Source organism: Trematomus bernacchii, unplaced genomic scaffold (assembly GCF_902827165.1).
Source record: "Trematomus bernacchii unplaced genomic scaffold, fTreBer1.1, whole genome shotgun sequence".
NCBI classification, from domain to species: Eukaryota; Metazoa; Chordata; class Actinopteri; order Perciformes; family Nototheniidae; genus Trematomus; species Trematomus bernacchii.
Window position 1 is genome coordinate 10,173,056 of NW_022987582.1, and position 72,089 is coordinate 10,245,144.

At 40.6% G+C, this 72,089-nt stretch overlaps 4 protein-coding genes across 6 annotated transcripts; 3 read left to right on the forward strand and 1 right to left on the reverse strand.

The window, feature by feature from the left end:
- The first annotated feature begins 8,041 nt into the window (after positions 1 to 8,041).
- On the forward strand, positions 8,042 to 12,451 carry LOC117480125 (zymogen granule membrane protein 16-like). The gene is made up of 5 exons (XM_034127309.1): positions 8,042 to 8,152; positions 8,464 to 8,593; positions 10,804 to 10,903; positions 11,158 to 11,247; positions 11,855 to 12,451. The coding sequence occupies exons 1-5, from the start codon at positions 8,104 to 8,106 to the stop codon at positions 11,993 to 11,995; spliced, it is 510 nt and encodes a 169-aa protein (XP_033983200.1). The 5' UTR covers positions 8,042 to 8,103; the 3' UTR covers positions 11,996 to 12,451.
- Positions 12,452 to 27,756: 15,305 nt separating this feature from the next.
- On the forward strand, positions 27,757 to 31,294 carry LOC117480127 (zymogen granule membrane protein 16-like). Its single transcript, XM_034127313.1, has 6 exons — positions 27,757 to 27,845; positions 28,317 to 28,401; positions 28,708 to 28,837; positions 29,993 to 30,092; positions 30,373 to 30,462; positions 30,561 to 31,294. Exons 2-6 carry the CDS (start codon positions 28,353 to 28,355, stop codon positions 30,699 to 30,701), a joined length of 510 nt encoding a protein of 169 aa, XP_033983204.1. The 5' UTR covers positions 27,757 to 27,845; positions 28,317 to 28,352; the 3' UTR covers positions 30,702 to 31,294.
- Positions 31,295 to 38,150: 6,856 nt separating this feature from the next.
- On the forward strand, positions 38,151 to 40,859 carry LOC117480126 (zymogen granule membrane protein 16-like). 3 transcript variants are annotated; one of them, XM_034127310.1, is made up of 6 exons: positions 38,151 to 38,260; positions 38,491 to 38,575; positions 38,657 to 38,786; positions 39,720 to 39,819; positions 40,100 to 40,189; positions 40,288 to 40,859. In XM_034127310.1, exons 2-6 carry the CDS (start codon positions 38,527 to 38,529, stop codon positions 40,426 to 40,428), a joined length of 510 nt encoding a protein of 169 aa, XP_033983201.1. In that variant the 5' UTR covers positions 38,151 to 38,260; positions 38,491 to 38,526; the 3' UTR covers positions 40,429 to 40,859. The 3 variants fall into 3 exon arrangements, with proteins under 3 accessions (XP_033983201.1, XP_033983202.1, XP_033983203.1); XM_034127311.1 differs by having other exon boundaries at positions 38,198 to 38,260; positions 38,498 to 38,575; XM_034127312.1 differs by having other exon boundaries at positions 38,213 to 38,260; positions 38,526 to 38,575.
- Positions 40,860 to 41,294: 435 nt separating this feature from the next.
- Positions 41,295 to 43,419, reverse strand: cmtm8b (CKLF-like MARVEL transmembrane domain containing 8b). Its single transcript, XM_034127315.1, is given in 4 exon segments — positions 41,295 to 41,610; positions 42,175 to 42,300; positions 42,397 to 42,570; positions 43,288 to 43,419. Coding segments are annotated over 4 exon segments (519 nt in total). The 3' UTR covers positions 41,295 to 41,523.
- Positions 43,420 to 72,089: the final 28,670 nt, after the last annotated feature.

The window sequence follows — 72,089 nt, forward strand, 5'->3', positions numbered from 1 at the left end:
CGAAATAGAACTCTTGATTTCAAACAAAAACTCTCCTCTCTGGAGTCCTTGTCTCCCTTTGCACAAGACAAAGGGAGACAAGGACTATTTAAACATGAGGGAAGTGGGAACAGGTGGAAACAATCAGGGGCGGGGCAGACGCTGACGATGGCGGGAAAACACACAAAGGGAGGAAGTAACAGGGCCTGAAAAGAAAGACAAGAGGTAAGTACAAAATAAAACAGGAAATGGGAAAACGAGACATGACATGAAACATGGGGACTTGACTAGAGATGACAGACATAAATAGACAGACAAGACGTGAAGTAACATGAAAACCTGACTCTCCATACAGTAGAAACCTGACTAGACTTGGAATGACATAAATACCTGACTAAACATGAAATGACAGACATAAAACAAATACAACTACAGTAACACAATTGATGAGACACCACAATCTATCTATCTATGTATCTATTAATATATTATTTTCTTTTTGTGACCAACTTTTTTTTTGTTTTGTTTTTTGTTTGCCCTCACAGAGGGACTTATATATAAGAAAAGAAAAAGAAAAAATATAGGGAATCCCTTTCCCATGCCACCCCGTCCCTCCCCCTTCCCACCCATCTTGCCATTTCACAGAAAATCCTACTTGATGTTTGTTAGCAATCGTCTGAGTTCATCTATCTATTATATTATATATATTATTTATATTATAGCATAACAATTTATCCACATCAAATACATTCATACCTTTTTTTCCACATAACATTTATATATATATAAATAAATATGAGCACACATTGTCTCATCAGCAAAATAAATCCTCCTTAAAACAACAGTCAAGTGTACAGTCCACTGTCCATACAAAGACCCAGATGCCTCAACAGGCCATATCCAAATCTGTATTTCAAAGTTTTCGAGCAAGGAACACCAACATGTTTGCATTGTCGGGCAAATGCATCTTTGATTGTAAACTGTCGGGAAGGTGGGGACTCTCCATCTCCTGCTGCCGTGTTTGCTCCCAGCTGGGAAAACGGAATGGGGTGGTTATGTTTTAGGTGTAGTTTAAGATTTGTGGTATTGCCTGCTTTTGTCGTTACTGTAGTGCCGAGAGAAGGGAGTCAGAGGCGGTGCATCGAAGGTGCAAAGTTGGTTTTATTCAGCAGCAGAAAACCACATGTTGCCGGCTTGAAGCCCAGGAAGCAAAGAGGAAGAAGCAAGGAGGGCACACAATAAGTACAGTCAACAACATATATGTCAGTGCGGAAACAATACCCCCAACCTTTGTTTGCCCTCACAGAGGGACTTATATACACAGATACAAATTATATAGACAATAATACAAAAAGAAAAGAAAAAGAAAAAATATAGGGAATCCCTTTCCCATGCCACCCCGTCCCTCCCACCGTGAGCCGCGGTTAAAGGAGAGGCCAGGCAGGGTCCAGAAGTGCACCACCCATGGGCCGATGAAGGCAAGACAAGTTTATTTATATAGCACCTTTCAACACAAGGCAATTCAAAGTGCTTTACAAAAATGGAAGACATTATGAAAATGGCATTTAAAATCAGTCATTAAAAAGAAAAGATAATAAAATAAACATTAAAAGAAAAAATATATGGATAAAAGTTAAAAGTTACAGTGCAGTTTAAGATGTGAATAGTTCAATTAAAAGCAGCGGCAAAATGAAAAGTCTTCAGCCTGGATTTAAAAGTAGTAAGAGTTGCAGCGGACCTGCAGGTTTCTGGGAGTTTGTTCCATGAGTGAATTATGATAAACAGTGATAAACAGTGATCACTACACAAGCCCCCCCAGAATTCAAACATGGACACAATCCTCGCGACCAGGAGGAAACACCACAGGGGCCGAGGAGGGTGGGGCCGCAGGCAAGGGCCGGGCCATGGAACGGGCCGTCGGAAGGGGGCCGCAGGGGGCCGCGGTAGGCGTCGTGGCGAATGAAGAACACATCTGCCAGCCGTAGAAAGCTGGGTCGCTGTGCAACGTGGGGACGGGCGTGAATATCCCGGTGGTCCCCAGCAGGGAGGAGCGCAGCCCGGCGGCAGGCGAGCGCAGCCCGGCGGCAGGCGAGCGCAGCCCGGCGGCAGGCGAGCGCAGCCCGGCGGCGGGCACGAAGTCCTCGGGAGGAATGAGCGGCGTCCTCGGGAGGAATGAGCGGCATCCCCGGGAGGCATGAGCAATCTCCCCGGGTGGAAGGAGCCGTGGACAGGGGAGAGGCCAAACGGGGTCCAGAAGTGCGCCACCCAGGCGCCGATGACAGCGTGGGCGACGTCCGAAGCCGCCATCGAGGCGAACCGTGAGCCGCGGTTAGAGGAGAGGCCAGGCAGGGTCCAGAAGTGCGCCACCCATGGGCCGATGAAAGCATGGGCGACGTCCGAAACTGTCGAGGCGAGACGGGGTCCAGTAGTGCGCCATCCAGGCGCCGATGAAAACGTGGGCGACATCCGAAACCGCCGTTGAGGTGGTGAAAAAGCGAGAGTGTCCACACGAGGTCGACCGTCTGGTCGAACCTCCTCTCAGGCACCGGAAAAAGCTCAAAAGGGTCGTCCTGTCCACGATCAAAAACAGGTAGGTGAAATTGTGAGAGGATCCACACGAGGCCGACCAGACTTGGTCGAACCTCCTCTCCAGCGCCACCAAAAAGGGTTAACAGTCAGATGTTAACAGACGGAAGAAGTCAGCCGTTAGCTGCTAGCCGTTAGCTGTCAGTCGTTGTTAGCTGCTAGCCATTAGCTGTCGTCGTTAGCTGTTAGTCGTCGGTAGCTGCTAGCCGTTAGCTGTCGTCGTTAGCTGTTAGCCGTTGTCGACGGCCGCTAGCTACAAGCCGGTAGCCGTTAGTCGATGTTGTCGGCCCCGGAGCCTCTGCTTGGCGGCGTGCCTCTACCAGGGAAGGTGCCGCTGCGTGTAGGGGCCAGCACCTCAGGGGTAAATCGCCGGGCGGCCAGGAAGAACCGGTGCAGCCGCATGTCCCGAAGAAACATTTCCATGAAAAAGAAGTCGGGCTCTTCCGTACCTAGCAGGTTGTGTATCATCTCCATGTGGTCGGAAGGCTTGCTGTCCCCCAGTGCCGAAACGATGTGGGAATGGCGAGCGACGTCCTCGGCCATTCCGCGGAGGGCGCACCGAGCCTCAGTCCGTGTGCACGAGGCAGCCACGGACGTCTCCCAAAATCTCACCAGTGTAGTGCAGAGAGAAGGGAGTCAGAGGCGGTGCATCGAAGGTGCAAAGTTGGTTTTATTCAGCAGCAGAAAACCACATGTTGCCGGCTTGAAGCCTGAGAAGCAAAGAGGAAGAAGCAAGGAGGGCACACAATAAGTACAGTCAACAACATATATGTCCGTGCGGAAACAATACCCCCAACCTGTAGTTCCATGAGTGAATTATGATAAACAGTGATAAACAGTGATCACTACACTACCTTTTTTAAACAAATGCGACATACCGGCTCATTCAAATCCGTAGGTTGGCCTCGTTCATTTGGCTTGAATCCAAAATACTGCCACACCGGAGATGTGTAGTTAGGTTTTGTAACCAATTCCATTTCACTTTAAATTCCCCTCGAGTAAGTCACACGTTGTCTCCCGCTTGTCGCTATATTATTAATTTGGATGCTAAACTGCTACAGCATGCATACAGGAAATTGAACCATACAAGAATAAACTATAATGAGAACATGACAAATTAAAATGTGGAAGGACTGTGCAGTTTCAAAGTGGTAGTTATGTACAGAAATTGTGAGAGCACTTTGGAGGATTATTTGTGATCTTTATGTGAACTTCAACCTCTTTTTCCCTTACCTGTTCATATCCTCATTATCAGACAGATCATCTGTTAAATTACTTCTGAAATTTGCTGTAATGAGACACGCACAAACTCACAAGGTTGGGACAAGCAGGTTTTAGTGGTTAGCAATAAGCTCAGTGTGATGAGGGCATTTTTTAAGACTCACACACACACACACACACACACACACACACACACACACACACACACACACACACACACACACACACACACACACACACACACACACACAAACAAACGCACACACGTACACTCAGACACGCCCACACTTCCCATCAGGGACTTAAAAGACAGGCATGCAACCCAAATGAAATCTTGCCACTGCAACAGGTTTTAAAATATTTGACAGGTGGCACGGTGCTTAACGAAAGTGCAATTTGATTAAACATTTGTCAACAAACAATGGTTTTGTCAAGCTTACATCATGCCAGGAGGAATGGGAATAGAACTAGAGTGATAGAACTGCAGAAGAAATATTATAAAAGATGGTCATGTCAAACTTTAGTATTCTCTTCGGATCGTTTTTTTCAAATGCCCTTTGAACTTTTCCTTCCTCTCTTTCTTACTTTGCGTGTAATAGAAGGTATTTCTTGGGTTCATGCCCAACGTCAGCTCTGGCTATCTCTGAAAGCATCTACCGTAAAACATTCTCACATGGCTGACGTCAGACGTGTTTACCGTCAGGGACTTTTCTAATGTTTTTCTGCGGTCGATAGACAAAATGAACTTAATCGTTCAGGTTAAAGTTCTCCCGATAGGTAGCCATTAAATTATTACAAAATAGTGTTATGATCCAGGCCAGTCATTTTTGTGGCATTGTGACAAATATGCTTCATATTGTAACACTATAGACACCCTAGCACCTTCATTTTTCCTTGCCCCTTCCTAAAAAATGTTCCCTTTTTAACTTGTTTAATTCTTTTTCACAAAGTATGCACAATAAAATGAATTCAATAAATACTACACCAACTACTGCCATGATCATTCTCATTTATGGATTTACTTTTTTGTTATTTTTATATCTTGTTTCCCTTTATTCACCATTTTGTGGACACACAGGTGGTTAATTTGGACTGAAAAATACATTATAAAGTCAACAACAGACGTCATTGGTTGGCAAAACATTAAAAGTACACAGATAGGTAACAGGGGACAGCATCAGAGAAAAAAGATGTTAAAATAAAAAGGTAACAACTAAATTAAAAAGGAAGAAGAGAGGGAGAGGCGAAAAAGAAACAAAAGGGAGGTAAGAAATAAAACAAATGCACAAACATGATCTGAGGAAAATGTTTAATATATTATTATTTGTATTGTCATTCTTTTATTTCCATGTACATGGAACATATCCGAAACCAGGAAGTGATGTTGTTGGGAAGTGTGTGTATAATGATAACAAAGGTTATTCCAGTTGAACCATTGAAAGCACGGCTGTGGAACTTTCCCAGCATGTCATTTCCTGGTTCAAGTCACTGAGGAACATGTTTAGTTTCTATTTTAACAGAAGAATTTCATTTTTTGGTTTACCAAACTTTCAAATTGATATGATTTTTGGCCATTTAAAAAGGCCTATATTTGTGATAAAGGTTTGATTCATTTATAAATTACATTTAACTTCAACTTAATGTAAATCCAAAAGTGTCTACACACATTTGAATACTTGCCATGTAGCAATTAAAAACACACAAGCAGGCCTGAGATTAACAAACACAACTATACTATATCATGTCTTTATTTTTTGTTTGTTAGTGTAAGATTTTATTTTGGGGCGGAATTTTGGGATGCACCCAGAAAAATGTACAAAGCATCTTAACGAAACACCTTATGGACCATTTAGCAGCTTTTAAGACTCCTATTATATCACATAATACTACCTGCAGATAGAGATGCCCACTTAAAGAATATATCTTCCATGCTTTCTCTAAGGTCCAGAATAAACGTTAAACTGCGCTTTGAGCACCAGGCAAAGCGCTATACAATATAAATGTATTATTATTAACTCGTTTTTTTAAGCCTCCAACGACAAAAATCCTTAATCTGCTCCGAAAGAAAAAAAATGTAGCATCTACTTTTTCATGAAAACTGGGTCAAGTCTATCTGCCAATAGTTAAGCCCCACGGACCCTTCGGCGGGTCCGAAACCATAACATCTGCAAGCAACATTGTCTGAGGGCTTCTTAAGATTTAATAAACTATGAATGTTTCATATCCATGTAACGGGAAGAAACTCAGCTAACTGATGATTTTTCTTTTTTTTAGCAAAAAAAAACACAAGGCTAACGCTGAGCCTCTGAATTAGCCCTGAGCGAAAACAAATGTAACGCTGTTAGCACATAACTCACTCATAAAACCCTTATTACTTATTGTAACTGCACATCCAACCCATCGATTAGCATCGTGAGAATACACAGAATCGATAGGTATCTGTATCATCACTCCATGATCAGAACTCACGACATTAGAAACAAAAACAGACATCACAACACGTGGCATTAGGTAGCAAACACAGCAATATGTCTTACCTTTGTTGTTGTCTGATCAAAAGTTGTCTTCAATGGCATTAAAACGATAACAACGCTGGTGAAGGTTAATCCAATGTGTCTGTGTCACTTTGAAATTATTTCTGATAATCCATAAGCAATAAACCTAGTTTTAAGTTTTCAGATTTCAGAGCGTAAGTTAGGTTTCGCTTTGTGCAAACTGCGTGCCCATAGCCCCCACTTCTCAATGGTAACGTTGGTGTGTATGTGGAAATTCACCTTCGATTCTATTGGCTCTAACGGTTCAAAAGAGATGTCAATCATCAAAATCGACCAATGGGTTCCAGAGAAACGGCAAATATGCCCATTTTCTCTAAAAAGGTCAAATGTCACTTGTTTTGCATCAATCTTGATACAGGGTACTTATTATATGTTGTACTTTGGATTCCTAAAGCTTTTAGTCTACAAACCCATCATCCAAGAGTGGTTTTCACTATAAGTAAAAAATAATTTTTGGACGGACACTATAATTTACAGTTTTTTACTATGTTCAATCTGAATCTTCTTTAAAATAAAAAACATCTATATTGATTCTGACTTTTCTACATCCAACTCACAGGTTTATCATTACTTTGAGAAAAAAGATTATTAATTTTCCCCTTTTAGAAGGGAAGATATGGTCATTTGTTCTGGAAAGGTCATTTTCGAGGCTGAGACCTGAAAAACAGGCTTGGGGCTTAACAGAATAAAGATGTAAAGTAACTTCTAGAGTGTCTTCAAGTTGTGATTGCAAACCGCTTCACAAAACTGGTTTAGCTTGGAAAAGCACAGGGGCTGTCCTTACCCGTAAGTATGTTTAACCCAAAAAGAATGTCATCACTATGTCATCCTGGATCAGTTTAAACCCTCTGCCACTTAGTCTGCTATTGTTCAGCTTTCAGAGACTGTCATGTAAGAATGTGTGTGTGTGTGTGTGTGGTGTGTGTGTGTGGTGTGTGTGTGTGTGTGTGTGTGTGTGTGTTGGTGTGTGTGTGTGTGTGTGTGTGTGTGTGTGTGTGTGTGTGTGTGTGTGTGTGTGTGTGTGTGTGTGGTGTGTGTGTGTGTGTGTGTGTGTGTGTGTGTTGTTTGTGTGTGTGATGTGTGGTGTGTGTGTGTGTGTGTGTGTGGTGTGTGTTGTGTGTGTGTGGTGTGTGGTGTGTGTGTGTGTGTGTGTGTGTGTGTGTGTGTCTATCTCCGTGCCCGTCTTCTAGTGCCATCTCCCACTTTGCTCAGGACTCCAAGCTGGTTTCAGGAGATCTACTTGCAGGTGGGAGCCTCTGTGCAGTTGTTGATAATGGATTTTCAGATAAACTTTATTAGCATCTTACTGCAGAAACTATGCACATCTGAAAACACATCTATTTCGATTTTACCTTGGCAATTAAATTATTGCTGACTTTTTTTTGTTAGTTTAGGCCTTGTAACTTATTCACCAGCACTTACTATGGTATGATCTTGCTTGAAGTGAATATATCGTCACTTTCTTTGTTGTTAGGAGTTTTAATTTTTATGGTTTTTGCACTTATTGTAAGTCGCTTTGGATAAAAGCGTCAGCTCAGTGATATGTAATGTAATGTTAACGGGTAGAGCTCATTTAAATTCCAATGCCTTTATTATAATTCACACTGGCTTTTGTTCATGCAGAGGGTTTTTGCTTCTTAAAGAAGAATGTCAGACTGTTTTTTTGTCTAAATAAATGTTGACGGATATTTGATCATTATGGTGTTTTGATGAATTGTTTAATCAGATTTCAGTGTTGTTCTGGACTCATTCACCCACCAGAATGTTTTCCTTCCTGTTCCTTGCGGTGCTCTGGGCCAGCTGCATGACAGGTAAGATATAAAGATTTAAAGGGGACCTATCATGCAAAATGCACTTTTTGATGTCTTTTATACATAAATACAGTATGTGTCCCCGGTGTCTGAGGGAACTCACAAAGTGTCAGAAAATACAACCCTCTCTCTTTTCCTCCGTGTGCAAATCTGTAAAAACGCGGGAACAACGGAGCTGATCCAGATTGGCGTCCAATATGACGTAATGTGGGCTGGCTTTACGCCCACGGACCTATCAGAAACGTTGCTATCAGAACCAATGCCGAAGCAGTATGGCTTCCTCTCACATAATACATATTTTACTTCTCCAGCTCCCTTGCCTCAGTACTCCTTCTCCGCCACTGTTGGTGGTGGTGGAGGCACGGCATTCTCCACAGAAAATGAAAATGGACCAATCACAGGGATCAGACTCTGGGAAAATACCAACAGTTACATCACTGGGTCAGTCTGTCCTCCTTCTTTAACACAAATTCTAAGAACTGTATGGAGGTTAAAGAGGGTCTAACATTGTGCATATATTATTTAAGCTGAAGGGCGAGTGATACAAGGTTCTTTTGAAAGAAGGTGAGGGTAAGGGTTAGTTACCAGTCTAAGAATGAAGCAATAAAGAAGCACACACAGAAAACAAAAATGGAGGTCTAATGTTCAGAAAAACATGTCACTCCACTGTATTTCTGTCTGTAGGTTTTGTTGTAACCCTAGATTGTATGGGTGATGTTAGCAAAAGGTGCACCAATCTGAATTATTCCTGCTCCACTTAATTCTATAATTTCCTGAGTTGTAGTAATTGATTTCATTTATTTTATTGAAGAAAATATTAACAGGCAAGGGTGAAATGCAGTGGCGTCGCCTGGCCTGGGCATCCGGGGCTTTAGCCCCGAATGTTTTTTCTGTAGCCCCGGACAATTCTCCCTCAATAATATAATACATTAACCGTGCTTTACGTGAACCTCATCATGACACAAGAGAGGGCGGCAGCACTGTAATTTCCCGTGTTCAGTGAATGCAACAGAGGCATGACACCAGACCAATCAGAGAGTTGCATGGAAATAAACGTGTGTCATTCAAGCTCGGCTCTGTGTGTGTGTGGCAATAGCGCATGTGAGAGAGAGAGAGAGAGGGGGAGAGAGGGAGAGAGGGGGAGAGAGGGAGAGAGGGGGAGGGAGAGACCGGTGTCAGCATGGACCGTGTTGTTAGCATCTGGTTAGCTAGCTGCACTAACGGACATAAGGAGCTGTTTGTTCCACAACAAGCTGGAGGAGAGTCCTCTCCTCTCAGACTGAGAGACTCAGGTGAGCTAAAGGACTCTCTGAGTGTTTAGATAGTTAACTTTAGTCTAAGTTATCTCAGTGGGTCTCAAACGGTTTGGTCACAAATTATTCAAAAGATTATTTCCGCGGCACACCTTCATATGATCATTATAGTTATTAAAAAAAAAGAGAATAAAGGAAAAACAGTTATGAAATACTATATGGCAGTAAAACAAGAATAGAGTTTAAAAGGGGAGTGATTAGTAAAATATCCATAAAGAAAAAGTACATCTGTTTACAGTTCTGCTTCATATGGGTGTTGAGAGAGGTATCCATAGATCTCTTCATTTTGCTCACAAAGTGCACCAGATTGATGCATTTAACTTCAATATTTAAAAAAAAAAATCTTCCCGGGGGAGCATCCCTCCGGACCCCCCACGAGGAGGTGAGCCCCCCACTCATAAAAAATACCACTTTACCCCTGCCTATATGCCGTGAGCTGATTATCGAGCCTTCATTGTAACAGTCGCGGGTGTGCGTGCGTGTGGGGAGTGTTGCAGTAAAAAATGCCACTGTAGTGCCGCCGCCACTGTGGGCTAAGCCCCGAATGTTTTCAGGTCCAGGCGACGCCCCTGGTGAAATGTAATTAGGTATATTAACTTAAATACTGTACATTTGTGGTATTTGTACTTTACTTAAGTATTTTCTTTATGTGCCACATTATACCAACCACTACATTTCAAAGTGAAATATTGTCTTGAATGTATTGATGTAGATTAAACTATCCAAAGTTATATTTAGGTACACCTAAAATAATGAACGGGTTGACAAAAAGGTTATTGGCAGTTATTTTGCTTTTTGTTTATATCATTTTTTGTAAAAACATTTCACAGTTCCAGCTTTTCAAATGTTGAGATTTGCTGCATTTCCTTAAGAATACTTTCATTTATTTATATTTGTTAAAGTTTTTTCTACAATGGCTACTTTATACTTAAAAAACCTATTCCTGATTATACTTCAATAATTTTAATTAAGTACCATTCTCAAGGCAGTACTTTTGCTTGTAATGGAGTATGTTTACAGTGTAGTATTAGTGCTTAATTACTTAGCTAAAGGATCTGAATGCTTCTTCCACCACTGTTAGCACGGATAGTTGCAGTAACCTTTTCTGCATTAAGGGGAGGGTCCATGGAAAGTTTAATGAGCTGGGGAAGTGCAAAAGTAAACCATAGGGTTCACCCCCATTGATCTGCTTTCTATTTCAATGTTTTTCTACTTGTTCTAGCACAATATCCATCTATGAGGATACCAAATAGTTTCAATCTGATCATTCTTCTGTCAAATATTGCCCTTGTATAAATCATTGTTTGTGTTTCCTCACTCCTGACTGTGTCCTTGCAGTTTGCAGCTGCGCTATGGATTTGGTTGGGGACAAAGGGTTGGTCGTGAAGTGAACTCTGTACAAGAGCTGATCCTGAATGAAGGAGAGTCCTTTATTCAGGTGAGAGACTTTATAATATTAAATAATACATTGATATTGGTTTAAGTGCGTGATTCAAACGTGACCAGACAACGTATTGTAATGTGTATTGACATTTATATACATATATTATAAAAATTATACACATAATCTATAATAAAGGTTCAGAAAATATAAGTAGCATTATAACTTGTTTTAAATACATTATTTGTTTACTCACTGGAGACAAACCACACGCACTAACATGTCATTGTGCTCTCACGGACATGTTTCAGGTCTCTGGGAAATACCACTCCAACTACATCTATCAGCTGATCTTCGTGACCTCCAGTGGGCGTTCTCTGATTGTCGGCCAGCCCATTCAAGTAAATACCTTCCTCTACAATTTGTGTTTGTTTCAATTACACCATGATGGAAGAAGTATTCTGATCTTTAATGATCACACATTAAAATAACTATGTAACAAGTAAATGCCCTGCATTAAATGTTATTTAAGTCAAATGTAATATGTAAAATGTAAATAATGTCGAGAAACAGATCCCTGTGACTGTTATATGGTATATACTGTATATTAAATCGTTTGATTATTTTGATAGGCACTTATTTAAATGCAGGATATTACTGTTGACTACAATTTACATTTTCCATCAAATGAATAGACAAATTATTTTAGCTGCAATGTGTAAACTGATGAGTTGCACATTTATTACAAAACATCTTATTTTTACAGCTTTTTATATGTTTTGGAAAATAATGAATTCTTAAAGGATTTAAAGCTTTCAGACAAATGTCTTGAAGTAGGAAATGTAATATTTTGTCTGTAAGTAGAATTGGCATGCAAGGGGAAAAAATGCTCAAGGAAATGAAAAATACCTTAAATGGTTACTCCACTAATTATCTTACATTCCACCACTGCAATTATCAATGCAAGTACTTATTGTCAGGTATTAACTTGTTGATGATCTCTTACAGAAGTCCTTTAACTTCTACCCGTCCCACCCGGGCCAAGAGCTAGTGATTTTGAGCGGCAGCCACAACTCTGCAGGGCTCCTTTCGATTGCTGCTCACTGGGCCGTCCCCCAGGCTCAATACAACAGCACCAACCAGGGCTGACCCAGGAACTGGGAATAATCAACCTTTATCTTTATCATGGAATAATATGGAATAAGGTTTGTTTAATGTGGTAATATTATATCGCTGTATGTATCAATACCTCTGGTTTATTAATGGAGAAGCTAAGTTTCTGACCCTGTGTGGTGAAGTGAAACACACAGGATCTACTAAACCTGTACTTTATAGACAATACTTGGAAATAGCGGTGTTTTAATTAAAAACCGTTTGCACTTATACAGCAATGAAGGAAACAAAGCGGTGATGACTTTTATTTAATAATTACCTCATATAGGTTTAGAAATGCCCACTGTAAGGATGACAACATGTATGCAAATGACTGTGATTGTAATGTGATGTTCTGCCTCAGCCTCATTACATTTTGTTGCATTGTAAGGTACTCTTTTTCTCTTTTGACTTACAAATGAAAAATAAAAATAAAAAGCAAGTTGGTTGTATGATGAGGACACTTTTTAACAGGTTAAGAAATATGTTGTCGAAGGAATAATGTTGAAGTCGTTTTCTGCATATGTGAAAATGTCAAATTCTGCAAATGGTCTTCAAAAACAAGCATGACCTACTTAAAGGAATAGTTTGACATTTTCAGAATTGTGCATGTTCACAACCATGAAGTGGTTCTTGTTTTGCGTGGTTTTCCAGTAAATGTTTGCATGGAGCAGTTTGTAAACAGCGCGTTTCATCATGTGTCCGGTCAGGTAGTGCAGGTGGTTAGTCAGGACTGATGCAGTCTTGCTGTTGCCACTAGTAGAAGTGTGTAGAGGTTAGGGTTAGGGTGTCAGGGGTTAGGGTGTAGGGGTTAGGGTGTAGAGGTAGGGTCAACAACAGATGTAATTGGTTTGCAAACATTAAAAGGACACAGATAGGTAACAGGGAACAGCATGAGAGAAAAAAAAAAGTTAAAATAATAATGACTAAACATGAACATGAAGAAGAAGGGAGGGAGAGGTGAAAATAAAACAAGAGGGAGGGAAGAAATATAAAAAGATGCAAAATGAAAAGTGTGTGAATTTTTGGAATTCTTAGCAAGTTTTTCTGTTCATGCATACAGTACGCACATACACAAACATGATCTGAGGAACATGTTGAATATATTATTAATATTATTATAATATATTTGTACCATATACATACTTGTTGCCAAGTTCGAAAGCAGGAACTTACAGTATGTTGTTGGGAAGTGTCTTAATGCTAAGAAAAGGTTATTTCAGTAGAATCACTTAAAACACGGCTGTGGAACTTTCCTCGCATGTCATTGCCTGGTTTTATATTGAAGGGTTGGAAATCATGTATTCAAGTCAGGGAAACAATCTCAATGTCCATTTTAACAGAAGAATTATATGTTTTGATATATATATATATCATTGAATTCTGGCTTAATAAACATTCAAATGGATTTCATATCAGGCCATATAAAAAAGCCTATATTTGAAGGATAGATTCATTTATAATACGATATTTAACTGAAAACACTTGGGAAATGTTTACTCAGAATTTTTCTTCCACAGTTGCCCCTGCTAACATCTCAGTAAATGAGCTAGTAGATCATTTTAATTCAAAAATGGAAAATGTTATAGATGCCATTGCTCCAACTAAGGTAAAGGAAGTGACTGGCAAGAAAATATCTCCATGGAGAAAGGCCATGACCGTGAGAACAGAAAAAAGAGAGTGTCGAAAAGCTGAACGCAGGTGGCGAAAAACAAATCTCCAGGTTCATTTTGAAATCTATAAAGAGATACTTGGCTTTTATAATTTGGAATTGAAAAATGCACGACAGTCTTTCTTCTCTGACATCATTGCTAAAAACAAAAACAACGCACGTGCTACCGTCGACAGACTAACAAACCCCCCAGTGTCAGTAGCCTCTGATTTTCTATCCACCAGGGCGTGCAATGAATTTGCCTCCTTCACTGACAACATTCAGAAAATTAGACAAGCAGTCAGTGCCTCTGTATCAGGTAGGCCTGTCACGATAATTAATTTTGTTGGACGATACATTTTCCAGGAATATATTGCGATAAACGATAATATTGTCGGCACTGTTGTAAGACCATTACGGTATATATTATATATGATAATATATAATAATAATTCAAGTACATCCTTTCAAACAGAACTTTTTATTGAACATTCAACATTGCAAATGAAATGTGAAATAATATTCAAATATATTAATTATATATAATAAATAAAACAAATTAATTAAATTATTATAAATTAATTAAATCACACACAACAAAAACAATAAATTAAATAGACTCAGGCTGGAAAACAGAGCTATCTCTATCTATCTATCTATCTTTCTATCTACCTATCTATCCATCCATCCATCTATCTATCTATCTATCCATCTATGTTAGAACGAGGTACAAAAATACTGGACTCAAATGCAACGACTCGTTTTTTAATGAGAAAAATAAAACAAAGTTTAAACAAAAGATCACTCTTGCGAGGACAAAACAAAACTCTTGATTTCAAACAAAAACTCTCCTCTCTGGTAACTCTCCTCTCTGGAAACACGCTGGGTCTCTGGACATGTGAAGCACACTGAAACAAGACGAACTGGCACAAGACAAAGGGAGACAAGGACTATTTAAAGGGGACCTATCATGCAAAATGCACTTTTGTACGTCTTTTATACATTAATATGTGTCCCCGGTGTTCCAGGGAACTCACCAAGTGTCAGAAAACACAACCCTCTCTATTTTCCTCCATACCCAAATCTCTAAAAAAGGGGCTGCAACGGATCTGATACAGACTGATCCAGATTTGAACACTTCTATGACGTCACAGAAGTGGCGCTACGGCTATTGGGCCAACTCTCCACCTATCAGGGGAATGTGGGGTTGGGCCACGGCCGGCCATTGCTGCTGGAAAGCGCCGGAGACGCTGTAGTACATATGCCAGGCCTGTAAGTGGCGCTGTAGTCTGCCACAAAAGCAGCGAAGAAGACTTCCCGCCCATAGTTACCATGGTTACCCTTCTGTTTATTCTCCGCTGTGGCTTTTTTTCTCCCTCCCCGAGGCAAGCGTTTGCTTTGTTATTTATTGAGCTTTAAAACAAATGAATAACGACTCTATATAATAAAACACGGAGGACGGAGATCTCTTTTTCTCCCCCTCTTCTGACAGCCCAGCAGCTGATCAGAGCATGGCTCACCTCTCCTGCAGGGGGGCGTGGTCAGCTGAATCAGACCCATAGACAGCAAACAGCACATAGAGCGAAATGAGGCATGGCTAAAATGCATGATCTGTTTAGTATTTTGAAAACAGAAACGTATAAATATACCTTATATAGGTATGGCCCTACAATATATAATTTAAATATAGCATGACAGGTCCACTTTAAACATGAGGGAAGTGGGTGGAACAGGTGGAAACAATCAGGGGCGGGGCAGACGCTGACGATGGCGGGAAAACACACAAAGGGAGGAAGTAACAGGGCCTGAAAAGAAAGACAAGAGGTAAGTACAAAATAAAACAGGAAATGGGAAAACGAGACATGACATGAAACATGGGGACTTGACTAGAGATGACAGACATAAATAGACAGACAAGACGTGAAGTAACATGACAACCTGAGTCTACATAGAAACCTGACTAGACTTGGAATGACATAAATACCTGACTAAACATGAAATGACAGACATAAAACAAACACAACTACAGTAACACAATTGACGAGACACCACAATCTATCTATCTATGTATCTATTAATATATTCTTTTATTTTTGTGACCAACTTCTTTTTTGTTTTGTTTTTTGTTTGCCCTCACAGAGGGACTTATATACACAGATACAAATTATATAGACAATAATACAAAAAGAAAAGAAAAACAAAAAATATAGGGAATCCCTTTCCCAAGCCACCCCGTCCCTCCCCCTTCCCACCCATCTTGCCATTTCACAGAAAATCCTACCTGATGTTTGTTAGCAATCGTCTGAGTTCATCTATCTATTATATTATATATATTATTTATATTATAGCATAACAATTTATCCACATCAAATACATTCATACCTTTTTTTCCACATAACATTTATATATAAATAAATATGAGCACACATTGTCTCATCAGCAAAATAAATCCTCCTTAAAACAACAGTCAAGTGTACAGTCCACTGTCCATACAAAGACCCAGATGCCTCAACAGGCCATATCCAAATCTGTATTTCAAAGTTTTCGAGCAAGGAACAACAACATGTTTGCATTGTCGGGAAAATGCATCTTTGATTGTAAACTGTCGGGAAGGTGGGGGCTCTCCATCTCCTGCTGCCGTGTTTGCTCCCAGCTGGGAAAACGGAATGGGGTGGTTATGTTTTAGGTGTAGTTTAAGATTTGTGGTATTGCCTGCTTTTGTCGCTACTGTAGTGCCGAGAGAAGGGAGTCAGAGGCGGTGCATCGAAGGTGCAAAGTTGGTTTTATTCAGCAGCAAAACACCACATGTTGCCGGCTTGAAGCCCAGGAAGCAAAGAGGAAGAAGCAAGGAGGGCACACAATAAGTACAGTCAACAACATATATGTCAGTGCGGAAACAATACCCCCAACCTGTAGTTCCATGAGTGAATTATGATAAACAGTGATAAACAGTGATCACTACACAAGCCCCCCCAGCATTCAAACATGGACACAATCCTCGCGACCAGGAGGAAACACCACAGGGGCCGAGGAGGGTGGGGCCGCAGGCAAGGGCCGGGCCATGGAACGGGCCGTCGGAAGGGGGCCGCAGGGGGCCGCGGTAGGCGTCGTGGCGAATGAAGAACACATCCGCCAGCCGTAGAAAGCTGGGTCGCTGTGCGACGTGGGGACGGGCGTGAATATCCCGGTGGTCCCCAGTAGGGAGGAGCGCAGCCCGGCGGCAGGCGAGTGCAGCCCGGCGGCGGGCACGAAGTCCTCGGGAGGAATGAGCGGCATCCCCGGGAGGCATGAACAATCTCCCCGGGAGGAAGGAGCCGTGGACAGGGGAGAGGCCAAACGGGGTCCAGAAGTGCGCCACCCAGGCGCCGATGACAGCGTGGGCGACGTCCGAAGCCGCCATCGAGGCGAACCGTGAGCCGCGGTTAGAGGAGAGGCCAGGCAGGGTCCAGAAGTGCGGCACCCATGGGCCGATGAAAGCATGGGCGACGTCCGAAACTGTCGAGGCGAGACGGGGTCCAGAAGTGCGCCACCCAGGCGCCGATGAAAACGTGGGCGACTTCCGAAACCGCCGTCGAGGTGGTGAAAAAGCGAGTGTCCACACGAGGTCGACCGTCTGGTCGAACCTCCTCTCAGGCACCGGAAAAAGCTCAAAAGGGTCGTCCTGTCTACGATCAAAAACAGGTAGGTGAAATTGTGAGAGGATCCACACGAGGCCGACCAGACTTGGTCGAACCTCCTCTCCAGCACCACCAAAAAGGGTTAACAGTCAGATGTTAACAGACGGAAGAAGTCAGCCGTTAGCTGCTAGCCGTTAGCTGTCAGTCGTCGTTAGCTGCTAGCCATTAGCTGTCGTTGTTAGCTGTTAGTCGTCGTTAGCTGTTAGCTGTTAGCCGTTGTCGACGGCCGCTAGCTGCAAGCCGGTAGCCGTTAGTCGATGTCGTCGGCCCCGGAGCCTCTGCTTGGCGGCGTGCCTCTACCAGGGAAGGTGCCGCTGCGTGTAGGGGCCAGCACCTCAGGGGTAAATCGCCGGGCGGCCAGGAAGAACCGGTGCAGCCGCATGTCCCGAAGAAACATTAACATGAAAAAGAAGTCGGACTCTTCCGTACCTAGCAGGTTGTGTATCGTCTCCATGTGGTCGGAAGGCTTGCTGTCTATGGAGCTAATTTCCTGCCATAACTCCACAAACAAACTAAACAGGTTTTACAAATGCCACATGATTCACTAACAAACACAATGTGGTTTGCAAATACAAAACACCATCTACAAACTAATGCATTTAGTTTAGGAAAAACGTATCTATCAAATAAACACATACCATTTTTCTAATAAATCATGTTTCAGAGACAAATTCAGCATAGGTTTTACAAGTACACACATTGTTTTTACAACTACAACACTTTTTTTTACAAGTACAAAACTTTTTCTTCTCACGGCGGAATATTACTGCCAAAAGTCACGTGACTCACTCATGTGACTTTTGGCAGTAATATTCCGCCGTGGTTGTGCTCATACACACTCACACATGCTCACTCACACATGCTCCACGGCAGCAGGGGGCGCTACTGAGTCCATTGGGAAGGCGGGAGGTTGAGCAGAGCATGGAACAGCCTTTGCCAGCCTGATGACAGCCGTGTTTCTAGCGATCCAGCGATCTGAATTTAGCGATCACAACGAAAACAGCCAAGACACATATTGAGCCCAGAAAATGAATGTTATTAGGGCTGTAAATATAATAAGCCTTTGTCTAAAATGGACAACATTGTAACTAAGGAGATTTAAACTATACAGCGATTCTGCACTCGGTCAATCAGCTGCTCTTCATTTTCTTTCCTGCTATATTCAATGAGTGATACAAATATTTTTTACCATACGTTCTGAATAAAACTGATACTGTTGGACTCGGTACTAGTTGACTGCTACCAGAAATAAAAGGAAGTACTTTACTGTGTACTTTGTGAGTAATCCTCTGTCAGAGTCCCCTCCAAAGTACATAATGCATGTTTTCTGCTATCTTTGATGTATGATAAAAATAAAATGTTACCATTAGTTCTTAATGAAATTGATACGGTTTGACTTTGTATTAGTAAGCCTACTACTAACAATACATTGAAGTACTTTTACTGTGTATTTTTTGAAAAATACTCTGTCAAAGTCCCCTCCTGATAACAAAATCAAGCCACTTCTGCTAAGTTTGATGAGGGAATTCTTTTTTGTTGCCATTAGTTCTTCGTGAGATTGATCCTGTTGGACTCAGTACTACTGAAACTACCCCCACAAGTACTATGAAGTACTTATTGTGTACTTTTCCAGTAATCCTCTGTCAATGTCCCCTCCTGAGTACAAGAATGCATGTTTTTCTTTTAATAAGCGTTAAAAAACATTTCTTCCTGAGACTGATATTGTTGGACAGAGTATTTTAAGAGGATGGTAGACATGATATCAGCAATACTTCCAGTCAGTACTCCGGCAGCAGCATTTTCACACCTTGGAAAGTCTTTAGAGTCTGGCCTGGAATGGATAGCTGGTCACAAATATCCTTCAGCAAAGTGACACACTCTGTCACTCTGGTTGGCCTCTTATGATGCTGCTGTCTTTTAATATATAATTATTCCTCTGCCACTAGTTTGTTCCTCGCAGATTCTTCAGTCTCATCAGCCTCATCCATCCATCAGTCCACCAGTCGCCTCCAGCACACTTCCAGTATCTGACTCCATATGATATTGTCCTGATGCTGTAAGGGTGATGCCCCATGATCACAAAATGATCCCTCTAAAGTCTGAGTGCCAAGGACCTCATATTATGTCTGTCATTAATGTTACATCACCCATTATAACAATTTCTTTCCTTTTTTCTCTTCTCTTAACTGAATAGTCCTGTCTTTAAGTATAACCCAATGTAAAGTCCTTTTCCTGCACCATTTTAAGGCTTCATAACAGCCATGTTTACTGTATGTGTTTGGAGAAATAACACAATCAATGGCCCAGAATTGTACTTTATAAACTATGAATCTTGTGGTGCTTGAAGAAATACAGACGGGTTAAGCCGGCCAGGTTATATATATATATATGCCTTTTTTGGAGCCATTTTTTTCAATATTTATTAAAATGTCACTAGTTATTTAAACAAACCACTATCTGAGGATAATACAAGCAACCATAAAACGCCCTTTATCTAGAGAGCCAATGAAGCCCATGAAGAATTTATCCTTCCACAAATCTTTTCAACTGCTGTATTAATAAAGTTGCCACGTGTTTTCAAATTCAAGTTAAGGCACTATCTGTGTAAAACATTACAAATATTCTTCATTTGCAGTATTTTAAATATGTTCAGAAAGACTGCATCAATTATATGCTATATATATATAAATATATATATATATAATATCAATATTGTTATTAACTTAACAAAAATGGGATAATTGCCATGGATGTGGTGTTTGATATAGTTTACGTTCAATTTGAACTATTTTAGGCAGAAAAACTTATATTGACGAAACCTTTTTTAATAATTTACTATAATTTAGAAAGGTTTTTGTGAGAAATCATTTAAAAAGTAAACTTATTTTTCATTTTATATTTCAATTTGAAATGTTTGCACACAACATTATTAATTTATACATTTTTATAAACATTTTAAATTATGAATCCATTAATTGTATTGTATTTCCTTGAGGCTGGGGAAGATATCCAGCATGTGGTTCAACATGTAATACAAGTAAGTATATGTACAACATGGAAAAGTAAATAAAATAAGTTTAATAGGAGGATGTGGATTTATTTTCTCTCACCTTGTAATTACACAATCAAACAATCTATAATTTAGCTCTGACCTTCACAAAAACATTTTGTTGAATTGGACACATTTTTCCAAGCTCTATTGACAGACATGCAATGACTGGGACTGATGGAAGAATCTGAGAGGAATGAACTAGGAGCAGAGAAATAATCATATTTAAAAGACAGAAGCCCCATAAGAGGCCAACAAGAGTCACAAGGGTGTGTCACTTTGCTGAAGGATATTTTGGCGCATTTCCACTACACGGCCTCGCTCGGCCTCGCTCGGTATGGCAAGGCCTCGTTAGGACTGGCTCACTTTATGGCGCATTTCCATTACAGTTTAGGAACTGGGGTAGTATCTATAGCAGGGGTCACCAACCTTTTTTAGGGTGAGGGCTACTTTAAAAAAATAAAACAAGTCGGGGGCTACTTTTACCCCTTTTTTTGTTTTTGTTTTTTGCAGTGTATATATTTAGCACTTTTTAACATTATGATATTACCTTTAACCTTTGTGTGCTGTTTGGGTCTGTGGGACCCGTTTTCAGTGTTTACTAAAAGAACATGTATGCAATTTAATTATTTTAACCTGCTTTATTTGGGGGTGGACGGGCCTCACCTCCTCTAGGGGGGTCCGGGGGACGCACCCCCGGGAAGTTTATTTTTAAATGTTGAAGTGAAATGCATCAATCTGGAGCACTTTGAGCACAACATAAATTGATGGATACAGCTCTCAACACTCCGATGAAAGGGAGCTGTATACTTTTCAATAATCCAAACATCTTTAGAATATGATCACAACCAATAACAAATCATTTCAACTGGTTTATTCTTATCTTATGTTAGCTTATTTTATTTATGCTTATTTTACTAATCACTCCCCTTTCAAACTTTTTTTACTGTCCTATACACATTGGAATGATTTCTTACTTTATCTATATTAAATAGATAATGGTGTGCTCTCCCTAGCTCTCTCGCTCGCTCTCTCTCTCCCCCTCTCTCTCTCGCTCTCTCTCTCTCCCTCTCTCTCTCGCTCGCTCTCTCTCTCTCCCCCCCTCTCTCTCTCTCCCTCTGTCTCGCTCGCTCACAGAGGCTGTGTGCTCCTCCGTGTCGATGACGGCTTGCGTTAAAAAATAATAATAAACATATTTGTAAAGTGGGGGGACACAAACGGGATTTCGAAAAGAGCGGGGGACATTTCCCCCCTCTCCCAGGTGGAAATTACGTAATGCGTGTGTGTGCGTCAAGTGCAATAAATATATATGCAAGTTGCAACACACAGAGTAAAACTCTGCCCCTCATGTGTTGTATAGGCTGGCATGATAGGTTGTTCAATGGGGCTGATGTGTTGTGTAGATTCTGCCAGAAGGAAAATCAGCGGTGAGCTGCCACTCCACATTTGCTTTTCTTCCAGACTGCAACGCTGGTCCCGCAAATCAAGCAAGAACGTGATTGGTCGATATTCATTGTGGGGGTGGGGGGAGGAGGGGTATTAGATAGATATAGAGTTGTAGTAAGTAGATAGAGTTCGCTATGATTTAGGTTTCGTTTATGCATAGGGTAGATTCTTTTATTTACATTTCCTTTTTTGTTTTGTGTATTTTATACATTTTGGATTTGCTTGGCGAGCTATTTTTAGAACATGCCCCGCGGGCGACTCACGTTGTCCGCGGGCACCGTGTTGGCTACCCCTGATCTATAGAGTGGCGAAGTCCCTCCCCTTCCGGTTGAGCCCCATGGGACCTTATTTCGGAAAAGTTATGCATTGAAGTCAATGGAGAGAGAAAGATTATCTTTCGATCCCGTTTGAATTGTGCCACGAATTACACATATGATGTTTGTCAATTTAAAAGATAATTTTGCAAGTCAAAAAAATTAAAATGTGTCGTAAAACTGTGAAGTAACACATTTGTTTGTGTGAAAGGCTCAATGAACTACATCTCTGGTCAACCACACACGTCACCAAGATGGCCGTCACTACTGTCTTGTCAACAAACGATTGACTATCACCACAATGAAACACGTCCTGAAGAATGTCATGCAAAGCCTGCCTTCCTTTGATTCTCTCTGAACTGCCTGGTCGTTTCAATGTTTAATGTCAACCATTTGTGCAGATAGCATGAAGTAGAAAAGATCGCCGATGCTAACGTTAGCGTTAGCATTTCTCCCCCGGAATTAAATGGTGTATTATAGAATGATCACACCGGTGACAGTACTATTCAAAGGGTTCACGAAATATGACTACTACTCTTACTGTTTAACATTTTGGGTTACTTAATGTTACTTCATGTTAAGGCTAATAAAAATGACAAGGCTGTAATGCTAACTAACGTGCTAGCTACTAGCTAGGTAGCTAACTTGATCAAGCCACTCCTGGTCGTTTCATCAGACGGGAAGCAAAAGAACGAGCAAGACCCATTGCTGGTATAATAACAACCTGGTACTAAGCACACAGGCATCTTGTTAAAGTTATCTTATCTTAGCCAGCGCCATATAGATAGATTATATCTATATTGCGCTGATTTTAGGTATCTGAATGGTGGAGGTAAACAATTGTGACATCACTTACGCAACTCTGGGATTTGTAGTCTTTCTAGTTACGTATTTTTCATAGTCTTATATTTCAACAGTTTTACGACAAACTGTGACTTTTTTGACATGGAAATGATTTTTTAAGATTGACAAACATCATATGTGTAATTCATGGCACAATTCAAACGGGATCGAAAGATAAGTTTTCTCTCCCCATTGACTTCAATGCATAACTTTTCCGGAATAAGGTCCCATACCCCGGAAGTAAGTGGGAGGGACTTCGCCACTCTATAGTAACGCAGTGTAGGCGGAGCCGTGACGTCATCTTCGATGAGAACCCCAGAAAAACAACACAGCCGTTAGCTGTTAGCAGAGCTCACAGCTCCTCATATATGTTCAGAAACTAGACAAAAGTTAAACAAGTACAAACCACAGACTGCCTGTGTCATGGCGAATACAGTCGCTGCTTTATTTATGTCTGTATAGGCCGTTGTTGTGAGTGTGGACGGTCGGAGCATATACTGCGTTAGCTTAGCCAATCTCCATTTAGAAAACACGCATTTTAAAAGGTTTTTCGCCTGCCGTCTGTCTGCAGACTTGTCAAAGCATTAATTCATGGTTTTTACTAACCGGTATCAGTATGTTGTTACTTCGGCATCATTTTGAAACGTGTATTACAATTAAATCACGGTCAAATATGTCCATCTTGTTGTAGTTGTAGCCCCCTTGCCAGCGATTCTCTCTCTAGTTTAGCATACTCAGCCCGACTCAGCCTCGTTGTCTCTGGCCCTAGACCCACGATTTTATGAAGCCAGAAAAACTGTGAATTAGGACCCGCCGGCCGGTACTAGGCCAAGTGGAAACGCAACCAAAAACGGGCTGCTGACGTCACAGCCCTCTTAAACCGTGCTCCGCGCTGTAGTGGAAACGCGCCATTAGTGACCAGCTATCCAGGCCAGACTCTAAAGACTTTCCAAGGGGTAAAAATGCTGCTGCTGGAGTACTGACTGGAAGTATTGCTGATATCATGTCAACCATCCTCTTAAAGTACTCTGTCCAACAATATCAGTCTCATAAGAAAGGTGTTTTAACGCTTATTCAAAATAGCAGAGAAACATGCATTATTGTACTCAGGAGGGGACATTGACAGAGGATTACTCAAAAAGTACACAGTAAAAGTACTTCATAGTACTTGTGGTACTAGTACTGAGTCCAACAGTATCAGTTTTATTCAGAACGTATGGTAAAAAATATTTGTATCACTCATTGAATATACTGTAGCAGGAAAGAAAATGAAGAGCAGCTGATTGACCGAGTGCAGAATCGCTGTATAGTTTAAATCTCCTTAGTTACAATGTTGTCCATTTTAGACAAAGGCTTATTATATTTACAGCCCTAATAACATTCATTTTCTGGGCTCAATATGTGTCTTGGCTGTTTTCGTTGTGATCGCTAAATTCAGATCGCTGGATCGCTAGAAACACGGCTGTCATCAGGCTGGCAAGGGCTGTTCCATGCTCTGCTCAACCTCCCACCTTCCCAATGGACTCAGTAGCGCCCCCTGCTGCCGTGGAGCATGTGTGAGTGAGCATGTGTGAGTGTGTATCATGGATGTATAATAAGAACTGGATACAGCGTGGGAGGCGGGGCCTCATTCATTCCTATGAGAGTTGCTCATTCGCGCATGATGATAAAATGGCCCAACTTTAGAGAGAGCAAAACGTCACAGATTACCCGGCATGCCTGAGAAGTACCCGTATGTGCACTCATAGCGCATGCGCAACTTTAACCATGCCCCCCAAAATGCTCGTTCACATCAAGCACGTCAATTTGCGTACACGTAACAGCACCGCACGTTCATGACAGCATGGTAATGGGTTGTTATTATGATAGATTTGATATTAACGAGGCGGCAGTTAGCAGCTAGCGGTTAGCTAGTAATTATGCTAATTTACACATCAATCGTTATGTACTTTTATATTACGCTGTAACAGGATCGCGTTCATAATGCAGAGGGAAATAACTCACAGAATAACATTATTAGCACATTTTTACAACTTGAGGAACGAATGTTTTTAATAAGGGCTATACAAGTGTTCATACTGGGTAGTTTATTTAGTTTAAAAAAGATTATCCAACGATTTACAGACCACTCTTTCCCCATGTAAGTCAATGGGAAAAAGTGTTTCCGGGCCTGGCAACCAAAAGGAAGTGTAGTACCGCCGTTTGGCCGGCACGAATATTTTCATCTGAGTCCGGCGCACTTCCTGGGGGCTTGGTGTGTATGAGCACAACCAGCGCATACGGCTCTGAGCACAACCACGGCGGAATATTACTGCCAAAAGTCACGTGACTCACTCACGTGACTTTTGGCAGTAATATTCCGCCGTGAGAAGAAAAAGTTTTGTACTTGTAAAAAAAAGTGTTGTAGTTGTAAAATCAAGTTGTGTACTTGTAAAACCTATGCTGAATTTGTCTCTGAAACATGATTTATTAGAAACATTTTATTTGTTTGTTTGATAGATACGTTTTTTCTTTGCAAAACTAAATGCATTAGTTTGTAGATGGTGTTTTGTATTTGCAAACCACATTGTGTTTGTTAATGAATCATGAGGCATTTGTAAAACCTGTTTAGTTTGTTTGTGGAGTTATGGCAGGAAATTAGCTCCATAGATGAGAGCATTTTTTAAGACTCATACACACACACACACACACACACACACACACACACACACATACACACACACACACACACACACACACACACACACACACACACACACACACACAAAGACACGCACACACGTACACTCAGACACACCCACTGGGACAGGCATGCAACCCAAATGAATTCTTGCCACTGCAACAGGTTTTAAAATATTTAACAGGTTTCATTGCCGGTGCTTAATGGAAGTGCAATTTGATTAAACATTTGTCAACAAACAATGGTTTTGTCAAGCTGACATCATGCCAGGAGGAATGGGAATAGAACTAGAGTGATAGAACTGCAGAAGAAATATTATAAAAAATGGTCATGTCAAACTTTGGTCTTCTCTTCGGATCGTTTTTTCAAATGCCCTTTGAACTTTTCCTTCCTCTCTTTCTTACTTTGCGTGTAATAGAAGGTATTTCTTGGGTTCATGCCCAACGTCAGCTCTGGCTATCTCTGAAAGCATTTACCGTAAAACATTCTCACATGGCTGACGTCAGACGTGTTTACCGTCAGGGACTTTTATAATGTTTTTCTGCGGTCGATAGACAAAATGAACTTAATCGTTCAGGTTAAAGTTCTCCCGATAGGTAGCCATTAAATTATTACAAAATAGTGTTATGATCCAGGCCAGTAATTTTTGTGGCATTGTGACAAATACGCTTCATATTGTAACACTATAGACACCCTAGCACCTTCATTTTTCCTTGCCCCTTCCTCAATAATGTTCCCTTTTTAATTTGTTTAATTCTTTTTCACAAAGTATGCACAATAAAATGAATTCAATAAATACTACACCAACTACTGCCATGATCATTCTCATTTATGGATTTACTTTTTTGTTATTTGTATATCTTGTTTCCCTTTATTCACCATTTTGTGGACACACAGGTGGTTAATTTGGACTGAAAAATACATTATAAAGTCAACAACAGACGTCATTGGTTGGCAAAACATTAAAAGTACACAGATAGGTAACAGGGGACAGCATCAGAGAAAAAAGATGTTAAAATAAAAAGGTAACAACTAAATTAAAAAGGAAGAAGAGAGGGAGAGGCGAAAAAGAAACAAAAGGGAGGTAAGAAATAAAACAAATGCACAAACATGATCTGAGGAAAATGTTTAATATATTATTATTTGTATTATCATTCTTTTATTTCCATGTACATGGAACATATCCGAAACCAGGAAGTGATGTTGTTGGGAAGTGTGTGTATAATGATAACAAAGGTTATTCCAGTTGAACCATTGAAACACGGCTGTGGAACTTTCCCAGCATGTCATTTCCTGGTTCAAGTCACTGAGGAACATGTTTAGTTTCTGTTTTAACAGAAGAATTACATTTTTTGGTTTACCAAACTTCCAAATTTATATGATTTTTGGCCATTTAAAAAGGCCTATATTTGTGATGAAGGTTTGATTCATTTATAAATTACATTTAACTTTAACTTAATGTAAATCCAAAAGTGTCTTCACACATTTGAATACTTGCCATGTAGCAATTAAAAACACACAAGCAGGCCTGAGATTAACAAACACAACTATACTATATCATGTCTTTATTTGTTGTTTGTTAGTGTAAGATTTTATTTTGGGGCGGAATTTTGGGATGCACCCAGAAAAATGTACAAAGCATCTTAACGAAACACCTTATGGACCATTTAGCAGCTTTTAAGACTCCTATTATATCACATAATACTACCTGCAGATAGAGATGCCCACTTAAAGAATATATCTTCCATGCTTTCTCTAAGGTCCAGAATAAACGTTAAACTGCGCTTTGAGCACCAAGAAAAGCCCTATACAATATAAATGTATTATGTAGTATCTACTTTTTCATGAAAACTGGGTCAAGTCTATCAGCCAATAAAGATGTAAAGTAACTTCAAGTGTCTTCAAGTTGTGATTGCAAACCGCTTCACAAAACTGGTTTAGCTCGGTAAAGCACAGGGGCTGTCCTTACCCGTAAGTATGTTAAACCCAAAGAAAATGTCATCATAATGTCTTTGTGTGTGTCTGTCTGTGCATGTGTGTGCGTGCGTGCGTGTGTGCGTGCGTGCGTGCGTGTGTGCGTGCGTGTGTGCGTGCGTGCGTGTGTAAACATATATAAGTGCCAGTCTTCTAGTGCCATCCCACACTTTGCTCAGGACTTAAGCTGGTTTCAGGAGACCTACTTTGCAGGTGAGCATCTGTGCAGTTGTTGATAATGGATTTTCAGATCAACTTTATTAGCATCTTACTGCAGAAACTATGCACATCTGAAAACACATCTATTTCGATTTTACCTTGGCAATTAAATTATAGCTGACTTTTTTTTGTTAGTTTAGGCCTTGTAACTTATTCACCAGCATGGTATGATCTTGCTTGAAGTGAATATATCATCACTTTCTTTGTTGTTAGGAGTTTGAATTTTTATGGTTTTTGCACTTATTGTAAGTCGCTTTGGATAAAAGCGTCAGCTCAGTGATATGTAATGTAATGTTAACGGGTAGAGCTCATTTAAATTCCAATGCCTTTATTATAATTCACACTGGCTTTTGTTCATGCAGAGGGTTTTTGCTTCTTAAAGAAGAATGTCAGACTGTTTTTTTATCTAAATAAATGTTGACGGATATTTGATCATTATGGTGTTTTGATGAATTGTTTAATCAGATTTCAGTGTTGTTCTGGACTCATTCACCCACCAGAATGTTTTCCTTCCTGTTCCTTGCGGTGCTCTGGGCCAGCTGCATGACAGGTAAGATATAAAGATTTAAAGGGGACCTATCATGCAAAATGCACTTTTTGATGTTTTTTATACATAAATATGTGTCCCCGGTGTCTCAGGGAACTCACAAAGTGTCAGAAAATACAACCCTCTCTCTTTTCCTCCGTGTGCAAATCTCTAAAAACGCGGGAACAACGGAGCTGATCCAGATTGGCGTCCAATATGACGTAATGTGGGCTGGCTTTACGCCCACGGACCTATCAGAAACGTTGCTATCAGAACCAATGCCGAAGCAGTATGGCTTCCTCTCACATAATACATATTTTACTTCTCCAGCTCCCTTGCCTCAGTACTCCTTCTCCCCCGCTGTTGGTGGTGGTGGAGGCACGGCATTCTCCACAGAAAATGAAAATGGACCAATCACAGGGATCAGACTCTGGGAAAATACCAACAGTTACATCACTGGGTCAGTCTGTCCTCCTTCTTTAACACAAATTCTAAGAACTGTATGGAAGTTAAAGAGGGTCTAACATTGTGCATATATTATTTAAGCTGAAGGGCGAGTGATACAAGGTTCTTTTGAAAGAAGGTGAGGGTAAGGGTTAGTTACCAGTCTAAGAATGAAGCAATAAAGAAGCACACACAGAAAACAAAAATGGAGGTCTAATGTTCAGAAAAACATGTCACTCCACTGTATTTCTGTCTGTAGGTTTTGTTGTAACCCTAGATTGTATGGGTGATGTTAGCAAAAGGTGCACCAATCTGAATTATTCCTGCACCACTTAATTCTATAATTTCCTGAGTTGTAGTAATTGATTTCATTTATTTTATTGAAGAAAATATTAACAGGCAAGGGTGAAATGTAATTAGGTATATTAACTTAAATACTGTACATTTGTGGTATTTGTACTTTACTTAAGTATTTTCTTTATGTGCCACATTATACCAACCACTACATTTCAAAGTGAAATATTGTCTTGAATGTATTGATGTAGATTAAACTATCCAAAGTTATATTTAGGTACACCTAAAATAATGAACGGGTTGACAAAAAGGTTATTTGCAGTTATTTTGCTTTTTGTTTATATCATTTTTTGTAAAAACATTTCACAGTTCCAGCTTTTCAAATGTTGAGATTTGCTGCATTTCCTTATGAATACTTTCATTTATTTATATTTGTTAAAGTTTTTTCTACAATGGCTACTTTATACTTAAAAAACCTATTCCTGATTATACTTCAATAATTTTAATTAAGTACCATTCTCAAGGCAGTACTTTTGCTTGTAATGGAGTATGTTTACAGTGTAGTATTAGTGCTTAATTACTTAGCTAAAGGATCTGAATGCTTCTTCCACCACTGTTAGCACGGATAGTTGCAGTAACCTTTTCTGCATTAAGGGGAGGGTCCATGGAAAGTTTAATGAGCTGGGGAAGTGCAAAAGTAAACCATAGGGTTCACCCCCATTGATCTGCTTTCTATTTCAATGTTTTTCTACTTGTTCTAGCACAATATCCATCTATGAGGATACCAAATAGTTTCAATCTGATCATTCTTCTGTCAAATATTGCCCTTGTATATATCATTGTTTGTGTTTCCTCACTCCTGACTGTGTCCTTGCAGTTTGCAGCTGCGCTATGGATTTGGTTGGGGACAAAGGGTTGGTCGTGAAGTGAACTCTGTACAAGAGCTGATCCTGAATGAAGGAGAGTCCTTTATTCAGGTGAGAGACTTTATAATATTAAAGTAATACATTGAACATTGACAAGATAATGCATTGTACTATGTATTGACATTTATAAACACACTTTCTAAAGATCATACACATCATCTGTAATAAAGGTTGGCTAAATATGAATAGTAGTATTTTTTTAATTAGTACTGTACTGTATTTAATAACACTATATTCATCTATCGTTAAAAAAACAAACATCATTTGTTTACTCACTGGGGACAAACCACACGCACTAACATGTCATTGTGCTCTCACGGACATGTTTCAGGTCTCTGGGAAATACCACACCAACTACATCTATCAGCTGATCTTCGTGACCTCCAGTGGGCGTTCTCTGATTGTCGGCCAGCCCATTCAAGTAAATACCTTCCTCTACAATTTGTGTTTGTTTCAATTACACCATGATGGAAGAAGTATTCTGATCTTTAATGATAACTTGTTGATGATCTCTTACAGAAGTCCTTTAACTTCTACCCGTCCCACCCGGGCCAAGAGCTAGTGATTTTGAGCGGCACCCACAACACTGCAGGGTTCCTTTCGATTGCTGCTCACTGGGCCGTCCCCCAGGCTCAATACAACAGCACCAACCAGGACTGATCCAGGAACTGGGAATAATCAACCTTTATCTTTATCATGGAATAATATGAAATAAGGTTTGTTTAATATGATAATATTATATCGCTGTATGTATCAATACCTCTGGTTTATTAATGGAGAAGCTAAGTTTCTGACTCTGTGTGGTGAAGTGAAACACACAGGATCTACTAAACCTGTACTTTATAGACAATACTTGGAAATAGCGGTGTTTTAATTAAAACCGTTTGCACTTATACAGCAATGAAGGAAACAAAGCGGTGATGACTTTTATTTAATAATTACCTCATATAGGTTTAGAAATGCCCACTGTAAGGATGACAACATGTATGCAAATCATTTAGATTTTAATGTGATGTTCAATCTCAGCCCCATTACCGCACGTTTGACATTGTGGCTATTATGCAAAATGAATTAAAAAAAACAAATCCAAAGCAAGTTGGTTGTAGGAATGCCCACTGTAAGGATGACAACATGTATGCAAATGACTGTGATTGTAACGTGATGTTCTGCCTCAGCCTCATTACATTTTGTTGCATTGTAAGGTACTCTTTTTCTCTTTTGACTTACAAATAAAAAAGAAAAAGAAAAAGCAAGTTGGTTGTATATAAAGAAACACACTCTGGTCTTCCACACAAAGTATATACTCAATGTCTCTAACTCATTTCTGTATACCATGGTCACATCTTCTCTGGTAGTTCCTGCTACAGTAGGTTTCCGCAGAACCTCATTTGCTGTCATGAGACAAACACAAACTCACAAATGTATTACCAGCCACCTACACATTTGAGTGGCTGGCAATAAGCTCAGTGTGATGAGGACACTTTTTAACAGGTTAAGAAATATGTTGTCGAAGGAATAATGTTTAAGTCGTTTTCTGCATATGTGAAAATGTCAAATTCTGCAAATGGTCTTCAAAAACAAGCATGACCTACTTAAAGGAATAGTTTGACATTTTCAGAATTGTGCATGTTCACAACCATGAAGTGGTTCTTGTTTTGCGTGGTTTTCCAGTAAATGTTTGCATGGAGCAGTTTGTACAGTAAACAGCGTGTTTCATCATGTGTCCGGTCAGGTAGTGCAGGTGGTTAGTCAGGACTGATGCAGTCTTGCTGTTGGGGGGCTTGATAACCCACTCCTATTCCCCACTAGTAGAAGTGTGTAGAGGTAAGGTGTAGGGGTCAGTGGCGGTTCTACGGGGTGGCACGGGGTGGCAGCTGCCACCTCAGAAAAATGCCTTGCCACCCCAGCTGCCACCCCAGTTGGCAGCTTTGTTTTGAAAGAAAAGTTGTGGCTCATCGGACATTTATGAGAGAAAATCTCTAATGTCCGAGTGCAAGTGAATGCAGCACAAGACGCGAGCCTTGAATGTAAATATGATTGGCAGCGATTTCATTTGGACGGGGGGACAGCGCAAAACGAGAAGCATTCGGACCCAAGTACACGGAAGGAATGAGGTATTTGCGGTCTACAATGACAGAGAAGAGACTGTCAAGTTTGGCTGTACTCAGCATTGAATCAAAACGCACTAAAGCTTTAAATCTTAATACGTTTGTGTGGCGTTTTGCTGAACAAAATGGTAATCGCCGCATTCAGCTGTAATAGATATGTCAACTTGATGCTCTGCTCACGGATGAGCATACAAAACTGTTAAGATGATGACCTTACGTGTCCTTACGATGATTCTGTTGTTTCAAGATGGCGCCTGTGTCGGCTCGCCGCTCCCTCAGCTCTCTCCCTTTAGCTATCCTGTTTTTGTTTTATGTTTGTCAGAATGTCTCTGCTCTGCTCGTTTACGATCGCCAAGCTCTCCTCCACCTCAGACCCTCACTGGAGTTGATATTGCTGCCCAAACCTACATCTGGCAACCATAAATCGTCCCCCCCCCCGTCTACTGTCGAATATTCCCACCTACCTGCGCCGGTTGCCCTGCATCCTGCCTCGCCGAAAGCGCTTTAGACGACGGGGAAAGCGTGGTGGTGCACTGGTCCATCTTAAGGCATACCTGACGGCTTCTTCTGGGACTTATCCACGCCTCGGATGTCATGGCCCTCCCGCTGCACGCCATGTGAGGGATCGGTGGATTCGCCCTGTTTTTCCAGAGCTGCGGACTCTGCTGGGCCCGCTGGCAGCTCCTCCTGCCCGACTGACTGCTCCCGGCCCGCGCGGCGTTCAACACGCACATCTTCGTCAGCTGAGACGCACTACACCTTCGGCAAGCCCGGAGCGAAAACTTTGCATGGCTTTGCTAAATGCTAGGTCGATAGCAAACAAAACGTTCCTGCTAAACGACTTCTTCACCTCTCGTGAACTGGATTTTATGTTCCTGACGGAGACCTGGGTCCACGCTGGCGAGTCTACACCGTTCTCTGAACTTCTTCCTCCTGACTGTACATTATTCAGCTCCCCCCGTGCCACCGGCCATGGTGGGGGCATAGCATCAGTGTTTAGAGCTAGCCTCCAATGCCGATTGCTTCACCCTGTAACTAGCTATGCTAGCTTTGAGTTGCAGCTTTTTGAACTGAACCCGGCCTCGCCTATACTCTGCGCAGTCGTGTATCGTCCGCCAAAGTGCAATAAGGATTTTATAAATGACTTTTCTGACTTTCTGTCCGGGATCATGGTGAAATATGATCGTGTTTTGGCCCAACACACGAAAAAGGACACACCTTGGACTTAGTATTATCGTTTGGACTGTCTGTATCTGTGGATGAAATATGTGCAGCAACGCGTATCTCAGACCATTTACCGGTTCTGTTTACAACCTCGATCCCTTCCGCAGGAGTCGAATCACGTGCCCCTGCGCGTCGTCTGCGTTCGATTAACCCCTTGACTGCCTCACAGTTTTCTGATGTTTTTAATGCTTCTCCTATCTGTAAATTAGAGGTGAACTGTGTTTTTAGTGCTGATGAGCTTATCTCCATGTTTGACTCGACATGTACACTAATACTGGATTCTGTTGCTCCTTTTACGCTTAGACGCACCAAAGTTCTCTCAGAGCCGTGGCTCAATGATTGTACTCGCGCTCTTAGAAGCACATGCAGGCGTGCAGAGAGAAAATGGAAAAAGGATAAACTCCATGTCTCCTTAGAAATCCTTCGTGCTTGCCTTTCTGACTACCAGACGGCAGTCAAAGCAGCCAAAACAGAGCACATTTCTCTGCTAATCTCCAAAAACAGCCATAAACCTCAAGTTCTTTTTAATGTCCTCAACTCTATCATTAATCCCTGTGATGTTCCTCCAATTGTGCCATCGACTGCTCTCTGTGATAAGTTTCTTACATTTTTTATTGAAAAAGTATCTGCTCTTAGGCTAGCCCACACTAGTGCTACCCCAGATCCTGCTCCTTTTCTGTGCCCTGCTGTCCTCGACCACTTTGAGCCTGTATCCCTCTCTTCTCTCTCGGATGTAGTCAAGCACCTGCGGCCGACAAACTGCACCTCAGACAGCATTCCCTCTCGCCTTCTCAGAGATGTTTTAGGATCAGTTGGAGCAAGTGTTTTATTACTTATAAATACCTCTCTTAGCTCAGGATGTGTCCCAGCTGCCTTCAAACATGCCGTGGTTAAGCCACTACTTAAAAAGAAAAATCTCGACCCTTCCATTCTCGCAAATTTTAGGCCCATCTCCCAGCTACCTTTTTTATCAAAAGCCCTGGAGCGAGTAGTCTACGCCCAGCTGCAGTCTTTTTTAACCACGCATGGAATCCATGAAAAGTTTTAGTCTGGCTTCAAACCCATGCACAGTACTGAAACAGCCCTTTTAAGAGTTTTTAATGATCTGCTCCTAGCCGCCGACTCAGGTAGCCCAGCTGTCTTGGTGCTGTTAGACCTGACAGCTGCCTTCGACACTGTGGACCATAGCATCCTGTTGTCACGGCTTGAACAGTCCGCTGGCATCACAGGTTCTGCCCTTGCATGATTCAGGTCCTACCTGACAGACCGTAGCTTCTCAGTGCAGCTAGGTGCCTTCTCCTCAGCCATAGCCCCTCTTACCTGTGGGGTTCCCCAAGGCTCGATTTTGGGCCCCATCCTTTTTCTACTGTACATACTGCCCCTAGGTTCAATTCTCACAAAACACAACATCCCCTTCCACTGCTACGCCGACGATGTACAGATCTATCTGCCACTCAATTCAAATGTTAACTCATTACAGCTATTTATGGACTGCTTAGCAGAGATCAAATCCTGGCTGAGCCAAAATCTCCTCAACCTCAATGAGAGCAAGACTGAGGTTATCTTTTTTGGACCCCAACCTCTAGCCTCCCAGGTTGATATTCTGGGCTCTCTCAAAAATAATATCCCCTCTGTCACGAACCTTGGAGTAACCTTCAATAGCGCTTTTAAATTCGATAAGCAGGTCAGCAGCGTAGTCAAAACCTGCTTTTTTTAAATACGACTATTGGCCAAGACTAAGTCGTTTTTATCGTTTGAGGACCTGGAAAGGGTTATTAATGCCTTTGTTACCTCGAGGTTGGACTACTGCAACGCTCTGTACGTGGGTATGGACCAGGCGTCAATTAAACGCCTGCAGCTAGTCCAGAACGCAGCTGCACGTCTACTCACTGGCCACAAAAAGCGTGACCACATCACCCCAATTCTGGCCTCACTGCACTGGCTTCCAATTCGGTTCCGAATTGATTTTAAACTCATTTTATTTGTTTTTAAAGCATTAAATGGGCTGGCTCCGGCCTATATAGCTGAACTCCTCCAGCGCTACACCCCAACAAGAGCTTTAAGGTCTGCTGACCAGCTGTTGCAGATAGTGCCCAAGACCAGGCTCAAAACCCGAGGGCACCGAGCCTTCGCAGCAGCTGGCCCGAGGCTCTGGAACACTCTGCCCCTCCATGTGAGGTCGGCCCAGACCCTAGGGGTTTTTAAAGCTACTCTAAAGACACACTTCTTCTCCCTGGCCTTTTAGTCAGAGCGAAGCACGACTCCTAACTTTAACCCTGTGTTTTCTTTTTAAATATCTGTTGTAATTTATTGTCTTTTATTGTGATTATAGAAATGTGTTTTTATGTGATTGTAGTTATTACATGTACAGCACTTTGGCCCGACCAAAAATCGCTTTTAAATGTGCTTTATAAATAAACCTTGATTTGATTTGATTTGATTTACGTGTGTAAATATATTTTTTTCTTTGTGGGGGTCTGCCCCCAAAAAACAGTTTTAAGTCCTGAGAAAGTCACATAAGACGGTGTGTAAAACTACACTGCCCAGCCAAAAAAAAGTAACCACTTTGATTTAACTAGGCCAGTAGGTAAGGACATTCCACTGGATAATAACTGAAGTATAAAAGAATGCATGACTGAAGTGATGGAGACCATGTTTGAAGGCAAACAAAAAGAGGAAATAACAGGTCAAATCAAGCAAATCCCCCTCTCAGATTCCACAGCAACCAGAAGAACATAAATACTGGCTGGTGATTTGATTAATCAGCTTTGTGATGGAATACAAAATGCACAGTGCATTTCCTTAGCTGTGGATGAGTCCACTGACACCACTGACAATGCTCAGTTGCTGGTGTTTGTGAGTTTTTATGATGAGGCAAAGGGGGAGTTTGTTGAAGATGTGTTGGGCCTGACGAACCTCAGTGGACACACAAGGGGGCAAGACATTTATAAAGCAATAATGGGAATGCTGAATGAAAGAGGGTGCAGCTGCCTTTATTCATAACTGTGCAGCTCTTACACTGCGACTCTGAGGGATCAAGCACAGACACAATAACAATGAAAACTGCTGCATACAGATTATTTTTGTTTTTGCAACCTCGTGTTAAGAATCTTGTTGCAATTGTTTAAAAGTTTGAATGACCGTAATAAACGGACATTTGTCTTATTGACATTTTTTTTTTGGACCTTTAAGATTTGTATTTGAGTACCCCTGCTGTAGGACATTACAGTTTTTCTCGATTGCTAACACACATTCTTTTTTAAATTGCTCAGTTTCTCAGAACACTAAACACAATTCACAAAACCACACACCCAAAGTGCAAAACACCTAATTTCTCCTGCTAAATTAAGAACTGCACTCAAAACTACATAAACACTTACCAAATGCAAACTTTTGCACCAAATATAACACACTTCATTCATAATACTACATTGTTTGACCACCCAACTACACACTGCTTCGCATAATCTAAAGCACTTTCATCTTGTATGGTCTATGCTCTGTATATAGAGGTTTCTGCAGAGAAAGATTGCTTGAGTATACAGAAATACAGTAAATGAAGAAATACAAATTAGTTGATGAAAAAAATCATATTTTATTCAAAAATAACATTGTGCAACATGCATCTCAGCACATAGTTACTATGCTTCGGATCTCTCTAAGTGTGATGCATTGTTTGACAAAACCCAGTTTGTATCTGCTGCTTCCTGTGCCTCATTGAAAATCCTTAGCCTTCCACCTGCACCTCTTTTTTTCTCAGTCCTTCAGATAAACAACAAAGATATAGTGGTTGGTCAGTGTCTGTGTTGCATAAAGGTACATTTACCACAGTAATGTATGCAACATGCCAACAATTCAATTACAGTAATGAAGTAAATACGTTTCACACAACAGATATAAGCACTGATATATCATGAATTATGCAGAGCTAAAAACTGGTAACTAACCTGTTGTCAAGTCTAAGTGTCCGGATTACAGAGGCAACAGTAAATCGGCTTAGATTAGGCTGAACCCTCTGTCCAGCCTCTCTCAACGTCAAACCATGGTTGATAACATTTCATTTAATTAGAGAGTATTCTTCTTTGTCCACGTCCTCTCCCTCCAGCTCTACCTCTACCTCTCATTCTTCCTCCTCTCACTCTCACCCCACCTCTTCCTCTTCCTCTTGCTTCCATGTTGGCTTCAATTGTTGCTGTAAGAAAGTACTCACCTGTGGTCTTTTTATAACATCCAGATGGATGAGCCAACAATTGGTTGAACAATTATGCAATCAGGTGTTTGGTCAGGTGGAACGTGTTTCTTGATCATTGGTCCATGTGTGAGGCATTTTGAATATCAGTGTTTTAAACCTGCTAACACGTGACTTTATGTCAGATTCCTGTGTCTTACGTGGAGAAACGTGTGCAGTGGTTTGCAAAAAGTGCCATTTGAGCCGATGTTTTGCTCTTTGAGTGTCAGTTAAAATAATTGTGCTTTATGTATAATTTTAGTGTGTTAGCAATCGAGAAAAACTGTAATGGAAGATACGGAAGAAACCAAACTGGTTTAGCATGGTAAAGCACAGATGACTATTTTTCCTGTAAGTGTGTGAGACTAAACAATATGGTCATCACTATGTCATCTGACACTTAGTCTGCTATTGTTCAACTTTCAAAGACTGTCATGTAAGAATGTGTGTGTGGGTGTGTGTGTGTGTGTGTGTGTGTGTGTGTGTGTGTGTGTGTGTGTGTGTGTGTGTGTGTGTGTGTGTGTGTGTGTGTGTGTGTGTGTGTGTGTGTGTGTGTGTGTGTGTGTGTGTGTGTATAAACATATATAAGTGCCAGTCTTCTAGTGTCATCTCACACTTTGCTCAGGACTTAAGCTGGTTTCAGGAGATCTACTTTGCAGGTGAGCATCTGTGCAGTTGTTGAAAATGGACTTTCAAATAAAATGTATTAGCATCTTACTGTGTTAACGGGTAGAGTTCATTTAAATTCCAATGCCTTTATTATAATTCACACTGGCTGGTTCATGTACAGATTGTTGCTTCCAAAGAAGAATGTCAGACTGTTTTTTTGTCTAAAGAAATGTTGACGGATATTTGATCATTATGATGTTTTGATTAATTCTTTCATTAGATTTCAGTGTTGTTCTGGACTCATTCACCCACCAGAATGTTTTCCTTCCTGTTCCTTGCGGTGCTCTGGGCCAGCTGCATGACAGGTAAGATATAAAGATTTAAATAAGATATTTGTATATAAGCATATGGCTTCCTCTCACATAATACATATTTTACTTCTCCAGCTCCCTTGCCTCAGTACTCCTTCTCCCCCGCTGTTGGTGGTGGTGGAGGCACGGCATTCTCCACAGAAAATGAAAATGGACCAATCACAGGGATCAGACTCTGGGAAAATACCAACAGTTACATCACTGGGTCAGTCTGTCCTCCTTCTTTAACACAGATGCGAATAATAAATGCCATATTGCATGTGCAATATGGGGGATCCTATCATTTTATGGGTTGTAACTATTGAATCGATTTATCTTGTTTAAGAAATATTAGCAGGAAGTGATGAAATGTAATAAAGTATATTTACTTTAATTCTGTTCAAATTTAAGGTACCTCGACTTTAATTAAGTATTTTCTTCATGTGCACTAACCCTATATTCCACTACATTTCAAAGTGAAATATTGTCCTTTTTACTTTACATTTATTTCATAGCTTTATTAACTAGTTACTGTATGGATTCAGATTTTAAGACACAAAACGAATACAGAACTTTTGAAATAATATGTATGGATGAAGATTAAACTATCCAATGTTATATTTAGGTACACCTAAAACAATGAAGAGGTTGACAAAAAAAATGTTGGCCAGTTATTTTTATGTCATTTTTTGTACAAAAATTTCACAGTTCCAGCTTTTCAAATGTTGAGATTTGCTGCATTTCCTTATGAATACTTTAATTTATTTTTAACATATTTAAAAAAAAAAAATCTGCAATTACTACTTTTTACTCCTTATACTTGAAATACATTTTCCTCATACTTTCATACTTTTTGTACAGCGTAGTATTATTGCTTTTATTTGGGTAACCACCACTGTTAGCACGGATAGTTGCAGTAACCTTTTCTGCATTAAGGGGAGGGTCCATGGAAAGTTTAATGAGCTGGGGAAGTGCAAAAGTAAACCATAGGGTTCACCCCCATTGATCTGCTTTCTATTTCAATGTTTTTCTACTTGTTCTAGCACAATATCCATCTATGAGGATACCAAATAGTTTCAAACTGATCATTCTTCTGTCAAATATTGCCCTTGTATAAATCATTGTTTGTGTTTCCTCACTCCTGACTGTGTCCTTGCAGTTTGCAGCTGCGCTATGGATTTGGTTGGGGACAAAGGTTTGGTCGTGAATTGAACTCTGTACAAGAGCTGATCCTGAATGAAGGAGAGTCCTTTATTCAGGTGAGAGACTTTATAATATTAAAGTAATACATTGAACATTGACAAGATAATGCATTGTACTATGTATTGACATTTATAAACACACTTTCTAAAGATCATACACATCATCTGTAATAAAGGTTGGCTAAATATGAATAGTAGTATTTTTTTAATTAGTACTGTACTGTATTTAATAACACTATATTCATCTATCGTTAAAAAAACAAACATCATTTGTTTACTCACTGGGGACAAACCACACGCACTAACATGTCATTGTGCTCTCACGGACATGTTTCAGGTCTCTGGGAAATACCACACCAACTACATCTATCAGCTGATCTTCGTGACCTCCAGTGGGCGTTCTCTGATTGTCGGCCAGCCCATTCAAGTAAATACCTTCCTCTACAATTTGTGTTTGTTTCAATTACACCATGATGGAAGAAGTATTCTGATCTTTAATGATAACTTGTTGATGATCTCTTACAGAAGTCCTTTAACTTCTACCCGTCCCACCCGGGCCAAGAGCTAGTGATTTTGAGCGGCACCCACAACACTGCTGGGCTCCTTTCGATTGCTGCTCACTGGGCCGTCCCCCAGGCTCAATACAACAGCACCAACCAGGACTGATCCAGGAACTGGGAATAATCAACCTTTATCTTTATCATGGAATAATATGAAATAAGGTTTGTTTAATATGATAATATTATATCGCTGTATGTATCAATACCTCTGGTTTATTAATGGAGAAGCTAAGTTTCTGACTCTGTGTGGTGAAGTGAAACACACAGGATCTACTAAACCTGTACTTTATAGACAATACTTGGAAATAGCGGTGTTTTAATTAAAACCGTTTGCACTTATACAGCAATGAAGGAAACAAAGCGGTGATGACTTTTATTTAATAATTACCTCATATAGGTTTAGGAATGCCCACTGTAAGGATGACAACATGTATGCAAATTATTTTGATTTTAATGTGATGTTCAATCTCAGCCCCATTACCGCACGTTTGACATTGTGGCTATTATGCAAAATGAATTAAAAAAAACAAATCCAAAGCAAGTTGGTTGTATGTAAACAAACACACTCTGGTCTTCCGCAAAAAGTATATACTCAATGTCTTTAACTTTATTTTGTATATCAGGGGCAAATTATACTTGGATTACGTGCCCAGAACCAAGTCAAAGCTCAGAGGGGGCCGTTGCTTCTCTGTAGCGGCTCCCACACTGTGGAACGATCTGCCCATGCATATCAGACAGGCCTCCACACTGTCTGCTTTTAAATTGCTTCTTAAAACCCACCTCTTCTCCTTAGCGTATTAACATCTTTTAGAGCGTTGCTTTTATTGCTTTTAAATTGTCTATTGTTTTTACTTGTACTTGTTTTATGGTGTGTGGGCTGTGCTGTGTTATTTGTTGTATGTTTTGTTTTGTTTATTTGACTGTACAGCACTTTGGTCTGGAGGTTTAAAGTGCTCTATAAATAAAGCTGTATTGTAAGCATTAACATAAAATTACTGAAAACTACTGTGTGCAGGATTGTGGACATATTATTTTTATTTGTTTGTGTATCGCTGCACTTCACATAAAACATGTGACATCTGACATCTGACTTTATGACGTTCTGCTGACCATATGATGTTAATTTGACTGCAGCCTTGACCTGCTGTGAAGGTAGAAACATTACTCAGAGAAGATCTTCTCATCGTCAGCAAGTAACAAACTACTGTCCTTTTTCTGCGGTTTTCCAGGCACAGCAGCTCAGGTAACTGCTTCCTGCATTGCACAGTGTGGTCAGAAATGCAAATAACTGAAGTGTGAGAGGTGGTGAAAAGGGGAAGAAAATGTAAAAAAAGGACATGGGTCATGTGGAAATAAAGAGGGGCGGGGAAACAATGAAAATGAGGACATTTATTTAAAGTCCGAAACCATTGTTCACTATAAATAAAACAAAAATTAACAAAAATGAAGCGTGAAACTACAATGGTCTTTTGCTAAAAAATAAACAAGTGTCCCTTTTTGTAACATTGACAGCTGAGTCAGGAAGTTCTACACAATGAGATACATACTTTTTAACTCTGGGAAAAGAGAGCACTGGTGTCCGATCAGAAGATACCCTGAATATCGGAATCAGGATCAGGAGATCACGAGTTTGATTTTATTTAAAAAATATTTTGAAATTCTCTTTTACAAACAAAGACTGATATACTTGTCACAAGGACATAAAAAAAACTGTTAAATACTGTTTTCTGAGGCTTTCCTTAAAGAAAAATGTATAAAAAATACAACACTGAGGACACCATATGGAGTCCTGGTGATTTATCTTTTGTGAGCACATATACCATTACAACAAGTTGGGGAGAAGTGCCCTTACTGCAGATGCTGCCCAGCAGTTATAGTTGTGTCTCCCCCTGACAGCCTGGTTGACTGAGAGAGAATCTACTAAGGCTGTCACCAGATAGGCCTACAGAGCTGTAGCACTGCAGTTCAAGCACAGCGCCTTGAAGATCAACAGATAAAGAGACAAGGCAGTCAGACAAGTTGGTAAAAATGCAAAAAAGAAAACCGAAAACTGAAATGTGAGTGTTTGTTTTACCAGTGTAGTCCAGGGGACCTGTGGTATCCTGTTGTGGGCTCCAGTGAGGTACATTATAAACAGGCAAATGGTCAGAACCCAGCACAAAACGGCAACAAACATCACCCAGCAGAGAGCAGACAGATGAAAATACTCTGTACCCCCCACCAGAATCCACACCAACATACCAAACACCTGGAGGAGAGAGGACAGAAAGAGTGCATGTGAGTGTGGAGAAAAGAAAGAATACATTCAGGTAACACTTCAAACCCCTCATTGATTTCACCAGATACATATTTTCAAGTCACCAATATGGAACACAAAGTGAAGCATTTTGAAGCGTCACTTGAAAAATATCTAACTTAAAAAAACACCACAAGGGAGTGTCACCTCAGGTCAGTGTTGATGGAAACCTTTTGAGCGAATGTATTTGTTGATCAATGAATCATTTCCAAATTCCGAACACCCAACCCTATTCCAAACCCGCTCTTCCTGTTTCATGATACAAGATTCGTGCAAAGTCTTTTTTTATATCACAAGAACGCGCCTTTAAGCATGGTTGGTTTCTACTTTCCTCAAATAGAAACTCTTGTAGGATTTCCCCATGTTTCAATTGATTGTCATCAAATGACTCAGTGGGGCCTGCCCAGCCTCTGCATGGCAGCCAGCCAGACTGTATTTACAGAGAGGCCGTCCTGTCTCTTTTCCTCAGCTGATTTGGAAAGGAAGAGACACAATAAGGGAGAGAAAAAAGTTAAGCTATTATTCACATGAATCTCATATGGGCAGTACTGTAGCTCAGAAACAACCCAAACGCAGATCAAGTCGTCTCTTTTATGTCTAATTTGGTAACAATAGCATTTTCTCTTCAAACACTGAAGAGAACATCTTAAAATCCATTTTCACACTTACTATCTCAGCCAGGTGGAGTTTTCCTGTGGCAGTTGTGGTGAAGTGCTGGTCGAAGGCCAAGGTGGAGGTAGAGATGTTGCATACTGGGGCTGAGGGAGTCCTGCGGGGCGACCCCACAGCAGCTCGGTCCATGGTGTACCTTGTGTGCACCGCCTAGTGGTTAAAGCAAGTTCTTGAATACTTTTTTTAATGTTATATTTGATGAAAAAAATATTAAGAGTACATACATAGGGGGAAAGTAGAAGGTCAATGATAGAAATATAGAATATAAAAAATCAAGAAGATACTGTAAGTGATCTCTACAATAAAACAGTTTAGTGCCGGATGTATAAAGATATTAATATGAGGATGTGCAAAACAGAAAAACTAATTAACCTTTATTAACACATTAAAGAATACTTTAGGTTAAGATCTTCTTTTAAATAAGAAAAAAGCTTTGGGGGTATCAACAGATACATATTAAGCCTGACAAAGTACTTAACGTCTAATATATTGCTTTCCTGCAATGTTAACTATGTTGAAGCACTTATTTTAACTGATATTATACATATGAATTATACTCTTATAAGATGTAGATCAGTGCTTCTCAAACTTTTTTCAGTATTGTACCCCCTTTGAAACATTTTCTCAGCCAAGTACCCCCTGACCGACCCCGACAACTCCTTCATGCATGAATTACAACAAACTAAGGATATTTTCATCTTTATGCATGAGACGTTTTTTTTAAACAGATTTTTAAGTAATATATGTTTAACAAACCAATGAACAAAATTATATATTATGCAAAAACTATAAAATACAATACACAAATATTATAATAAAATCCACTGTGGTGCCTGATGTGCAACTATAGAGTGGCGAAGTCCCTCCCCTTCCGGTGGACCTCCATGGGACCTTATTTCGGAAAAATTATGTATTGAAGTCAATGGAGAGAGAAAGATTATCTTTCGATCCCGTTTGAATTGTGCCACGAATTACACATATGATGTTTGTCAATTTAAAAGATAATTTTGCAAGTCAAAAAAAAAAAAGTGTCGTAAAACTGTGAAGTAACACATTTGTTTGTGTGAAACGCTCAATGAACTACATCTCTGGTCAACAACACACGTCACCAAGATGGCCGTCACTACTGTCTTGTCAACAAAACGATTGACTACCCTCACTATCACCACAATGAAACACGTCCTGAAGAATGTCATGCAAAGCTGCCTGCCTGCCTTCCTTTGATTCTCTCTGAACTGCCTGGTCGTTTTAATGTTTAATGTCAACCATTTGTGCAGATAGCATGAAGTAGAGAAGATCGCTAGCGTTAGCGTTAGCATTTCTCCCCCGGGATTAAATTGTGTATTATAGAATGATCACACCGGTGACAGTACTCTTCAAAGGGTTCACGAAATATGACTACTACTCTTACTGTTTAACATTTTGGGTTACTTAATGTTACTTCATGTTAAGGCTAATAAAAATGACAAGGCTGTAATGCTAACTAACGTGCTAGCTACTAGCTAGCTTGATCAAGCCACTCCTGGTCCTTTCATCAGACGGGAAGCGAAAGAACGAGCTAGACCCATTGCTGGTATAATAACAACCTGGTACTAAGCACACAGGCATCTTGTTAAAGTTATCTTATCTTAGCCGCGCCATATAGATAGATTATATCTATATGGCGCTGATCTTAGCTATCTCTTAGTGGAGGAAAACAATTGTGACATCACTTACGCGACTCTGGGATTTGTAGTCTTTCTAGTTGCGTATTTTTCATAGTCTTATATGTCAACAGTTTTACGACAAACTGTGACTTTTTTGACATGGAAATTATTTTTTAAGATTGACAAACATCATATGTGTAATTCATGGCACAATTCAAACGGGATCGAAAGATAAGTTTTCTCTCTCCATTGACTTCAATGCATTATTTTTCCGAAATAAGGTCCCATGGACCGGAAGTACAGTAGATGGGCGTGACTTCGCCACTCTATACCAACCGAAACCCCATGAATATACAAGAAAAAAAAAGTGCAATTATAAACAAACTATGTAATAACACTGCAATGACACTATTTAGGAGTTGTAGGTCGTTAGCGATCGTGTACGTCTTTTTGGCTTTAGCGATGAGAAGAGACACCGCATCCGATGCCTCCAGTGCTTTGGCTGATGTTGCGGAGGCTTTTCGCATCATCTCTTGCGAGGATCTGTACTGAGCAAGTTTTCTCTTGAACAACTCCGGTGGCTTACCAACATGACACAGGTGTTTGATGCTGAGATGTCTCTGGAGGTGCGCTGGTTTCATCGAGCTGTTGGCTAGTTTCTCCCCACAGAAAAAACACAATGCCTGGGGCGGGTTGCCGTTTGTTGACGTGAATCCCATCAAAGCATACGCCTCCTGATATTGACGGCATTTTGTTTAACAAGTAGTAGCGCTGAGCAAAGTGACTAGAACGTGACCACACACTTGTAAAAACAGAGAAGAACCAGTTAAGCACCAGAAATGCACAAGAACGGATCTTGAACCCTTGGTGGTTCTAGGAATATTTTATATAAAATTGTGTTAACTTATTGTACTATGATTATTTTTGTAATCATGCATGGTATTTTTTTAATTAACCTTTTTATAAATGTTTATCTCACGTACCCCCTGCAGTACCCCAACGTACCCCTAGGGGTCCGTGTACCCCCATTTGAGAATCACTGATGTAGATAGTATAAGAAATGTGCAGAATATGACAGTTTAATGGTGGAGGTACACACATATTGATAGATTTCTTGTAATGCACTGTTGAGGAACCTGCGACCCAAGTTTTTCATTCATTGCATAACTACACCGTAGTTGTGTATAATATGATATGTCAATAAACCTTAGAAAATCTTGAAATCTTGAATGGGATGTGCAAAATAGTTATTATATACAGTCTTTAATTAAGTATTAGTAGAGAATAACGACGAGTAAAGAATATACTTTATAGGGATCCTATTAATTATCTAATAATAAAATTATAAAATGCAATAACGTGCTTTAACCAGTAGGTGTCCCTTTCTATCAGCTGTGCACCGTTATGGCATAAATACAGCCTATCTACCAATTGGATCAAATATAAAAATCAGCCGAATTAGTATTGATACTGCAAGGAGACGTATTGTGTGAAAATAAATGTAAGATGTTGTTTAATTGCTTATACATATAAGATCCACGTCAAGTTTTCGCGGCAGTTCCTGTTTGTATAGTCACTGATTTACTGCACCACCCGGCCAGCACGCTAAGTGACCCAATTCAAGCACACCCTACATGTGCATGCTAGGTCTGACCGTCTGGCTAACAGGCTAGTGCCAAAATGCTAGTTTAAAACAACTCTCGAGGGACCATTGTTGATTTCACCGAGGGCCCTTTAGCTTCGGGGAGTTGTTAATAGTCTGTTCGCTGTTTGCGACAGAAAACCACAGTCACAGTGTTGAATGGGGAGCCTATTCTGTTCAAAATGTTTGGACTTTTGCAATGGGAATAAACGAGCAAGTTGAGCCTGTATCATAATGAGGAGGACCTCCTGCTGCACAAGAATCACACCTGACAGGTGAGTAGCCTACAAAAACTACAATAGGCCTACAAGGTTCAAGGTTCTTTATTGTCAAACTAACATAGCTACAGAGTAATTATGTCGTTGAAAATGTTAGGTCACAGGCTTCTCCAAAAATGTTTACTGTGAGGGTTCAAAATAATGTGACTTTAACATGGCAACAACCATACAATGCAGTGTGTAGCATATCCAGTGGCGTTTTTATATGTACAAAAGTGGTGGGGCACAAAAAACTTAGATGTCTATATATAAGCTTCTGCAGTGACGTGCAGTGAGGTTCATGGCTGGTGAGGCACTGGCACTGACTCTTCAGGTTTACAAATATTATATTTTGACCTAAACCAAAATATAATATTATTTTCAAAAGCTTTTTTTGTCTGATGCTTCGATTAATTTTAAACAGACAGTTCAACAAAAGGATACCCAAAAAATGTCATTTTATCATTTAAATATTGAATTGTTCTCTCTTAGTAAGATCCCATTTTCAATAAAATGGCGGTCTTACCTTGACTTGAAGATGAAGTCCATTTGCCTATCCTTCTGGACAAACATTTCTATTACTTTTTTGTAAAAGTCCTCCTTATGTTCTTGTAGTTTCAAAAGTCTATCATAAATCTAATCCATAGATTTATGATAAAAAAATTATATAAGTAGGGTAGACATGTGGATGTTATCCGGCTAATCAAAACGTGCATTTATCTAACAGGTACGTTTCCCACAGATCTTATTTCGAGCTATTTTCTAAAATCCTCTGGAGAAATCTCATTGCTTTTTTGCAGCTTACTTCCTGGTTTTAGGACGCGCCACTGCAGCTCTCTCGTCTCCTCTTCACACAGCACACTTTTCGCGGCACACGTACTTACAGCCAATCAGCTCTGAATGATTTGAGATGACGTATGGTGGGGATGGTAGCTCCATGCCCCTCTGGTCATTATTTTTTTGCCACACACATTTCATTACAAAATACTCTGAGCATGCGCAGTGAAGTTTTTACAGTCACCGTTGACTTCACAGCGAGAGGAAGGGGCATAATCAGGTTTTGTCCCACATGGCTCTAAACAGCTCAATAGGCACACACTGTGACTGTAGACACACTAATTAGAAGAACACAGACTAAAACAGCAATGTACAGACGAATCAGATGATTAAACATGATCTTAAAATATATTTTATATATTTTTTTTTTTTTTTTTTTGCATTTTTGTAATCATTATTTGTAATACTTTCTGCTGACACTAGGTGGGGCTGTGCCCCACCTGCCCCTAATGACCAGTCGCCACTGAGCATATCTAAAGTATCATTGTAACATTTGTTTCAGTGAAATAATAGTTAAAAGATTCACTGTATTTTTGACATTATGTAAATGTTCTGCGTTGGATATAAATGTAAGTTTAATATGGTTTCAATATGGATGATTAATATGCATCATCTATGAATATGCAAATATTGTTACTTTATGTGACGGTTTAGTGAACAGTGCACCCTCACTCAGTAGGCCTATGTTCACCGGCAGGCTCAAGTTACTACAGTTGTGCAAGTCGCATATTAAGCCATGATTAGTACAAATATACAAACTAAAGGTGGTGAGTTAACTTTCCCCTTTCAGCAGATGAACCTGAAATGGCTTCCGACTCAACTCAACCCTTAGTTACTTCATACTGTACAGTAAAGGTCAAACAACAGATTATTTATTTTGTACTTAAAATAAAACCTGTACTAGCCTATATCAAGATTGTGATCGTGCTGCAGTGCAGTGAGTAGCTCTCACCACTAGGGGGCAGTAGTTACACATTGATAAAAAGTAAACCTGATTACATAGGAAACAGCAGAGTAAAGGACAAAAGATGAAAGGCTAAGCCAACAAGGTGCTGGGCAGGTTAACTGTTATTACGGTGGGTGTGTTTATTTCTGTTTTCTCTCATTTATGTTTCACATTGGCTGCTAATTAAAAGAAGGCAACACTATGCTCATACCAATATGGCTAATCCTATTCATAACTTATAGTGTGTGCAGAAAAATGGATTGGTGAATGCTTAATTTTGCTTTGACCATTGCATGGATATATAATTACTGTGCATGTGCTGATGGTCTTTACCTCATAACAGAAAAGATAAGAGTAAAACAGAATAGATCAGAGAAAGAATACATAAAAACACTAAAAATGAACTATTCCATAATAAAACTGATCTACATTTGTATTTAAATTGAATCTGTGAGGTTGTACGTTTCTCAGCTCTATCAGCAGTTCTTGCCGTAACTCTGATTGGACATACAAAAAAATACAAATACAAAAAAATCTAATGGCCAGCAAGCTTTTCGATTATCAAACAAATAGACCAATAATCTTCACATTAAAGGTCCCATGTCATGGCCATTTCTACTGATCATAATTCCATTGTTGAGGTATACTAGAATAGATTTATATTGTGCAATTTTCCAAACTCACATTGGTTTCTCATACAGCATCTCTGTATAGTATGCGTATTCACTCTCTGTCCTAAACGGCTTGTTGGAGCTCCTGCCCCCCCCCTCCTGTGAGCCCACTGTGCTCTGATTGGTCAGCTCGCCCACTCTGTTCTGATGAGACCACCACCATTACAGCAGAACATCAGTGATTATGTGTTACAATGGCGTTAGCAACCAGAACATGACACCAGTAATGACAAACAGATGAGAATGCTGCGTGGGGTCTGGGTGCCGTGTTGGCGGGACGTTGCGCGGCTCGCTGCTGCGAGGAGCGGACAGTGTGAGCTGGGTTCATTTCCTGCTTGCTGCGTGGGGTCTGCGAGACAGCGAGACATCGCGAATGGACGCGGGAAGGGAGGGGGTGCTGAGGGGGCTGCAGCACCCCCATCTGCGAGGCTCCACTTTTATCTTATGCTACTTGATAGACTAATTCTGCCCTGCTGAGCACATTCTGCTTTCTACAGCACTATATCCACTGCAGCAATCTATATCCTGCATTACTCTCTCTCTTCATTTCCTTCAACCAACGTTTGTCTTCCCTGGCTGGCTGGTGGGTACATGTAGCCGATACAATAACAAAAAAAGGCTTGCACCCTGAAACATTAGTCTTTCTTTGGGGCCAATCGTTTTTTTCTATTATGAGCTGTATTAACAGGTAATTATCACAGCAGGACCGGGGTCATTTTTACTTTCATATTATTAGTTAAAAACTGAAACGCAATCTCAATGTCATTAACTAATGTCAGAGCATATTCTTAATTATTTCGCAGCAGATTGAACGTGTCCAACTTAATAACGTTTTTAGTTTGACTCATTCAGAATTTACATTTGTCCACCTGTGTAGGTTGCAGACTATATAATGTGTGTGTTTTATTATAGGAAAATCCTCATCTGTTGCACATTTTTGTGAAATATTTTGTTGGACATGATCAGTTGCTTATATGATCTTAGAATTAGTATATTATAATATTATGTTTTTGTCTGACATAATTACTTATGATGTATTTGTGTTTTTACTTAACAGAATTACAGGAGAACAATTATCACACTTGTTTTGAGTGTCCAACAAAGTGCACTTAGCCAGTTTTGCCGATGTGCTTTCAATAGAATAGACTATTTTCACCGAAAAACCTTGATTAACGACATATTCAAAAGGAGTTGCTTTAAAGTTTTTTGTAAACTTTCTTGTTCATTCATCTCCATCTTCCTCTATTACTCCTTTCTCCTCTTTTTTACTGGCTCCACCTACTGTAAAGTTCAATGACTCCTCTACTTACACCTCTTATCCTCTGGTTTCCTATCGCAGCCTTCATAACATTATGAGTCCATTAGATTAAAAAATGTACCAGTGAATTGTAGGAAAGCCTTTTTTACCCAAAGATCCTCTCATCATGAACAAGCAGGTATTTGTGGGATGGATCAAATCAATAAATATCTGTTGGATGTAGCCAGCATAATCTCACAGTCTAATATAATAAAACAGGAGGCTTTTCCACCCAACCCAGTGCTTGTAGTTTCCACTTACTTCTCCAATTATTAGAATGCTCTATTTTCTTGATTTGGTTCTCCTTTAATTCCCTGAGATACCATAAAGGCTTAAAAGTACACAGGTAATTAATGGTTATTTCCTGGATTTAGATAATGTTGTGTGTTTGCACACACATGCTGATTAACTTGACCGTGCATGAGATATTTGATCATGTAGTTTGTTATAATTATAGAAAGTAGTCTATTCATGTTATTGTTAACAGCAGCTTTGTCTGTTATTATGATGTTATCGAAACTATCAGGACAGGAATTACAATTTAATTTAGTGCCACAACTATGACTGAACTTCAAATCAAACAATGTGAAATAACAGAAAATGAGAATACTAAATATTTATTTGAAAGAATACGTACCTTATCACATTATCTGAACTTTATGCTGTAGCATTTCACTTTCTGTGTTGACTTATTTAATTTCAATATAATTCAATTGAACCCAGGCATACCAGTATCTAGCAATAATTCAAAACAGTTGTTCAAAATAAAAATGAACATGGTCTTCCACTGACTCGAGAGAGAATTATGCAATAGACCAAAAAGGTGCAGTTGTACATTTTGCTATACCTTATTTTCTGAAAGTGTGTAGAGGAATAAGATTGCAGTATCACATCTCTGCTGGAAATGACAGAGCTTTTATTGAGTTTTCTCCCCTGACCTCCCTTCCTTAAAGATTTTTTTCTCAGCATTGTCTTCATCGCTGCACTGTATTTACTCATATTTCCTTCCTTCTAATTCCCTCTCCCCTTTTCTGTCTTCTTTTTCGTGGTGAGTGTTAAGATTCCGCTGCTGTGACACACACACACACACACACACACCCACACACACACACATACACACACACACATACACATACACATACACATACACATACACATACACACACACAATGCTCCATATACTGAAACTCTACATGCTAAGATGTAAATAACCTGAACTCCGCCTGAACCTTCCCATCCCCTCCTCTCTCTCTCTCTCTCTCTCTCTCTCTCTCTCTCTCTCTCGCTCTCTCTCTCTCTCTCCTCTCTCTCTCTCTCTCTCTCTCTCTCTATCTCTCTCTCTATCTCTCTCTCTATCTCACACACACACACACACACACACACACACACACACACACACACACACACACACACACACACACACACACACACACACACACACACACACACACACACACACACACACACAGAAATGTGTGCAAGCCCAGATGCTGCACTGTAATTGGCTGCTGTGGCTTCCTGCTGTGGAGAAGATATTTTTAATGCACACTTTAACAAACACACACACACACACACACACACACACACACACACACACACACACGCACACGCACATGCACATACACACACACACACACACACACACACTAATCCTTGCCTCTGCAACATCTGCCACATCCCCCAACACATGTGCTGGTTAGATGCAACCACAAACACACACACATGCGTCATGCACGTACAGTGTAACCATGCAGGCAGCCCCTCCCTGTTTAACCACCAGCCCTGACATCAGTTCTAAATAAAATTATGTGGTTGTTCACCGAAAGGCACAACCTCGCCCTCCGAGATCCAGCTGCTGTTTTTTTTTTCCTTCAGCAGTGTTTCCCTTGGATTGTTGCCTATGCTGTGTGGAGAGGCCTCAGGAGCAGTGTGTGAATCATGTGACTCTAAACATTTCTGTGTGAGAGGGAATACATATTTTTTTGTGACACCAACATATATAATGTTATGTCTTGAAATATGTGGACAAGGATCAAAGATGAATTTATTATTATTTTTCTTAAGAAGATATGAATCTGATTAAGGGTCTAAAATCATAATATGTTCTGTTTCTATTACTCCTCTATATGACGGTCAACTGCATATGTTTGAATTGTGGGCAAAACAAGTGTTTGGTGGCAATATATTGGGCTTTTGTAAATACTTTCACCATTGTCTGACCTTTTGTATCTAACAACAAGACTGTGAGAATAATATAATAATCAATAATAAAATATAATCATTAGTCGCAGCCCTACTGTGAGGTGTAGAACACAACATATCATCTTTTAAACCAAAAACATGTGTTCAGTCTTATATCAGAACTTTAAATGTATTCCTATGTTGCTCTTTCCTCTTCACTTATCATACTCACCTTGTCGTTTACTCCACTTCAGCTTATTTTTCACCATCAGCCTGGTTAGCTTGTTTTATGTAGCTTGTGTTGCTACCTATAAGAGATGAAGAGAGATGAACCTTTTATTAATCCCCCTAGGGGTAATTCAGTTTTTCACTCTGGCATGTACTTTTTGTTTAAACCTGTTAAGCCCTGAGCCTGTTTTTCAGGTCTCAGGCTTGAAAATGACATTCCCAGAACAAATGACCATATCTTCCCTTCTAAAAGGGTTAAATTAATAATCTTTTTTCTCAAAGTAATGATAAACCTGTGAGTTGGATGTAGAAAAGTCAGAATCAATATAGATGTTTTTTATTTTAAAGAAAATTCAGATTTTACATAGTAAAAAACTGTAAATTATAGTGTCCGTCCAAATTTTCTTTTTTACTTATAGTGAAAACCACCCTTGGATGATGGTAAGGTAGTTATGTTTTTGTTTATAACGTCGCAAATTCGTATAATTCAGTGATAATGAGGGTACCCATCGATTCTGTGTCACCTCACGATGTGAAACGATGTCATGGATGTGGAGAAAAGATAAATAATAAGGTTTTGTGAGTGATTTTCGGTGCAGTAATCTGTTAGCATTTTTCGCTCGTTGCTAATTCAGAGGCTCAGTGTTAGCATTGTGGGTTTTCTTTTGAAAAAAAAAAAAAAAAGATCAGTTGGATGAGTTTCTTCCCGTTACATGGATATAAAACATTCATAGTTTATTAAATGAACATGCCCTCAGACACTGTTTCCTGCAAGATGTTGCGGCAGTGCCCCGGTACCGGGGTCTCTCGGGCTTAACAGGTTAAAGGACAGGTGTCATGCTTTTCCGGTTATTACCCGTCCCCTTGTGTGTTATGAAGGTTTTTATGCATGTAAACGGTGTGCAGAGTCAAAACCCTCAAAGTACACCCTGTAGCGAGTAAAACTCTAACACAGAAAAGACCTCCCCAAAACGCCTCGTTGGAGATACGTCATTGTCCATTGTTTACTTCCTGGGTATCGCTACGTAGGGATACCCAGTAGCCACGCCCAGAGCTATGACGCGATACGGTCATGCGGTACCCAGAACCAAATGGACCAATCCGTTGAGCCGTTACGTTACGTCCGCGGAGCCATTACGTTAAGCCCCCACTGATTGGTCCAAATTGACCAATCCACGGACTTCCTCACACACAGGCAGCTCTGCTGATTTCTCCTCCCTGGCTGCAGGCTGATAACAGACAGTTGGGATCGCGGCGAAATTCTCTCTGCAGACCCATTCTCACAGCGTTTATCAAACTTTTTCTTACTCAATATCAAGCCACACTTATTGTTTTTACTTCGGCTGTGACTTTGTGTGTTCTCAGGATGAGTTTGGCTGTGTTTCGCACACAGTTATACACACACGGCCAGAGCGAAGAGGCTGCCAGGGAGCCGTTAGGGGTTCGGTGCCTTGCTCAAGGGCACCTCGGCAGTGCCCAGGAGTCGAACTGGTACCTCTCCAGCTACCAATCCAATCGGTCCCAGGGCCAAGTCCCTACAGACTGAGCCACTGCCGCCCCCAAATGTATGTAGCTAAAGTAAAACATGTATTGATGTTAAAATTGCTGGTAGCTATTTCAGGTTAAAGCTCAGTAGAAAATAATAAATTCATGCAACTAATTAGGAAATGTTAGAGGAGAAGCTGTTTCACCTTGTCCTTTCTGAGCAAATGAAGACTAAGAGTGTTAGACAGAATGAGATGAGATTAGTTCAAATGGATCGAATCTTTAATTATTTTAAGATCATTAATCTATTGTATGTTCAAACTAAATATATATTATTTTAGTCTTCTGATATTGACAAATTCAGCTTATGATTTTTATATAGGACCAGAAATGGCAGGATTTCATTACTTTTTAAAAATGTATTTATTGATGTTTTTTATCTGACAGCTGTAACATTGGTGACATTTATAAAATACCAAATCATGTTATATTTCCTTCTATATCGTGATATAACTGTATGTCATTCAAACACATTAAGACTATTGAGAAACTTTTAATGGATAAATTAACAATATCCATGTCTGTCCAGCCAAGTGTATCAAAAAGCAAACAATCAACATTGATGCAGAAACCATATCAAATCCTCACAGCAGTCTAGGTCATTGATTGCCTCCAATGTTCAGCATACACCCAAAGATATTGAAGCCTTGTACAAACAGAATAATCCAATCTGATAATAGTGTTTTTTTCTTTATATACACTTGATGATCTAAATTTAGATAATTTTGGGTCGTAGACATGTATTTGCCCTGAGACAATTAATGAATAGATTGATGCAGAAGCTTTTTTTCAAGATGAATGTTTTTGGTAAAATCATAGAACATGAGAAATTCTTATTCTAGTGTGAAGGCAGAAGGCATCGTCCAAGTCGAGGAGAGATCGGCCCTCCATTTCTCGATGAGTATTTACTATCTACGAACCTCACTAGTTAAGAGAGAGAGAGGGAGAGGAGGGTGGGGGCGAGCAAAGATGGAGAGAGAGAGAGAGCGATGGATGTATCAAACAGCAGCCCCCTGCTGAGCGGGGAATGGAAAAGCTGCTGGCACCAACATGAATATTTCAGCAGATCGCTACAGCTCTCTGTACCCCTCTCTCCCTCTCTCTCTCTCCCTCTCTCAATCTGTCTCTCACCTTTTCTGTCTCTCCACTTCCCTCCCTCTTAACCCTCCACCACCACCACCCCCCACCCCCCTTCTCCTCTCCCTTTACTCTCTTGTGGAGTGGACAGTGATAATGAAGGGAGTGATGGAGAGAGTGAGACTGAGAGAAAAGAGAGACCTGCCCGGACTGCATTCTGGGTATCAGAAAATGGCTCCTGAATATAAATCTGGGAAAGCAGCAGCAGCAGAGTCTTGCTTCAACTTGGCTGCTTCCCCAACCCCCCTGCTAGACACTTGTGATGGTTTGGCCTGGGGTAGTTAAACAATAAAAACTGAACGAAAGGAACAAAACAAATATCAGCAGGCGAGGACTTTCTCTGGAGACCAAATAGATTTTTAACTGCTCTTTTTGTTCAATAATTTAACAACCCCTTTCCTTAGCTGCTCTTCATTGTTGGTAATCATGCTAATTTTTTTTCGATTTAGCTGTGTGTTTTTATATCTGCGTCTGTAGAGCTGGTTTGTGTATGTGATAAAATCCACAAATTGATCAATTAAAGTATTTCGATCAATAGTACCTAATGTTTCTGGTAATAACGAATACCTACTGTACGTTTCAACATTTGGATGCGGAGCGCACGATAAAGGTGAGCTGTTGCCTGGAGCAGCAGTCTGTGATCTGAACTGCCAACAAGAAAAGCACTGTTTTTAAATTTGTCTAGAAAGTGTATGTTTTAAATTTGCGTAAAACAAGTCACTTGAGATTAGGAAGTTCACTTGAATAATATTCCAACTTGAGCTGTGTAGAAGTATCTAGCTCATATTGTTGGCAACATACTGATAATAAACAAAACCCTTGGGTTGCCAGGAGTTTGTCATGTGAAACTTTTTAGGGAATAGGGATTTAATGTGTTTCATGCAACCAATTTAAAAGCTGCCGCTGATTTATTCAGTTCCACGAGTTGAAACATCACCCAAATAAAATGCATAATAAAATTGGTTCTTGAGGATATCTAGCTGATTAACTGGTAAGAAAGCAGAACTGATGATATTATTTTTCCGTTTGGGACTTTGGCGTGGTTGATGTGAGAAGAGAAATTATTTAGATTTGCAATCTGGGTAAATTGTGTCACCTACAGTGCCTTGAACCTATAAAGGAAAGTGGAACACCACTTTAGGCCATAATGGTTTATCATAATGGATCTATTCCCCTGCTCGGATTGTTTTGTTATCTCAGCCTATTGTATCAGTGTGTTTCTGCTGGGATTGTAACAGAGGCGTTGCTGATAGTGCCAATATAAGCAGCCAGCCAAATAGCCTCCAACCCAGATATACTGTACAGATTCAGCCTCATTATTTGTATGTGTTTTTTTTCTCCATCAGTGTTTCTGCCAAGCCGTCTGAAGCTGGCTGACACGTATTATCTCCGCCAAGGAGTTTATGTGGTCGGTTTGTTTGTCTGTCAGCAGGATTGCGGAAAAAACGACTGGCCCGATTTTCATGAAACTCGTGGAAAAGGGCCACTGAAGAACCCTTTAATTTTTGGAGTGGATCCAAATCATGGGACAGATACACAAGTTATTTATTTTTTGTTTACGTTGCAAGTTGAGGTATCTGGCCTTTTAGGGGCCCTGCACTTTCCGAGTGCCTTTATATAACAAGTGGATCCTACACTTCCCATGGTGCAAATAAGAGTGTTTCCCTCAATGACCCTAAGTAACTGAAAATGCCCTTGTCTTTCAAACTTCATTCCCCCCCCCGTCTTTTTGTGGTCACGTTGGCCTTGTTTTTGTTCAAGTCGTGCCACTTCTGATGAACATCGCTGAGTTCTTGCTTGTGTTCCCTGTGCGGTTCTCTGATTCATAGTTAATAACATGTTGAGTTTGCATCATGCAAAATGAAAAGGCCCACATTGCTTCTCCCATTAATGCTGAACAAAATCACTCAAAGGGATCTGCAGATGTGCTGCACAACCCGCGCTCAGTATAAATAATGTGTGCAAAGCCAATAATTAACTTTTGATAGAAAGGAATCAGAAATTAAGAAGAAACGACAGCTAAGGGTGCAATGGGTTTAAATAAATTGATTGCTCACTTTACTCTGTAAGTATCATAAAATCAGTTGTGCTCTCATTCTTGGGCTGGACGCTGGCTGCAGCTCACGGTTCTGTCTGCTGCCGACCCGGCCCTGACCTGCCTGCCTGTTGAAGGGTGTGAGCTAAAGAGTTTCTTCACAGAGCCATCGTTGAACCCCAATTCGGTATTAGCAAAGTGCTGTGTGTGTTCTGTGTGAGGCTGAGTGGTGGGGCTCTGGCTGGTTAGTTTTCCATCTGCAGATATGCCTGACATCATACAGGCCCGAGTGCTTGCCCCCGGTCAAGATATGGACCAATGGTGACCTCTGATAACACCGCTGCTAAATATGAGTATGTGTGTCTGCGTGCATGTGTGTGTGTTCAATTACAGATAAGAGTGAAAGTGTGTGTGTGTGTGTGTGTGTGTGTGTGTGTGTGTGTGTGTGTGTGTGTGTGTGTGTGTGTGTGTGTGTGTGTGTGTGTGTGTGTGTGTGTGTGTGTGTGTGTGTGTGTGTGTGTGTGTGTGTGTGTGTGTGTGTGTGTGTAATAGTCTGCTTAGTGTTTCATGGTGGTAAATCGTTCATTCTGTCTCATCTCACACACCGCTGGACAGCACAGTCTGCACTACCCTGATAACACACACATGCACATTGCATACACACACAAAGTCTCAGATACAAGTAGCTTTCTCTCACACTGTTAGATTCACACACACACACACACACACACACACACACACACACACACACACACACACACGCACAAATACACACACGAACCAAGGGCATGCACAGCCTCCCTCTTCCACCCTAACTTTACAGACCAGTAAATACTGTACTGTAGCTTTTAGAGTGTCTGTCTGTCTCTCTGTCAGTCAGTCCGTTAGAACAGTAGCATAGGCAGTGAAACTTTGTGCTGCAGTAGGGTTAAGCAAATATAATGTAAAGGCTCAAACTTGGCTCACCAGGTTTAACCAAAGCAAAGGCAGTTATTTTCTTTTTTTTCTTTACTTGGCGTTCTGAAAGTAGAACACACACATACATAAATGAGTTAACATTTCTTAGTCAAAAGAAAGTAGCTGATTTATTTCTGTCGTACTTCTATATATTAAAACATATGGTGTGAATTGCTGTGAATAAAATGGTTGTTTGTCCATGATTTGATGTGTATTTTGTGTTTTCAAACCATGAAAGAATAAAAAAAAAGTTGGAAAGAGAGAAAGATGGGAAAGGAAATAGATAAGCGAAGAGGAGAGATGGCAGGATTGATAAAAGCAAAGGAGGTGGAGACGGAGGTGGAGAGCTGCGGCTGCTTGGAGCAGAAAATGGAGGCAGGAGCAGATGAGAGGGGGATAGATAGGTGAGCAGAGGAGAAAGAGGGAGCAATCAAATCGTTCCAACATGGACGTTATTAGGCTATTGAAGTCACATAGAGCGGTAATAGATGGCAATGGGCCGTGAGAGTGTGTGGTGTATGTATAATGGAGGGTTAATACTGCTGCCTCTTAATGGTAATTTTGGCCTGCCACTCTTCTAAAGGCCATCGCTGTGGGCCATCAGCCAGCCGCACACAACCACTGGCAGCCTGCAAATGTCACCATTATCACAGTGTGTTGCGCATTAGTGGGTGTGTGTGTCTCAGTGTGAGGTGGAATTACATTCCTGTCAGTCCTTGTTTCGCCATGTTTTCGTCTTTCTGTTCGGCCTTAAATTCACTCTCTCCTCTTCTCACTGTATTGACTCGTCAGCCTGTAAATATGTTTTGTAGCCCCGTCCATCGATATATGTCCATTCAGTCGAATTCACAGCTTCTCTGTAATTTGCTCTCCTTTTCTTTCCAGCCGTTGTTCATTATTTATATTGTCTGTGTTTCCAAGAACCATGGCTGCAATTTTAACATTTCTCTTAAGCAACTGACAGCCAACATTGTGTCTCTTGTGTAGAGAATGTGTTATCACCACGGGGCGGAGCTTAACCATTGATAATGCATGGGAACATGCCTTGTCAAGAGAGGATTCAGTTTTTCTCTCTTGTTTTAGGGTATTTTTGGAATCCCATGGCAGAAAACATACAGTACAGAGCTGCTTTAGATGTCTCTGTTCCAACTGCAGATTTATATTCTTTTGCCATTTTATAAAGCATGTTCAGTCATGTCATAGATAGTAAAAATATTTACATGGCACACTTCAGTTTGGAGGTTTTACCCCCACAGGTTTTTTTTACTCATGTATAATTTATAATATAGGGACTTGCCATGTGATGAACCTTGACAACAAGTAAAACAATTAAAACAGTTTGCATGGGTCTAACAGGGTCTGTAGGTTTTCCAAAATAATTAAAAACGTTCTTACTTATAATGTGTAGTTAACATACTCCCACCTAAGTGTGAATATGTATAAAAAATAGGGCTGTCAAGTTAACGCGTTAATAACGCGTTAACGCAAAAAAAAATTAACGCCACTAATTATTTTAACGCGATTAACGCATGTGTATTTTTTGTCCTCGCCGCCCCGTAGTTTCAGAGCGCATCGAGTTTAAAATACCATCTACAAGCTGATGCTGACAGCCCCGCTCCTGCCGCCCGCTTGTGGCAGACCACACTTCCACGCTCACCGGCAGGCCCGGACTGGCCATCGGGAGGACCGGGAGGGAGTGTGTATGTGTGGCCCGACTCGCGCGAGCGAGGCACACCTTACGTGTTGTTGTTAGCATCTGGTGCTAGCTAGCTGCGCTAACGGATATAAGGAGCTGTTTCAATGACATTTCGCCGACAACTGCGCCGAGCACTTGACTTTATGCAGGTAGCCAGACAGTGGGACATTGTACGAAAAGTCAGCGCACTCAGCACGGATAGTGCGCGCTACATGATTGCAGCGTCCAGGTAGCACACGTTCGAGCATATATGCCTTGAGCGGCACATAGCTCCAACAATCCATCACAGTGTCTCTCCACACACACACACACACACACACACACACACACACACACACACACACACACACACACACACACACACACACACACACACACACACACACACACACACACACACACACACACACACACACACACACACACACACACACACACACACACACACACACACACACACACTGTATGAGAGAGGTTCCAGGTTGAATTGAGGCGAATATTTGTAATGTTCAGAGGTTGTTGTGTTTAATATTCATGAGAATATTTGTCATTGTTCAAATGATAATAAACAAACATATAAAGCATATTTGTCCACTCATATGTTGATAAGAGTATTAAAACTTGAAAAATATCCCTCTAAGGTACATTTAGAACAGATAAAAAATGTGCGATTAATTTGCGATTAATCGCGATTAACTATGGACAATCATGCGATTAATCGCGATTAAATATTTTAATCGACTGACAGCCCTAATAAAAAAGTGTATGATGTTGTGCGTTTCCTCATAAACAGTGCTATAACACCCCTTGTTGTTAAATACCTACCAACTATGTGCAATATATATATATATGCCGTCAATAACTGTGCAATATATACCTGGCTGCTAAATCCTCAGAACTGTTACAGGATGTGTGTTTTGTAAATTGCTTAACTTTTTTTATTATAATTTTTGTTATCTTTAACACTTTTTTATGCATGCTTCTTAGGTCACATTAAGCTGTCTTTGGCTCTTTTCTGCTGTAACAATGTACATTTCGTCTCTCAATTTCAGCAGACTGTAGACTCAACATAGGCTATGTGTTTAAATTGGTGTATGAGGAAGTAAAGTTGGAAGCACTGATATTGTCCGCTTGATTCTGCATTGTTTGTTGGAACATATTGTTGACCATAATTGTCTTTAACTCTGGATTTGAATGTTTTAAAGATGAAAAGTGAATAATCTGATCTTTTTGTTTAGCTGTCCTACAGAACTGTGCTCCGTGGTTGATTTAACTTTCCCCTATTATATAATTAAACACTGGCTTATGGTTGGATGCAGACATTTTCGTGCTGTGTATGTTATGAAAAAGTCATGAAAGTTGGGGCTTTTAAAAGCCTGAGTAACGGATAGTGGTTATGTAGCCTGATGTGGTGTGTGGCATGCTGGGTAATGAATCTTGACAAGGACTCTCTATCTTCCATCTGACTGAATAGAAATTAGACTCCATTCACCACCACACCCAAAAGGTCTGACCCCGGTGCGTGTGTGTCTGAGAGTGTGTGTGTGTCGGGTAGCATTGCAGAGGGCTTGGTATTGTATTGTCCTCTGGGAGATCAATGACATTCCCCTCCTTTGAGTCCACAGATTATCTGTCTGCCCGCCTGTCTAAAAGTCTTTCTCTCTGCCTGCTAAGCTTTCTCTCTTCTACACTCTGGTCGTCTCCTTCATTCTGCTTTTCTACTATTTGTCTTCCTGTGTGCCTCAGTCACAACAATTTCAGAAGAGTTTGTCAAATCTTTTTTAAAGAAGTTAAGTGAGGCCATCTAAAAGATAACTTTGCCATATTCCGCTGATGAAATTGTGTAGATTTGTGCAAACAATGCACTTACTGCAAGCTAAAGGTATTATAGTAATGTATTTGGCAAACACTGGCCTGCTGACAAGTGCTGCTGGTTGATTTTTATTGTCTCTGAATTAAAGGTGTTCCTCTTGACTTGGGCCAAGGTGCACACGGCAAACGTTTCCCACATGACTCCATGATAATCAAAACAACAGACAAGACTGTCTTTTCCCCCAGTGAATATCTAAATTTGATCCAAAAACCTTACAGACCTCAAGTCAGACGAGACCAAATCCATACCCACCATTTTACAGGTCAAAGGTTTACGGGTGAAAGGGATCTAAAGTGATTTTTTTTTGTAACTGTATTTTCTACTGAGATGTTATTGTTCTGCTGGCACTGACTCAGTAAGTGATTGTAAAAGTTACTGACATGGGTGCTAAAAGATAGGTGAGTGGTCGTGACCCCTGCTTCTGCAACCACATGTGTTCTCTTTCTACCCCGAGGATTCAATCCCTGTTACCCACCCTCTCTCCTGCTGCTTGCGCACAAGGCTGATCCATAAGTTAAATATAATGTGTGTGTCCCCCTTGTGTTTCAAACCCGCTCTTAAGTTGAAGGGGTTCTCCCTTTGCCCATGCTTTAACATCAACCAAGTTTTATGAAATGTTAATATAAACAAAACAATATGTGTTTTGAATCTTTAGAAGAACACATTCTTAGGGCACGAGCATCAAATATACTGGGGGGTAGTCCGGAAATATTAATATACTAACTTTTTTTGTGTTTTGATAAGATATTTTGACAGTTAGATCAATATAGAAGCATTATCCTTTAAGTTGTAATTTGAGTAAACAATAATAATAAGAAGAAGAAGAAGAAGAAGAAGACTGATGCTACTCTCAGCCAGAGGGTTCCAGAAAAACACACAAAGTAGCCTTGGCTATGCACATGTGTATGCTCACTCACATATTAGCCTCTTCTCTACACAGACACACACATAAACACACAAACACACGCAGGTGGGACTAAGAAGTGTAGTGTGCCAATTTGTTGTGCCCCTGGTCCCCTCTCAGGAGGCTCACACACAGGCATCCAGCCATGCCAAAGCTGGCACTAGTCCCACACACACACTTATTTTACACTTTGGCTGCAGGCACGTGTGTGTGTGTGTGTGTGTGTGTGTGTGTGTGTGTGTGTGTGTGTGTGTGTGTGTGTGTGTGTGTGTGTGTGTGTGTGTGTGTGTGTGTGTGTGTGTGTGTGTGTGTGTGTGTGTGTGTGTGTGTGTGTGTGTGTGTGTGTGTGTGTGTGTGTGTCCACATTTATACAGACCACAAGAAACAACTGCAGAAGAATTGGGAGCATGAGAAAGACATGGCAGCCCTTTCCACACAGAGAAATTGAACATTGCTAACTTCAGATATCTGTGTATGGTTGTGGTTCACACTGCTACATTTCATTTCCACTCTTTTCACACATGGTTGTTTTGTATAGAGGTATTGGCGTGGACAAGCAGTAACTTGGAAAAACAATGACATGCAGAAAGAAGAGTTTCTTAATTCTGTCAAATGCTGCCTTAAGGAATGACTTTACAAATGATAATGCAGTTGAACAAAGTTGCTTATTGCCACGCATTCATCAGTACTGAAAAGAGGATGAACCTGATTTAGGTACATGTGTGTTCAGAGCAAAAACCACTGATGAGAGCATGTTGATCTAACTAATAGTTTAATATGATAAGATATACAAAAACCAAGGCCAAAACTCTGGTACACTAATGGCGCATTTCCACTACACGGCCTCGCTCTGCCCCGCTCGGTATGGCTAGGCCTCGTTAGGACTGGCTCACTTTATGGCGCATTTCCATTACAGTTTAGGAACTGGGGTAGTATCTATAGTAACGCAGTGTAGGCGGAGCCGTGACGTCATCTTCAATGAGAACCCCAGAAAAACAACACAGCCGTTAGCTGTTAGCACTCAGAGCTCACAGCTCCTCATATCTGTTCAGAAACTAGACAAAAGTTAAACAAGTACAAACCACAGACTGCCTGTGTCATGGCGAATACAGTCGCTGGCCATATAACACAAGATGTTACAACTCTGGAAAATTATCATGGCAGCAATCTTGTCTCACAACAATCTTTTGGTAAACAGAAGAATTACAGTATATGACAATGTTTCCAATAGTAATAGTTATTTTAACATTATTATTATCTTATATCTGCAGAATGTGCCTGCTTATTGAGTTTGTCCATCCTAGGCGATCATTTCTTTTTGGTTTACCTCAGCTGACAGCTTCTCTGTTTTCCAACTACCAGTTCAGCTCCAGGCTTTAAAAGTCCCTACACCATTGTTTTCAACCTTTGAGGACGCAGTTTGCTGATCCAACAAGACGGGGTTTTGCTGCTCAAGCCTAATTCCCAAAACAAAAACCACGAGTCCTGCTCTTGGTGCGTTCGTTCTCTCTGCGCTCTGTGCTGCTCATGACATTGTCACTGTCCTCTGGGCCAATTATGCAGCGTGTATTGTCTGATCGGGCTACATATTGTTTCAGCAATCAGTACCACTGTGTGGCTGTATGTGTAAGGGATTGTGTCTATGCGTGTATGCTTGTAATTTATTATCTGATGTGATGAGTATCTGTGCGGTGGAGAGTAGAGAGTATAGCGGAGATTGGAAGATAAAACGGAAAGAAAGAAAGACCTGACTCCTGCCTTTCTGTCTTTTCAGGGGCGCAGTCTGGCTCTAATCAGGGAGCCGCAGGGCCGACGCACTGCACTCAATTATTCACTCATTAGTCAGCAAACAGGAGAGGCCACTGAAAGCTTCCCTGCATGCTACTGTTCACAGAGCACGTCCCTGTCTTTGTCTTTTCATCGCTCTGTCACTTATCAGACCTGCAGTGTACTTGTTGTTACATTTTATAGCTTTTTTAAGGGTTTCCAAACCATTGCTTCCCAACTTGGGCAGTACAATATCAAAGGAGCCTTCGTGATTAGAAATGCCCAATGGATATGAAATGGCACTGCCAGCCAAAAGCACCATCTGATGGCCCTAAATCTGAACAATGCATTTTCCCCTCTACTTATTTTACCAGCACTTGGAGACTGCCAGAGTCCTATTTTTCTGTTTTTGTTTGTTGTTTTTGTTTTTTTATATATCTTCGACACCATCCCAACTATTCAAGGGAATATAGCTAGACAGTCTTGCCCTTAGCAACAATGAGATTGCCAACACAGACAAAATCAATGACTATAACTCAATGGGTTTTAAGGGAGCAAAGTATCATGGAAAAATACTGTTGGTCATAATCGTTGGCTAAATTTCCCGTCTACTTTGGCTCCAAATGTTGTCTGGGTGCCAAAGCCTTGACTTACCGCCTGTGGAAATTGTTGCTACATTTGCCCCTCTTTTCATTCTGCCACTCATTTTGGCATGGTTTAGTGAACCCCATAGGAACCAGTTGAACAATGGACAACGGAGGATGTGTTCTGGGCCGTCTGAAGCACAGCCTCTTGAACTATGGGTCTGGAAAAATATCTCAGCGCCCCGTTAGTGTTATTTATTGATTTATTCATTTATTAACTGCTGAACCTAGAAATATACCCATCGGGGAAGATCAACAGAAAACAAAACAAAAAGGGAAAGATCACTTTACATTTAAACCATGTTTATACTAAGTTGGATATACATACAGATCCTCCCTTGTCTCTTTGTCTTTTGCATGAATTTATCATTTTGACACAATTCATTGTACAAAAATGTAAAACAACACAAGCTTTGGGATTGTTCTACATGGTGTGCTATCGGTCAATGAAGAACTAAACATCGGCTACAAGATGGGACGCATGGAGTTAGAAATAATTGCCTACCCAACACATACTGTAGGCCCACAAAGTTTCCTTGTTTTCTGGTTCCATAGACGCACAGGCTTTAAGTAAAAGGTTTGTCACACAAGAAAATAGCTTAAGGCTCTAGCTTGAGAAAGAAGTTCATAACCTGCTTTTAAGGGTTTGAAACTCCTCCAGACACCAGGGCCAATTGCTGCCTAAGAATTGTTGTGATTGTTGGGTTATTGAACTTCATCAGAAGCACTCTTGGGCCTTAGTACTGAGCCCCAGCCTGTTCTTGGTGTTGAAGCTGTGTTGCATTGTTATATTTCTACGAAAAATGACTGCTGCTTTCTAATTGTGTTGATGCTTCATGCACATAATCTATTAGCGTTAATACTATATCAGCAGGTTTGTACACATTTTTGGTGATACGGATTCATCATAGAGGGTGATATTTTGATAAAGCATTATACCTTTGAGGGTTTAAAGTAGGTGTGTTTACAGTACGGCATTATCTTTTTTTTTTTATTTAACGTGGATATAGCTGCCTTTTTGGGCCAAACGTTGCCTGAATTAATGCATTGCAGTCCTAAGCGTATTCATCATTATTATTCATCTACATTCACCTGCCTGATCTGTCTTCTCTGAGGTCGTCATGCCATCATTAATTAACGTCAACTCTTACTGTCAAGTCTCACAAACTCACATGTCTTTATCTTTCTTAGTTTTCCCGTCTCTCCACCCGGCGTTCTCTCTCCCCTCGGCTCACTCCCTCTGTCTCTCGCTCCCTCCTGTGCATTCACCTGCACACCCTTCACAACAGAGCTGTCAGCAAGGTGTGCGTTTGTGCATACGTGTGTATGTGTTTGTGTGTTAATGAAACTGACAAATCCACTCTTGGTACTCCACCCACTCCAAACCAGACCTGACAAACAAATGAAATATGCATGCTCAGCAAATAGTTTCCTATTCTCCAGGCAGTGGCCTTCTGCAGAAGCTTTTCCAGAAAAGTACACTTTAAGACTGACAAACAGCTCTCAGTGTTTCATGCTTGTCACATTGTACCGTGCATTATTTGTAGTTTGCCTTTATTCAAGGGTCATAACAAAAAAAGGAGATGAGATCAACCATTACCAAACCAATGTTCTTGTTTTCATATATTTCATGGGCCAGACAGTGCCTTTATTGTAGATGCAGAGTTATAAAGAGTGTATGACACTACCTGAAATGCCCGACACCATAGGCTTTTAGCTTTAACCACTGAGCTATCCATGGCCCACCAAACATAATTTTTGAAAATGTTGGAAGTTGCTGGGAAAATCAAATGATTATCATATTTCTAAAAGAAAAATACACATATTTAAAGTATATCCACATACAGAACAAGGTACTACAACCAGAATAAAGGGTTTTCTTTAGCTGCAAAACACGTTGAACAATAACTGTTGGAATGATATTGTTCCGAGCTCGTACATTTGCCAGCACAAGTTGAATTTAAATTCATAACTGACAGCCACTCTTCACAAGTTTTGCACTTTTCTGAGTCTACCAGACACAGGTACAAACTTCTCCATAGCTGATCTCAGCAATGGTCAGAATCATTCTAAATGTTATTAATAATTAATAATTTCAATGTATTTTCAACATTTATATGTAAAATAACTGCAATCGTGGAAGAATATTTATCCAACAGATTAAAGGTCAGATAATTGGGCAGGTTCAGAAGTACAAGGAAAATTAAAGTAAGACAAATAATTCATCGTTATAAAAAGATATCTCCATATGAATGCCAAATCTGTCAACAGGACAATATCTGTAGTCCAGTTTTAGTACGAGTTGTATTGCCCAATTTGTCTTTGTTGTGTTCAGGATAACTGTTCATCTAGAGCAGGGGTGGGGAACCTCCGGCCCCCGGGCCGTATACGGCCCGCGAGACCATTTGGTACGGCCCTCGAGGTAGTTTATAAACACACGCAAAAAAGAAAAAATGTTAAGAAATCTAGACTGCAAAAAAATTAAACAAGCGAGTCCCTGTTTTTCCTGGCCAAGGTCAGGGTCCTTGAACACAACACGAGCCTAACGTGTCATCACGTGGTATATGTCTCGTCTGACAGGGGTGCAGTTCTGACGGAGTGCACCAGAACACCGCTCCGCCACTTCCAAAAATTGCAGTACCCATAAGGAGCCGTACACATGCCGCAGTTTTTGCGTGGCTGTGTCTTTAGTTGAAAGCCCAGTGGCGATCTGTTCATCTGTCATACTGATCATACAGTCAATAACTTTGTTGTTATTAGCATCTGGTTAGCTAGCTATGCTAACGAATATAAGAAGCTTCTCCAACCAGTGAGGTAAAGGCACATCTTTATATGATCATTATAGTTATAAAAAAATAAGAGAATAAAGTAAACAGGTATAAAATACTATGACTGTAAAAAAAGTTGTTATTAATAAACAAGAATACAGTTTGAAAGGGGAGTGATTTGTAAAATATCCATAAAGAAAAAGAAATCTGCTTACAGTTCTGTTTCATATGGATGTTGGGAGATGTATCCATAGAGCTCCTAATGTTGCTCTCAAATTGGACCAGATTGATGCTTTTAACTTCAACATTTAAAAACAGATCTTCCTGGGGGAGCATGCCCCCCCGGACCCCCCTAGAGGAGGTTAGGTCCCCCCCCCCACTTAAATCATGTCCACATGGATAGGAAACTAAATACATTTGCACACATCTTGTGTCCATATCTTTTTGTTTTGGTGGTCATGCCACAACCATGCACGTGCATGCATACGCGAGTCATGGTAAGATATCTGGATTAAGAGGTTGCTTTTTCTTTGCACGGCATGAAAGAAAGGCCAAATGAATGGGCTGTGATTTTAGTATTTTTATGCAGAGGTCAATAATTTGTACGGCCCTCGGAAGATGTTGAAAAAATTGAAATGGCCCTTGAGAGGAAAAAGGTTCCCCACCCCTGATTTATAGCCTAAACTCATAGGCAATGCTTGTCCTTACATGGGCTTTTGAAATATAAACAGAGCGCAAAATAATACACAAGCAGCAGGCAATCGGTCATTAGATGAAAGCCTCAATATTACCCTGAAAACATGCCTTTAAAAAACTCGAAACGGTCCCAGTTGTGATATTTTTTAGTTTAGTGGTGAATAACCCATGAAATAAAAATGCTAAAATGGGCCATAAGGCGCATTCACACCGCAGTACTTTTCCCACAAAGGTTCATGAGAACTTAGTTCATGAGAACTCTTTACTTCTCATGAACTAAGTACAGATCGCGTTCACACCGGAATAAGTTCCCTGAGGGAGGATTAGGCAAATGAAGCCGCTGACGTCACTTCTTCTTCTTCTGCTTTGGTTTTACTGGCAGGCCGCAAACAACTTCACGGCGTATACTGCCGCCCAAAGTCCCCGGCCGGAAGTCCCCGGAGTTGGGGACTGGCTTCAGTAGAAGCTGCTGGGACTCCCAGCAGCGGTCATCTCCACTGCTCCCATGTTTTCTTTTGTGTTGCCATAAGTTAGTCTCTCTGCGTTTGTGCGCTGGGCTAATGCTAATGCTAATGCGAGGATAATAAAATGGCGGCTTCACAAAACTTTTTGGGAGTTTTACAGGGCGTGGTTTGCATTCCGCCCAGCCAATCAGACATAGGAACCTTTTTCTCCCACGAAAGTACCTGCTCTCTAGCAGGGACGGAAAAGGGGGTAAAAAGGTTCTGATTAACTCATTTTAGTTCCGGCTCTTTTTGGTGTGAACGCGACATTTCGGAACTATATCGGAACTAAAGTGGGAAAAGTACTGCGGTGTGAACGCGGCTCTTGAGAGGAAAAAGGTTCCCCACCCCTGATCTAGAGACCGAAAAAAACAAAAAAACAATGAGCTTTTTTCCAACAACAATTTAGTATTTATTCGATATTCTTAAATGTGGCAAGATTCATAGAGATAGATATCTGTTCTTTGAGTTTAGACAAAGAAGTGATCAATCCACTCTCGTGCCCAAGTTGCTACGTAATAGGACAGGGATAGTGGTGGTCTAATGGATAGTGAGGTGGGCTGAAGATCGGAAGGTTGTGAGTTCAAATCCCGCCAGGAACACCACCACTAGTGTGCCCTTGAGTAAGGCACTTAGCCCTCAATTACTCCAGGGAGAATGTCCCTGTAATTGGTAATTGTAAGTCGCTTTGGATAAAAGCGTCAGCTAAATGAAATGTAATGTAATGTAATGTAGATAATGAGCAGCGTAAGGAAGAAGTCTGATATGGCCCTTTAATCCTCTCAATTCACTTGAACCCAAAACATATATTTTTGCTGCCCCTAATATGCGATGGGTGCTTGGATTGAACAAATACACACAGCAAATGAATACATGTATTTGTTCTGAAATGTTTATCTTTTATTTTACAGTTAATCCCATGATTTCATATGTTCAGTCATAAATATGCCACATTCACAGATGCTACACACACTCGTGCTCACACGGAGAGCACTCATCTGTATCCAAACATAAATACACACTCCCCTCTGCTATGCCTTGTCAAACACCTGTGTGTGTGTTTGTGTGTGTAAAGGCAATGCGGAGGTCATGTCTAGCCCCACGGCCGTTCATTAAAATGCATGTGTTTTGGGGAATGTGTGTGCGTGTACTTGTGGGTTTGTTTCTGCCCTGTTCACATAACTGTTTACATAATTGATGAATATGATAATGACACAAGCTGGCACTCTGCTCATGTGGGCATTTGTGTGCACACTCTGGTGTGTGTGTTTGTACACGTTTGTGTGTGCTGGATGATCAGGGCTTAAGCAGAGGATGCCCAAGTCCAGTCGCACGTCCATCGTCTTGGTAATGACAGTGTGACCATTGACTGCACTTTGTTGTGTTGGCAGGCAGACGGGGGGCCAGACAGACAGACAGGTAGACAGACATGCTGACAGCATATGGTGCAAGACAGGAGACCTGTGGACCCATGTGGTAGTTCCAAACACACATATATATCTCTCTCTCTCTCTCTCTCTCTCTCTCTCTCTCTCTCTCTCTCTCTCTCTCTCTCTCTCTCTCTCTCTCTCTCTCTCTCTCTCTCTCTCTCCTCCTCCCCCTTGGCATAGGTTGTGTGTGGTTGGCTGTGCGCCACATGCCGATCCGATGCCCTCGACACTGCCGGGGCTTCGTGCCACCTGTGCCACTCTCTTCCACAGCAGCCCCCCAGCTCCCAACACACGCACACAAGCTCTCAGTTTGCACCTGTGTCTGAGGGAGAGGATTTCCGACAGGAGAAGCACAGGCCTTATTTTGTTAGTTTAGCAACCAATCTGAAGGATTCTCTTTTACATAAAGTGGTCTTAAAACATCTTAGATTGACCAGGCTTGCGTTTAAATACGTTCTACTTTTCAGATTTTGTATGAAGGTGACATAGACCTGGAAAGTATTTTTCCATTTTTCTTTTCATGTTCTCTTATTAGAATCAGGTACTGGCGGAGGAATTAAAATCAGGGTGAAAATAAGTTTAAACTGATTTCTTTTGAAATGTTCTTGGTATTTTACAAGATGATTTGATGATGTTCACATATTCACCAAAACATAACATTCGTCCATCCCAGGATGTATCTTTAGGTCGTTCAATTATATATTGAATATGTTCACAAAAGGCAGATTTGCATGTGCATTATCCATCAAAAAGCAAATAAAGCAATGCAATATCAGAAAAGGCTATAGTGCAAAGAAATACATTATTATGCATAAGAGTAGTCCCTGTGCCCTGTGTAGTGATTACACAAGTTCTGACTTTGACTAATATAATGACAACATCTTATGCAAGTTATGTTGTGGCCATATCGTTTTTTGATTTATACCCATGTATGCTGCAACTCAGTGTTTTCCAACTCACCAGCTGGCCAGGGTATTCCTAACTCAGAGCTCTGAAAATGTCTCATGCACAACATTGTATTTATATTATACTTGAGATGCATACCACCTCATCTCATCAAATAAAACCTATCAATTTAAGCCAAACACACCCTCTTTCTGCAATTGTGTTTACTGGCACATTTATTTATTTCTTGTGTT

Coding starts and splice junctions, on each gene's coding strand:
- LOC117480127 (XM_034127313.1), top strand. CDS start 28,353: ATGTTTTCCTTCCTGTTCCTTGCGGTGCTCTGGGCCAGCTGCATGACA. Junction 28,402..28,707: donor CTGGGCCAGCTGCATGACAG/GTAAGATATAAA, acceptor TTACTTCTCCAG/CTCCCTTGCCTCAGTACTCC. Junction 30,463..30,560: donor TTGTCGGCCAGCCCATTCAA/GTAAATACCTTC, acceptor GATCTCTTACAG/AAGTCCTTTAACTTCTACCC.
- LOC117480125 (XM_034127309.1), top strand. CDS start 8,104: ATGTTTTCCTTCCTGTTCCTTGCGGTGCTCTGGGCCAGCTGCATGACA. Junction 8,594..10,803: donor ACCAACAGTTACATCACTGG/GTCAGTCTGTCC, acceptor GTGTCCTTGCAG/TTTGCAGCTGCGCTATGGAT. Junction 11,248..11,854: donor TTGTCGGCCAGCCCATTCAA/GTAAATACCTTC, acceptor GATCTCTTACAG/AAGTCCTTTAACTTCTACCC.
- LOC117480126 (XM_034127310.1), top strand. CDS start 38,527: ATGTTTTCCTTCCTGTTCCTTGCGGTGCTCTGGGCCAGCTGCATGACA. Junction 38,787..39,719: donor ACCAACAGTTACATCACTGG/GTCAGTCTGTCC, acceptor GTGTCCTTGCAG/TTTGCAGCTGCGCTATGGAT. Junction 39,820..40,099: donor AAGGAGAGTCCTTTATTCAG/GTGAGAGACTTT, acceptor GACATGTTTCAG/GTCTCTGGGAAATACCACAC.